We start from the raw sequence: 71,657 nt of genomic DNA, 5'->3' as shown, positions 1-71,657 counted from the left end.
CAGCACAGGACCTCTGCCCAGGACTGAATTTCATCCTGCTAGGAATTGTCCATGCAGCTTGAGCCGGGCATGTAGAGCTCATAAACAAGGTGGCTGGGTCAGAGCAGGGATGAGGCTACTCAGCTGCTCAAGAGTGCTGCCAACACACAATTTTATTACAGATCTCATGATCCCTGGAGCATTTTAAAGCCTGTTTATGGACACATGGGACTGAAAATCAGCTCTTGGGTTAGTGATGACTAACAAAGGGCAGACAATTCAAGCATTAGACAAGAGACAGACGGATTGGAGAGTACAAGGAAACAATATTAGACAGCACAATAGGAGGGAGTTAACAGACCAGATCCTGTGGGAAGAATCCATAAAAAGCCCAGTATAAACAGAGCCACACTGTGCTAAGATGGGTAACACCCATGGCTGGGCAGAGCCGCCAAAATTCACAGTTGTACAAGGCACTCTGTTCCTCTGAAGAGCTCCTGCTGGGATCAGGGCACCACGGCTTAGAACGTCAGGGTGATTTTCTGTTGCATGTGACATGTCAATGGCTTTCTGGAAAATAACCTGTAAGCGCCTACACCGAAAATCGAGCCCTCAGCAGATAGGGCAGAAGGACTCGGGCTTGCAGAAGAGGCTGTGTGAAATTCTGGAAGTAATTCATGTTTCTCTGTCTGCAGAGGAAGACATCATAAGAAAAATAGTTGCCCTGCTCAAGAGCACTGGGGATCACTTGGATGAGAAGGTAAGAGGAGGACTTTGGTGGACTAGGGATGTTTTGGGTCAAATTCTCAGCTGGTATAAACTGGTGCAGCATCAGTGGAGCTTCATGTAAAGTTAGCCATTAAGGATTCTGCTCTGACCCCTCTCCTAAGCTACCTCTGAACCTGGGTTCCATCCCCAGTCCCTCTGCAATATCTGAGTGAGTGGCTGTATGTGTCCCTGAAAGCCTTGCTCACCTACAGAGGGTTTGCCAAACGCCCTCTGTGCTTCTCACTGCCTTAGCATCACAGCAGCTCCAAAGACCACTGAAGCCAGTGGGAAGACTCCCATTGACTTCACCAAGCTTTGAATCAGACACTAGATGTAGATGAAGTGGTGGGTAAGTCCTCAGGCAGTGGTGGGCGATCTGCAGTCCACGGGCAGCACACGGCCCACTGGCGATCGACGCAAGTAATTTCATTTACCGTTGCCCATGCACAGGGTTGTCAGATTCTGCTGGTTTCCATCCACATAATTCTTTTTCTAACCCTATCATTAAAGTGACACATAGGTAAAGCCAGGGCAGGTGAAGTGAAGTGCATGCTGATTGCACACAACATTGACTGTGAGAGCCGTGTGCTCCCTCTGCAGCCAATCATAGTGCTGCTACAGTTCAACCAGCACAGCCCGCAAATTCTAGGTGCACAAGTGCAGTTAGCAAAACTACCCTACCCCAGGAGACCGTCATGGTTACAACAAACTTGCGGCCCACTGAGATGAAGAAGGGCCGCTCGTGCAGCCCATTCATTAGCCTGGGTTGCCCACTGCTGTCCTAAGGGAATCTGACAGACAGCAGAAGTGAGTGCAAAGGCTATGCACTGACTTTGCAGTGGGATGGTTTCAGGAGAGGAAGGAGATTTTAGTCTGGGAACTGATAGCAATGGATCACAGAATCATAGAACAGGAAGGGACCACGAGAGGTCATCAAGTCCAGTCACCTGCCCTCATGGCAGGACCAGGCACCATCTAGATCACCCTGACAGATGTTTACCTAACCTGCTCTTAAAGATTTCCAATGATGGAGATTCCACAAGCTCCCTAGGCCGTTTATTCCAGGGCTTAACCACCCAGACAGTTAGGAAGTTTTTCCTAATGTCCAATGGTCTGATTTCAGCAGAGGGCCAGTGCGTCAGGGTGGTGGTGACACACAGGTGAAGGGAGATGTGTTTAGATTAATGAATGCGCCTGCTACCTGTTTCCCTCTTAAACAGATAAAAGACGACACAAATCTCGTCACTTTCTTCAAAGATATCTCCTACAGCTCCTTCAAGCAGTTGGCCGATGTCTATGTCAATAAAGAAGTGACAGCCCAGGCGCCGGATATGTCTCCGGAAGAGATAAAATTTGCATTTGCTGTACACTTAACTGCCAAGGTGGCTGGCATCTGTAACCATGCGGTGAACAGGATCATGGGCTTGGGAAACCGGTATCTCCAGGATTCTTTTGTGCAGTTTTCCTACAGCAAGAACGCAGGGGTAAGATGAAGAAATGAGCATGGGCTATAATCCATTCTGGGCATATCCTCAGGGGTATAAAGTAGCAAAACTCCATATACATGAATGGAGTTACACCAGATTACACCAGCTGAAGATGTAGCCCCACCACTGTTATTCCTATTATTGCCATTCTTAGCGACCCCAGTTCAGCTGAGGGCCCCATGCTGTACAAGTCACTTACTGAGAGACAATCTTTGCCCTAAAGAGCTCACAATGGGAATAGATAAGACAGACAAAGGAATGAATTTTAAGGTCCATTTTACATAGGGGAAGTTGAGGCACTGAGCTGACAAGACTTGCCTAAGGTCACAAAAGGCATTGCTAGCAGACAGCAGCCTTGAACCGAGATCACCAGAGCTGCCATCCAGTGCCTTACCCATAAGGCCGGTCTCTCTCTCATTCACCTGGCCCCTGCGGTCCTAATTCATATCCTAATGGATCTAAAACCCTCTGGTATCACCAACCCAGCCTCCAGGCCCGGACTCTGGAGCTGGCAAGGGAACTATTTTGGTCCCACATAAAACACTTTGACAAACCAAAACAAAATATTTCTTTTTCTTCAAGGACTTTTGAATTTGGGGATTTTGTCAAGAAAAACAAAAGTTTCCGTTTTCAGCAACACCAAACTTTTCCTTTGGGAGGGATGGAGTGGAGGGGGTCTGGGTTTTTCCCTGCTATTGTCTTCTGAAATTATTTTTTAAATAATTTTCAACAGAACCCCACTTTTGAGAGAAAAAAAGATGTAAAACACAATTTGATCACCTCTCCCCACATCAGAGTGGATAAGTAGAATACGAGGCCTAGAAAACATATCATTGCCAAGCAGATCAACTAAGTCTGTCTCTGGCAGTACCCAGGGCAGAGTCCCTGCAGGAGGCAGAAATGGGCTAATTTTGCTCATGGAGAAGTTTTCCTCCTAACTCCCTGCAGTTAGATGCTGGCTGATGGGACTGCTATCAGTTCCCACACACTCTTCATAACTCACCCGCCTCACACCCCATCATGTCTTGCAGAGCGGCTCCTCACCTGGGGTTCATTCTGTCTCCATAGGGCGGTAAGTCCAGCGACAGCAGCTGCCAAAGCCCAGACTGAAGATAGCTCCCCAGAGTCTGCTTTCTGAACTGTTGCCAGTACCGACGGCACCTTCAACTTCAGCTCCCACCTCTGCGAAGTAGTTGCTCAGAGCTGGGACTCCTGCCTTGGGTAGCATTTCATGGTGCTTGGAGTAAAGACCACAGAAGAAAATGTGTAATGTGGATGTCAACATGGAAAACCGAAAAGACAGCGAGCTAGGGAGAAAGATGCAGTATTGAAAGCTAATACCACCGACATCTGACTACAGTCCTCTACTGACTAAATCTTCGCTCAGTCCTATGAACTATTTTAACACCTGTGTATAAAAATATATGCACTCCTCCTATTATTCAAAACCCTGTTAAGAAAATCATCGAAGCATGTGCTCTCTGTGTATATGTCTTTTATTTATGATCATTAATTATATTAAAATTCTGCAAGGGCTATTAAAGCTCACGTTTCAGGGATCGGCCAGTCTGCAATATTAGCGATCAGGAGGAAACCAACAAGCAGGTCAGATTATCCTCCATCAGATACTGCTGGAGTTCTTACATCTTCCTCTGAGCATCGGGTGCTGGCCACTGTCAGCGATGGGAACTGAGCCAGAGGGGCCACAGCTCTGAGCTTTCAGGGCAATTCCTGTATTCCTGTGTGATCAGTTTGTAATACAGATGCTGTTACAGTGCAATGCCTGGGAAGATGCAGGAGATGATGATGTGAAACTGCTGCATCTAATAGCTTGTGCTTCTTTCAAACAGCAATGAGGGGCATGGAATTTCTGTGGACTGAAGGGATCTTGTGGGACACAAATGGGTGATGTTCCTCAGGATTGTTCTCTCTAACTTTTTCCATCCATATGCGGAATAAATTGTGTTATGTCAACACTCCCCACCCAACCATTCTTAATGCTGGTCGAGAGTCCACAGAGGACCTGTCTTCAACCATGAACCGTTTTCCTCCTGCAGACAGCAGGGCCTAAACACTGCTAAGCAACAGCATCTCATCAAAATTTGGAGGAGCACTTGAACGGACAGACGGAATACCACCAGCCTCACAACATTATGTACCGAAGAACCAGGTGTTCTGTCAAGTGACTTGAGGATCTACAGCTTCTCCTAGGACATTAATCAACACGGAGAGGAACAAACATTCCCAAGTGCTGTCATGACTGTCTGGGAGGGAGCATGCACTTCCGTGGACCCTCTCACTGATGCTGAGTGAAATGTAGGCAGAAAGCAAGTGAATATTATGTTACAGGTAGAGTAAAGTGCATCTTAATACACCTACTGTGGGTCCTGTGCCATTTCTTTTATACAAAATAAAAAGCAGGGTAAAAGACATAATATGGTAGCAGGTGAGCATCGCTCTCTGGGGTTTTATCCCATGATCACAGCTGTCTCTGCTTGCAGCAGAAGGAAGGGACACCAATTCCAGCACAGCGATCTTTGTGACTTATTGGTAAGCAGAAGATGGTTGACCTGACACCAAAGAACAGAGGGAGATGGTTCACTCATGGGCTATAGCCAGTATTCCCTCTAATAAGTTTTTTCTATTCATGGGCAGAATAAATTTTGTTATGTGCACCACCAGTAGAAACACAGGCTGCCGGATGTGAGTACTCTGCTAGTTAGCTGGGCAGCACCTGAATCTCTTCTGTGTGGCTGCCCAAGCACTCAGCGTCCAGGGAAAACTAGCTAGACAAGCATGTCAAACTGCAGCCCCATCACATTTTGTTTGAAGCCCTGGGCTGGGAGCTTGTGGGGGCATCGAGCCCCACCCAGTAGTTCCAGCCGTAGGGACCTGGCCAGGGCTGGTAGCTGGCAGATGGGCAGAATCCCGCCTGCAGCTCCAGCCCTGGAGACCCAGCTGGGATGGTGAACCCTGGAAGCCCTGGGGGTGGGAGCTGTCGGGGGCACATGTACCTTAAATTTATATTTAGATTAAAAATTCTTATATATAAGCAAATAACAGCAGTTTTACCCATAAAATTTTATGAACTATTAATAAACATATAAAACAATACAATTCATATTAAGTATTAAATTCTCAACTAAAATGATTATATTATATTCAAACAAGGCCTGAAAAATATTATAAAATATGCCTATTAACATAATGGATAATAGATAATTCCGACTTTCCGATAGAAGCACATTTTCTTTGGAGGCCCTGAAAGCCAGCAGTGTTCATTTGTGCGGTTGTGTGTTTGACACGCCTGTTAGAGCCAGTGCTGTGGTGCAAGGGCGTCACTCCCTAGAGCAGCCAATTGCCATCCACTGACGCTGTGGCCCAGCATGTCTAAGCAAATGCACAAGGTGAAAGAGATTAAACAACAAGGAGTGGGAACCAGTCTGAAATCTTCACCCACTGCACAGACCCCGAAGCAGGAGAACAGGTCTCAGCATGAAGGTTGCAGAGCCTGGCTCAGTGCCAGTGGAGATCAGAGAATTCCGGACGGGTTGCTGACAGCCATAGTTTTGGAAAGTCCTTGCTGCCGGGGCATGCCTCAGTCAAACACAGCTGACTGGCTCCATGCAGAGGTAACTGGGTGACATTCTCTGGCCTGTGCTAAACAGGTCAGCTAGGATGATCTAATGGTCCTTATTGGCCTTTGATAAAATCAATGACAGGGAGGTGGTGGAATCTCCATCCCTAGAGGTTTAAGCTCTGGCTTGACAAAGTCCTGGCTGGGATGATTCAGTTGGGGTTGGTTCTGTTTTGGGCAGGGGGCTGGACTCAATGACCTCCTGAGATCCCTTCCAGCCCTAGGACTCTATGATTCTTGTGGGTATGAAGGACACATGCTCGTGCCTAAGAGGGTGCAGCTATACTGCAAGTAAAAGTCCCGCACCACCTCATCTCCAGCTTGGGTTCATTGGCCAGGCCTCAAGGCTACAGGCCTACAAATAGCTGTCTTGATGTCTGGGCTTAGGCTCGAGCGTGGCTGTGAACCCCACCCCACTCGCAGTTTCGGAACCTGGTCTACACTACTACTTTTGGCCTCAGCCCAAGCTCCCCTATGTCAGCTGATCTGAGCCAGCCACAGTCGTGCCAAGGATCTTTTGTTGCAATGCAGCCATATGCAGAAAGCCCTGATAAGACTGGCCTGGAACATTGGCATCAGAGCCCCTAATAACATCAAACTTTCATTCTAACAAGCCAACAATTCATCCCCGGTGTAACTTCCACCAGGACCAGCAGGCTGCTAAAGAGGTAGCTAGAGACGGGAATTTTTCAAGGGCATTATCAGCCAGTAGACTAAAGCCCACACATGTGCCCCTTCAAATCTCCTGTGTGCACTGCCTTTAGGTGGCATGCTAGGAAATCCATCTTCCAGGACTGATGTGATTCTAGCCCAGGCCTTCCAAAGCTAACGCACCCCAATACTTAAAGGCTCTTGTTCCTACTATCACAATGGGGCTTTTCAGGACAGCCAGGGCAAAGCAGGTTTTGGTCTGGGAAAAAGCAAAGGCGACAAGACAGCAGTCTGGAGAATTCCCCCATTGTGTGTTGACAGACTCTTCTGCTTTCCCTCTGGCTAATGTGCCAAGGCAAAGCAATGTGTTCAGTCAGTAGGAAACGCCGAGGGTGTAAACAGATGTCAACACAAGGGACAAAGCCGTGATTCATTCATATGCCCTTCCGTTCCTTCTCCATTCAGGTCACACACTTCATGCTGGTGATGGTTAGTGGTCTCAGGTCCTCACATAGGGTATGAGCCAGTGCCCATGGAAGTTAGTGGTTACCCCTTGGTGCCCTGTGCCAGCTACCCATGTCTGGGTTATTTGAGGAATGGGGAAGGGAGGGAGTAGGCCAGGAGCTGACACAGGTGGGTGATGCAGTAGGGTACTGGGGGATGTGTGCTGGACCAGGTGGGCACAGGATATGCCCGCCATGGAACAGGGGACAGACTGGGATGTTGTAGACTTCATGTTACCCCATGAGGAAGATTTTGGCAGAGCCACCACTGAGCTCTGGGGGCCTCCCTCAGGCAAAACTTGGATGGGTGCTGCAGTGAATAGAGACCACCGAGACGTGTCCTGACACTGCTGTTCACCTGCTGTGGTATTTAAATCTACAAGTAGTCATGGTAGCCTTTTCCCTAAGAGCAGGCTGAGTGGAGATCGCAGGATGTAACTGCAAACAAACACCCTTTTTTCACAAATAGCTTCCATAGGACTCCTGCGATCTGTGATTATTTCTGGCTTCCCTAATTTGTTCCTGACTCATAAAACACTGGCCTGGGACTCAGGAGAACTGGATTCTGTTCTTGGGTCTGCCACTGGCCTGCTGGGTGACCACAGGCACTGCTCTGTGCCTCAGTTTCCCACTCTGAGAAATGGGGTTAATGATGCTGCCCTCCCTGCTTAGAGCTCCACTGCTGAGAAGCACCTTATCAGAGCTATGTGCTATTCTAGTCTGGTAACTGATCAGGACTGATGACAGTGAAACCAAGACCTGTTCCGATTGCCTCATTTTATTTGCGTGACACCAGATGACCTGTGGCATCTGACCGAGCTGACGGACGAGGTGGCACAGGAACGGGAAGGCATATCGCACGCGCCAAGGGGCTGCCTGCTTGGCTTTGCATGGCACACTGTGGGCTCTTTGTTTTCTCTGTGTTCGGGACCTTCCCGCCCAGGCAAATTAACATTTGCATAACAAAGTGCCCCCCCACAACCCAATTCCCATCTGACGTGGTCTCTCCAAGGCCATGGTTAGCTCAGATCGCTCTCAGCCCCATTTTCCCCATCTAAAGCAATCTTGCATCACTAAGCAAAGAAGGAAGGAAGCGGGGACAGAAATGTGGCACTGGAAGGCAAATCTTCATTATAGCAGACAAAACTCTAGCAAGATCCAATGGCGGGAAATGGTTGCGATTTTACACCAGAAATAAGGAGGACGCTTTTAACTGTGAGACGAGTGAAGCAGCTGAGATACTTACCAAGGATTGTGGAGGATACTCCATCGCTGGAAATGTTTAAATCAAGGTGGGTGGTTTTTCTGAAAGTTCTGCTTCAGTTCAGCTGGGAATTAAGTCAGGGACATTCTGCAGCCTGAGTTAGACCAGAGGTCAGACTGAAGGATCACAGCGGTCCCTTCTAGCTTTCGGATCACTGAAATACAGACAGGTGTCAGCAGCAGGAGGGACGAGGGACATTTAGGCAGCTGACAGACTGGGGAGAGAGGAAGGGTGTCGACTTTAAAAAAGGGGCTGGGGGCCCAGTTGAACTGAGCGCTGCCCCACAGCCTGGAACTAGCCGGCACCAAGCCACACCAAATGCAAAGTGATTGACTATCGTGCCCTAATTTCTTGGATATAAAATTGAGGCCCTGGTCACTTGTGATCATTAAAGATCCCATCCCCTGGTATTATGGAAGGACAGATTACAAGCTCTGATGTCCTGGTTAGTTTCCAAATCTGCGTATTATATTTATCCTACCTAAATTCCCCACCACGGTTTCAACCAGATCAGAGATTCTCTTCTCACTAAACCCTCTGCTGTATGGAGCTACTGGGGCAGAACCTCTGTGATGTTACCACCCCAGGAGCCCATACGAAATGGCCCCCACCTGCAAAGGACTTTGGCTTCTCATGGTGCTTTAAAAGAGTAAATGGTTTATTATTCATCAAGTGTTCCAGGAGGCTTGAGGATCCTTTTATTTCAATGAGTGTTTGCCCTCACTAATCCTGCTTTTCAAGGTGCTGGGGGCGGATTATCAGGACCACCTGGCATTTAATGAATCAATTAGTTCTAAATTCCATGCTGGTAAGAGGATGATGACAAGATTGGGTCTTATGTATCTTATGGCACTGAACCAAGCACGGATCTATGACAGTGCTGCCCTGGCCTGTTATTATTGTATCTTTCTCAAGCACAGCAGAGACACCACTGAGTGAGTTGGCCGGTTTTGCTCCAGCATGGTATGGAAAATAACAAAGGTGCTGTCTCAACAACTCTGTAGGCAGGGAGGGGAATGAGACAGAGATGTGGAAGTTTAATTAATTCGTTACTGGATTAACATACTGCAGGTAGTGCTCAGTGTCTCAGGGAGGTGGGCAAGATGCTCGGCCAACGGGGTGGGAGAAATGGAAAGAGGAAGGAATAGGGATGCAGAAAGTATGAATGAAGGGGAGGATAACAGCGAAGAGAGACGAGAAGGCAGATTATGTCTCATCCTCAGACACAAGGCCATCTACCCACCTATCATCCTGGGCACATGGCCCATACACAGCTCCATCTGCACCAACCTACACAGCTTCCTGCCCATCAACGTCCTCCACTGCAGCTATCCCGTCAGCTGCTTGTTGCAATGCCCAGTGAGAATCTCAGGGCTGACAAAGAGGATGGGGAGCTCAGAGGAGGGGAGAGAAGGAGACAGGAATGGGGAGAGTGTGGGGCAAGGGTTGGGGGTGGAAAGTCCATCCTTGGAGATATTTAAGTGCTGGCGGCAGTGAGTGCAGGATAGGAGGAAGCAGGCATGGGATGAACCCGGGGTCCCTCTAATTATTGTGGAATAAATTTTATTATGTGCACCAAGGCACATGCGGATGTACACCACCACTAGGAACCCAGGCTGCTGGCTGTGGGCGCTCTGATAATCAGCTGGGCCACACACCTGAATCTCTCCTGGGTGGTTGCCCAAGTGCTCAGCTTACAGGAAACACGGGGTGGAATCAAAACTCCACAGCAGACTGGTCCTGTTACCTCAGTCCCCAGCTCGAAACCAGCACTTCTTGCGGAGGACTGGAAGCTGCTCCTGTTACATGGTTGCTTGGTGGCTCAAGGAGATGACTGGGTAGCTTTCAGTCTGTTTCCCAGTGAACAAATCTCCATGCACAAAAACACCTTCTCACCGGCAACCTCATTACAAACACCATGGGGTGAACTGGTAGAAACACCAATTTGTCCATTCGCCATCCTTATGTGTATCACACTCATGCCCTGAGAGCCCAGCTAAGATCAGAGCCTCATTGCGCCAGGTGCCGTACAGGCAGTAGAGAACTCAGTGTGAAGAGAGAAGTCAAGGGATGCAGCATTGCCCTTGTTTTGCAGATGAGGAACAGAAAACTTCAAGTCGCATGGAACCAGGAGCAGAGCTGGGAAATAAACGAAGCTTGCATGTCTCGGTCATAATCAAAGGAGCCCCTGACAATCCGGAGTGCAATGCAGTGGCAAGGTGCAGGGCAGGGCAGTTTGCAGGGCTACTGCCTGCGACACTCCGTTCTGTGCTTGGAAGGCTTCATCCAGCCATCAAACCCAGCCCCCTTCGTTGGCATGGAACCTAGACAGTCACACAGACACATGCCTCCTCTGCTATCCCTGCACCTTGAATCAGAACAGCATTGTGTTTCCCTTACCCAGGGTATCAACAAGTCCAGACAGACTGTTAGGGGCTACAGTATCTCTGGAGGAGGCTCACTTAGCAGTGGAAAAGCCAGCACAGATTATAAACAAACTTTCACCACAAGCGTGTAACCAGTTTGTTCTTAATTCATCTGTTCCCCCCTTGAGGCCAATATTCACCCCCATCCTTTTCCCCGGTGTTAAACCTCTTGTCTCTACTGGAGTCATAGAACCACACAACTGGAAGAGGTCACCAAGTCCAGTCCCCTGCCCTCACAGCAGGACCAGGCACCATAGATCATCTCTGACAGATGCCGATCCAACCTGCTCTTAAACATCTCCAGTGATGGAGATTCCACAACCTCTCTAGACAATTTATTCCAGTGTTTAACCACCCTGACAGTTAGGAAGCTTTCCCTCATGTCCAACCTATTCCTCCTTGCTGCTATTTAAGCCCATTGCTCCTTGTCCTGTCCTCAGAGGCCAAAGAGAACAATTTTTCTCCCACCTCCTTGTAACATCCTTTTAGGTAGTTGAAAGCTGCTATCATATCCCCTCTCAGTCTTCTCTTTACCAAACTAAACAAACCCAGTTCTTTCAGTCCTCCCTCATAGCTCGTGTTCCCTAGACTTTTAATCATTTTTCTTGCTCTACTCTGGACCCTCTCCAACGTCTCTACATCTTTCTTGAAATGCGGTGCCCAGAAATGGACACAATACTCCAGCTGAGGCTTAATCAGCGCAGAAGAGCAAGACCCTTCTTCAGAGTCTAGGGAGTTTCAGCCACTGTGACCCTTGCAAAGGGACGGCAGTTGGCCCTTGCCAGGCTGAGCCCAGGCTCTCTGGGATGCTTGCTGACAGCAGTCCTAAATCTAGGAGTCTCTCATCTATGAGCTTTTTGTACCACACCTCATTCTGCTGGATTCCCCAACAAGTTCACCCTGTAGGCTCCTCAGGAGTGCCTCTCTCCAGCACCTTCTCTTGGGAGCTTCTTTCTCATGGAGTTTGAGTATTCTTTATTAGGTCCAGGTACTCACAAAACAGGCCCCTGGGGGTCTTCCTGAAGAAGTCACGAGCCTGCAGAGCCCTGTGTCCCCGGAAAGGGCAGTAGGCCTTAGAACAGTTGACAAAAATAAGATGCTGATGTGGAATTTTATACTGACGACCAATAGGATTTCTGCAGATCCTAGACGCAACAAGGACTGCATGTTCCTGGCTCAGAATTCTGATAATTTTTCCCAATATTCAGTTGCTAACATAGCATGTCAAATGTGCATCTCCTTAGCAATTTACTTGCTAATGTAGTGCAGAAAACATCTTTTTTCATTGATATCACAAGGTCTGCCATTCTCTGGATCACTGAATGGAGCATATAGAAGTCCCACTGCACATTTTTCATCATGGCAATTGTAAGGGAGAGGCACACAACATGCAAATACTTTTTTTTCATGCTTTTTGCTATCAGGGAATCTGTTCAGCACCACGTCCTTGGATCTGAAACAACACAAAGCAATATAGAATCACAGAAATGTAGGGACGCAAGGCTCTGTAACAGATCAAAGCACAGGGGCAGATGTGGTATGAATTCAATTCAGCTGGGAAGATAGATTCCCTGAAAATCTGGCAAAACTCAGACCTGATTTAACACACACTGGGATAGCAGAAAGTTTCATTCAGTGAAGCAAACAAAAAAAGTAGCCCTCCCCGTCGTTTTCAAAAGTGGCTAGAGCAGGGGTTGGCAACCAAAATAGCAAGAGCAGCCATTTTTAAAAAACTTGGTAAAAACTCAGTAATTCATGAGGAACGATACACGTGAACATGAGATGGTTCTTAATAACTAACATCAAACCGTACTTTTTGTAATTCCTATTTTAAGAACAGCGCAATACACAATGATTTGTGATGCGATGCATGTTTACTGCAGGACGTTCACAAACTTTTTTCATATTCTATTTCCTCACACTTTACGTGTGTGCTTGTACCACTGTCTTCCTGACTTTCACTCCTGGACCCACTTTTATTATGCCAATTTTATGTCATGTTGAATATCATTTTTTTTCTTAAAATGCGTGTTGCCCTTCACAGGAGGTACGCTGCAAGCTTCCTTTTCCTTTTCAAAAATTTCCTTTTCGGCCAGCGAACTAAAATCATGCTGGATTACAGAGGTTGCCAGACGGAGAGTTCCAGATTAGAGAGGTTCAACCTGCATAACTCTTGAGAACAACAAGAAGTCCTGTGGCACCTTATAGACTAACAGATATTATCTGTTACAATATCTGTTAGTCTATAAAGTGCCACAGGACTTCTTGTTGTTCTCAAAGCTACAAACTAACTGGGTACCTCTCTGATAATGTGTAACTCTTGTTTACTTTGGTTCAGGACTCAGGTCTTCTACCAAGCCGATGCTTCAGTCTCTTTCTCTTTCTCCTGCACCTTGGAGCTTCTCTAAGGTTGCACTTGGGGAAGTAGCCCATTACCTGGCAGTGCCAGAAGTGTCCTGACTTGTTTTGGCTACAGAAGGGCTGATTTCCAAGATCTGGGCCATTAAATTCAGGAGCAGTTGGACTTGGGTTTGGCAATAGACTTTCAAACTGACAAAACTATTTTTATTTTTCATGGTGCAATCACTGATCTTAAAAAGGACCAACAAAACCTGGGATAAAGCCATAAGATTTTAATATTCTTTCACCTTTAATAAATGATAGTTCTGACAGCAACCCAGGGAAAAGGAGTTACATGGTAGTTAAGTTGAAAGAATCCTGTTGAAATCATATGTAAAGCACACAGCAGGGTGGTGACTACACAGGAAATGGACATCTTTGGATGTTGTACCTTTATAAGAATTAAGGAACAGGCTCCAGGCCTGTTCTCTCAGAGGGTGGATCCAAGTCTTGCAATGTGGGGTTAATTGACCAAGTATTTAAATATAACATAGCTCAGCCTTCTGCGTAATCCCTTGTGCAACACCTATCGACTGTGAGCTCCTTGAGCAAATCTCTGCTCATTTGGCTCTGAGCTGTTCCTAAGATGGGACTGAGGAAGAATCCAATTTAGAAAAACACCCTCAAGGAAGACGGAAAAAAAGTAAACAAAAAGGAGGAAAATTTGCAAGGAATGCTTGAAAAAAGCCAAGCCAGCGTCATGAGACACAGAAGAATTCACACGCTCTAAAAGCACAGGGGTTTGGGAAGACTTAAGTGTTATTGTCTCAAAAAGGAGCTCCTTACTTAATAGAGGAGCAACAGAGCTCGTTAGGGTCTAATCTAGCTAGAGCTGCTTTGACAAGGGTGGGGAGAGTTTTATTTTTAGCCAGAGAGGTAATTAAAACAGCCATCGACTCTGCCAGCCATCTCAGGAATCTGTCATAAAAGGGCAAAAAGTGCATCTTACTGCTTTGCATGACCTGCAAAAGAAGTTGTGAATGTGTCGGAGAAGGGCAGAAAGAGAGCGGGATCAGCATTTAGGAACAGCGAAACTGAACACGTTCCTCCCAGAGATCCACTAAGAAACCTGCGACTGCACAAACCAAGCAGCTGGGATGGCTGAAGGAGATATAAGCAGTGCCGGGGGCCCCTTCTCTTTTTCTTTTTCAGGCAGCGGTTTTCTTGCTCTTTACCAGATAGGGGTGGTCCAGTCGTTCCTGGAATTGGCGCCGGACATCCTAAAATCAGCATCCAAAGTTTATGGAGCATCAGCTGGATCTCTCATAGCTGCAGCAGTGGTGTGTGAATCTAGCCTAGGTAAGGAACACTTTGTTTGGATTTATTCAGCATATACAGCTGTTTATAGGTGGTGATGATGACGATGATGATGATGATGATGATGATGAAAATGTGGATATTAACGCCATGAAAGTATCAGAAAGGAATAATTTATATACTACTATACTAACTGATAATCATACAGCATCGGGGCCTCAAAGGGCCAGATCGCCATCTGGTGTAACTCAGACTAGCTGTGTTTAAGTCATGCTTCCTGAGCAGAAGCAGAGCTCTCCTCGCCTCCTGCCAGGTGCCTAGCCTATGCTTTCCCTGGCCTCGGGGGTGGGGGTAAAGTACCCCCCAAAAGAACAGAGGTCAGACTGTGGGGCCTATGCCTGATGGGAGGTTGGGCAGATGGTGGGCTGGAGGCAGAACTGATTGAGACTGGGGAACTGAACTGGTGGGGAGGGGGCAGATGTAGTTCAGATTATTTTACCATCGTACCACACACTTATTTTAACACCTTTACAGTTATACACCTTAGTGCAAGACTGTGTTGACATATTTGGACTTACAGAAGTCAATCAGACAGGAAGCCATCAGCAACCTAATGAGCTTCCACCCATTAGCTTGACAGTTTTCCACATAGTCCTTTTCCAGGAACAAAGACAGTGTGAGCTGTCAGAATTCCAGGCAATCAGGGAAATTAGACATCCTTTCATTTCTTTGCCTTTAAAACTTTTATTTTAATTTCATAATCTTAAGACCAGAGTTAATATCAACAGCATGATATCTGAATAGCAGGATAGTCTATTTGTATTGCTCTTTATTTGTCAGGTTTCTTTGGACTAGTGCCAATGGCTGCCCAACTTTCTATTGCGAGATTACTCAAAGCAGTCAGCACATCGCTTTTGCAAGGTTGGTGGCAGACTCCCTTCGGCCTGACCAGATCTAGTCATTGCCTTATTGGCCTGCAACGAAATGCAATTCAATGACCGTCCAACATATTGTTGCACCTGCTCAGCCAGTGCCCCTGACCTTCCACTGGTGTGAACCAGTGACGTCGGTAAAGTGACACTGATTTACACTAGTTATGGATCTCAACTGGTGTAGCCATTTCAATCATTGCACATGCTCAGTGGGTCCAGTCTTCAGCAGACATAAATGTCCTTCCACTGAATGCAGCTGTGCTGATACCAGGGGCTGCTGGCCAGGCACCATCATATTCTGTGGTCAGGTTCCAATGTACTCAGAGCAGACGCAGTACTCCAAAGGAGTCATGTGCCTCAGGTCCTGTTTCAGCTGCTTAAGTGCCAATGTTGAGAGCACTGAGATGTACAAAACTCCTTAAGCTTTTGCAGTAAAGGCTCCCTCGGCACCTAAGTTTCTGCCTATGGACACACACCTCGCTGCCTCTCTCTGCCGCCTCAATGCCCATCTTCTGCCTAAACTCTGGAGCGATTCATCTGCTGGGGCAGACAGGCTGCCTAAGTCACCAGAGAAGCCCAATCCAGTAGGTATGCTCAAGGATCAGCTGGTTTGTACCAGGTCTGACTGTACCATGAGTCTTTTACTGCTGCCTAGATGTGCCCCATATCCCTGTGAGCTTATAATGCTAGAGCTTGAACGTATCCCTGTGTATGTCAAGCACCAACCCCTCTTTGATACCATTGGGACCAGAAGGAGCAGCCATGAGTGATTTCTCTCTCTCTACCTGCTGGTTTTAGTGCAGAAACTATATTTAAGTGCACATGGGAATTTTTAATTTTAATTCACACCAGCAATATCTACATGGACGAGTTAACATGCAACACATTAGTGTGCTTTAGAAATCACACCCATGCAGTGCGCAGTCCTGCTCCACAGAAATGTAACCGCCCACAGGCAGACTCGAACCTGGGATCTCTGGAGCTCAGTGCAGCAGCCTCCCCAGTTTGAGCTGAAAGCTAACAGGCTCTCAATACTGTAGAGGACACTCGCTCTCTCTTAGTGTAAGTGTTCTAGGTGTCACTACATGGGACAGTGAACTACATGCCTAGGTGTGTAGGTTTAATAGACACACCCCAAGTCTCATTGTTTTTTAAAAAAAATTCTTAAGGCTAAAAATAAATCATACCCATCTATGCATGAGTATCTAAGCTGCTGCTTATAGGACAATGGTTCCTGACTGGTATAGTCTGATGCTTTCAAGCAGAAAGGTACCTCTAGAAAATCTACTCCAAATGGTACGATCCAATGGCATCATTTAGTTTTCAAGTAACTGTGAGCTCAAATTCAACTTTGGTGCCACCTCACTTGACCCTGGATTAGTTATGTTACATGCCCAAAATATCTGCTCCAACCTTTATAGCTGCTCTTAATTCCTGGGTTTGCTCCAGTGCCTTCAGGACATGAAGAGATTTTTGCCCTGTCTAATCTGTCTGTCCATCTGTCCCAGTTTTGAGAGCAATCTCATGGATTGCTGCACTGGGACACCTGGAACATGGGCTCAGGTGAGCTTTGCTTTTGACAGGTTAGGTCCCTACCCTGCAAAATCTTGCACACCTGGCTCATGAGAGGAGCTGCTTTGATGGTGGTGGCATTGCTGAACCTGCAAACCTCAGCACCCAGGACGGGGAACCTAGAACTCCTAAGCTTTGATATTGACTCTTGTGAGAAAATCATGGCCCTGCTTCATACCTCAGTTTCCCCAGTTGCCAAATAAGGATGATCCAATTGGGATTGGCCTTGCAGGGCAGATGTAATTATTAATGGCGCCTCGATTCCCCGCAGGAGAGGTGTGGGGTGATAATACTGATTTACCATCACTGGGATGCTGTAATGAATAGTGCAGTTCCCAGCTCTCCCTGTGACAGGCAGACAGGAAGGAATCACCTGTGGATTCTCTCCTGGAGATTTCTACTCCCTGGACCACCCACGCCAGGATTTTACCATCAAGCAGGATGGTCTGAAGGAATCAATTTCCCACATACACTCAGCTGCTCTGGTAACCCAGCTAGAGGCCAGGCCAGCTGAGCTGAAACAACAGGGGCAGATTTTCCTGAACTGTTCCAGCCCCAGCACTTACCTTGCTTTCAGTAGAGGTGCTGACAAGGGCTGTGTGCTGTACATGGAAGGCAGCTGAAGGTGAAACTGAACACACTGCATCTCTGGGGGCAAAGGATCTGGGATTCCTGTAAGGCACAGGGGAATAAGTTAAAGTCTCTCATGGATGGGGGACGGGTGTGGGGTGTGTGTGCGGGGGCTACTGCAAACCTGCAAGGTAAAGTTGGGTCTGGCATACCCTGGAGGAGGAGGAGCGCTCCAGGGCTGCAAGGCTGGTGGTGTCCACGAGATGACACCCAAGTAAGCTCAGACATGACTCTCTGTCAGAGGAGAGAGGGGAAAACACAGCAACTTTCAGTCCCAGGTGCCCTGAGATCATCACAGATTTCCATGTGGAGAAGACACAGTCACATGAGACAAGTATGGGAGAGGGAGCCGAGTTAGTCTGTATCTTCAAAAACAACAAGACAACCTGTGGCACCTTGTAGACTGACCGATATTTGGAGCATGAGCTTTTGTGGGCAAAGACCCGCTTTGTCAGATGAAGCGGGTCTTTGCCCACGAAAGCTTGTGCTCCAAAACATCTTAGTCTATAAGGTGCCACAGGACTTCTTGTTGTTTTAGTCACACAAGAGACCACGGAGCTCAGTGAGAGCTACTGCGGCTACATCTCCTCAGGCTGGGATTCCTCTGAACCCCCCAGCTCCATGTGGAGACATACCCTAAGAGGCGACCGAGGCTCAAAACGAAACTACCGCAGAATTGACGTGGACCAGACGGCCTGTTTTCCCCACTAACTTCCTTCTCAAAAACAGACGCTCTGTTGTTGATCAAATTTTCTGAACGTATTCCACCAAGGGCAGAAAGTGCTTGTGGGGAACTTCCCTCCAAGAGGCTACAGCTCACCAAAATGTAGAGTGACTGAAAACACTGTAGTCTGAGCAACCTGAGGAATATTAGGTCTGTAAGGAAAGCTGGTGAAAAATGACCTTTGTCCTCCTCTCTCTACCAGACGACCTGAAAGAATCTTTCCAGGAAGCCGTGAGAGATGCCAGGAAAACGATACTTGGCCCACTGTCTCCTGGGTGCAACATGTTCCGCACAGTACAGAAGAGATTGTACAAGATGTTGCCAGAGAACTCACACCAGGTGGCTTCGGGGCGGCTGCACATTTCCCTCACGCGGGTGCCAGATGGACAGAATGTCATGGTTTCTGAGTTCAGTTCGAAGGAGGACCTGATCCAGGTAACGGGGCTCCCTCTCCGCTGTGCCTGCAGGGAAGGTCAATGAGAAAAACACAATGTGAGTTCACAAGGGAGAGGTGAATCCCATGGAGCTTAGCTCAGAGCACACAGACAGGCAGCAAGAAGGGAGAACTTCTGTCCTGCTCCAGGGATTCCCCTGTTCATCATAGAACTGGAAAGGACCTCAAGAGGTCACTGAGCCCAGTCCCATACACTCACCGCAGGACTGGGCATCATCCCTGCCAGTTTTTTTTTATTTTAAATCTAACCTGCCTTACGCAGTCGCCTCCAGGGCTGGGTTTACAAGGCCAATGCTCTAACCGCTGAGCTAGTCTGGGCTCTCTTCTAGTAGGGGTGGGAGATGCTTGTCTCCTTTGTCTGGGGCAGTGTGTGTTGTACATTGTCAACAAGGAGTCCTGTGGCACCGTAAAGACTAACACATTTCTCAGGCTTTCATGGGCTGTGCGTGTGCCATGGAAGCGTCAGTTTGGCAGGGATTCAAATCCAGACCAGAGTGTGTCAGATCCAACTGCCTCTCAACTTGGGGATGTTTGGGGGAGGGGTACGATGGTCTGTAACCCTCCCGTGCTTCCCTTCTCCTCACAGGCACTGATCTGCAGCTGCTTTGTTCCTATCTATTGCGGTTTCATCCCTCCTACATTCCGAGGCGTGGTGAGTGCTTGTTAGCAAGTAGTCCAGGGGACACCGGTTCTGTCCGAACTGAGCTATTGTAAGAACTTTGCTTTCATAAGGCCAAACCCTCAGCTGGTGTAAATACTCGCTAAGGGTTGGTCCATTCCATACATCTAAAGATTGCAACAGGCCATCAGGTCAGGCCCCCAGCATAACCAAGCCATTCAATTTCATTCATGAGTTCCCGGCAGTGGGTGTGGCCTGTTGCCCAGAGTTCCCTTGGTTTATTATTGTACTGTTTCAACATCTTTCAGTCTGCTTGGCTTCAGTCCCTCTGGCTTTGCACCCTGTCAATTGTGCCTGTGAGTTTCCAAGTCCCTTGAACTGTGCATGGAGAGGATAAAAGCCTAAATGTAACCTGCGAGTTGAACTGAGCTCGGCGCAATCCCTACCGAGTTCCCTCAGGGGTTGGAAGTGATTGCTCCAGACAGAGATGATCAGAGACAGGATGAGTTCTGCTTCAGAAATGCACAAGGTGCAGGATGTTGCCTTTAAGTGGCACCTTAAATTCAGAGCTCTCTGCCCTGGGTATAACATTTACAAGTGTGACAAACAGGGTAATGAGCAGCTGGATATTCCTGTCGAGTAGCTGGGAAATTCCCTCCCACGTAGGCTAATGCCTTCACAGACCACTCTGCTGCCTTTATATAATCTTGATAACAAGCCTTGAACAATCCCCACCGATGGCGTCATCATGTTCATTGCAATAAGCCACTCCCACAACAGATGTTCTCAACAATAACCTCTGCATGTTAACTAGGGAGGGCTTTAACCTTCCCATCCATTCTCATGCCCCACTGGCTATACTCCAGCCAATACATCTCTCTCCCAGGCTGCTCCTCTTGGCCATACCTAGGTAGGGAGAATCTGGCAGATGGATGAGGGCTGCAACAGCAAGACACGGTGCAGGGATAGGAAAGGTTCCAAGTAGGAGCAGAAGGAATATTTGGACTAGCTCCTGCAAGGAATTGAGACCCCATTACAGAGCGTTTCTCCCTCATTGGCACCATGTTCCCTCTGATCTTCCACATAAGACAGCAATGGCCAGCCCTGAAGGCATATAAGTGCCCTAAGGATTCACAAGACACTCAGATAATAGGCGTATGTTGCACTTTGCTAGGATTACAAAGTTCTTTTAAAAGCAAATAATGCTTTCAGCCTCACAACAACCCATAAGTGTTAGGCAGACCTCATTAACCCCTGAAACACCAATGGGGTAAGGGACTTGTCCAAGATGACACAGGGAATCAGTAGCAGAGTCAAAACTAGCTCCTACTTTTCCTGACTCCCATTCTGGTGCTCTAACCACAAGCTGACCTTTTGCTCCCATTGCCCTTTGGGACAAGAGAGCAGTGGTCTCGGATTCAGGAGACTGGCTTCGATTCAGTTCCTGGTACTGACCTGCTGGGTGACCATGAGCAAATAACTGCACCACTTCCTGCCTCAGTTTCCCCAGCTACAGAATGAGGGTAAAGATGCTGATCTGCTTTGTAAAGCACTTTGAGATCTACTGAGGAAAATCAGGGATTATCATATATGCTACTAGTTTGCACATCCTAAGAGAGTCTGTAAATACCCTATTCCAGCACCCACTTGTAAAGGACCAGGCCCGCATTGTTCACGTGATCACCTGTCCTGTCTGCCATGATGCGCCTGCCTATTTTTAACTATGAGCTCCTCCAAATAACTCCTTGTTGTGTCCCGCCCTCTCCCCCCAGCGCTATGTTGATGGAGGTTTCACTAACCTGCAGCCGTGTTCTGACCTGGAGGCCGTAATCACGGTGTCCCCCTTCACAGGCGAGCTGGACATCTGTCCCCGAGACTGCCCGGCTATCTTCTACTCTTTCCAGATCTTTAACAGCAGCATTCAGATCTCAGTGGAAAACCTCTGCAGGATTAGCTACGCTCTCTTTCCACCTAGCTACCTGGTAAGTGGGGCCTACCAACTTACCCCGCTGTTCTCAATCATCCAACCAGCTGATCGGTTTCCCACTCAGCTAGGTTTTCCCAGGATCGTCCCTTGTTTGAAGTACCTGACTCAGATGAAATAACCTTTGAGCTGAACCCCCTACGCACATATGCCAGTGAGGCTCCAAACAGGGTTTACATCCAGCTCTAGTAGAGATGAGGCTGAAACCTTCAAGCAGGGAGGTGCATACTATCCTACCTCTGCTGTTTTGAGGTTCTGTCACCTTCCTCTGAAGCCTCTGGGACAAGCCACTGCCAGAAAGGGGCACTGGATGGGAAAGATCTTGCTCCAGCCCAGTGACTCCTATGTCCGGTCGATGGGCTGGAGAACCCTGGGGGCAGGAGGGGAACGTGGAGGAGCAGAAGAACTGCCCTGGTTGCTCACTACAAGAGAAGCAGGGATTGTAGCTGCCGTGACCTAGTTGGTTTTTTTTTCCCTGCTCTGACTGAAAAGGGCCTTGGGACACTGGACACGTGGGAGTGGTGCAGTCTGTTTCATGCAGCATGATAAGAACCAGCAATTGCAATCTGATTGGCTGATCTGCCCCAGGGGGCGGGGAAGTGGGGAGGGCAAGCAATCAGAGAGGTTTTTCCTCCAGACCACCTGCCCCTCAGTGACCAGCTTGAGCTGTACAGATTTTCTTTGCTGGGGCTATGACCTCAGTAGACCCCTTTAAACACTGAGGCTAGCTGAAGGTCTGGCCCCAGATATAAATTCCCCACAGGGCGTATCAGACAGCGTTAGAGAAGACAAGGCTTCTGCCCCTAGAATAACACTTGCTGCTGCTGGAATTCTTTTTGATGCCAGGCGCTTTCCTCCACAGGTCCTGCATGAGTTTTTTTCCCGAGGGTATCAGGATGCTGTCCTTTTCTTACGCAGGAATAGTAAGTGTTACCCTGAGCTGTAACTAGACAGCTGGCATTCTCTGTGTGGCATTGACAAGCAGAAGGAATGATGAAACACCCTGTTCAAACACCCTGCTCATCCTCCTCCTATGTAATAAAAGAAATTATGTTTCTAAATTACTGGAAAAGTAGCAGTTCTGCAGCAAAGGACCTGGGGATTGCAGGAGAAGAGAAGATGGATATGAGTCAACAGCGTGCCCTTGTTGCCAAGAGGACTAATGCCATATTGGGCTGTATTATTAGCATTATTGCCAGCAGATCCAGGGAAGTGATTAGTCCCCTCTATTTGGCACTAGTGAGGCAACATCTGCAAAACTGAGTCCAATTCTGGGTCCCCCATTACAGACATGTGGACACGCTGGACAGAGTCCAGCTAAGGGCAACAAAAATGATTAGACATCTGGAGCACATGACTTATGAGGAGAGGCTGAGGGATTTAGACAATTTAGTCTGCAGAAGAGAAGAGTGAGGAGGGATTTGATAGCAGCCTACTTGAAAGGGGATTACAAAGAGCATGGAGAGAGGCTGTTGTCAGTGGTGACAGATGACAGAAGAAGGGAAAATGATCTCAAGTTGCCATGGGGTAGGTCTAGGTTGGATATTAGGAAAAAACTATTTCACCAGGAGGGTGGTGAAGCACTGGAATGGTTACCTAGAGAGGTGGTGGAATCTCCATCCCTTGAGGTTTTTAAATCCTGGTTTGACAAATCCCTGACTGGGATGATTTAGTTGGGGTTAGTCCTGCGTTGAGCAGGGGGTTGGACTAGATAACCTTCTGAGGTCTCTTCCAACCCTGATATTCTGTGGTTCTATGACTTCTTGCTCACTAGGCTATTGGAAATGTCCCTCTATGTTCACGTTTATTAACGGAAAGCTTCAAACCGAGAACCAGAAATTGCAGTTGCCTTAGGGACCGTGCCCAGATAGAAAAAGAGACCATAAAACTGTCTGTACCCCAAATACCTTGTCTTATAAAATGTGCAAGGTCAGTTTGATACTCTTGGAGACATCTTATTCTCATTCTCTCTGTAACAATGGCTTTTCCATGATACCTGAACTCCTCTGAAGCAGTGGAACTGTCCAGCGACAAAGAGAGGGGTATAGTCACGGGAGCCAGACCCAGCCTGCCCCACAAAATAACAATGAGTTCAAACCTTGGTTTTGCTAAAGCCCCAGGAGACCTGGGTCAGAAGATGAGACAGACCTGCTGGCCAGGTGCATTTAGACTAGGAGTAGGAAGTTAACAAAGGCACACCAGTACTCTATTGGAAGTCATCAAGCCATGGGCAGTATGTGTCCTTATGTTTCCAGTGTCATGACAGGTCACCAAGACCTGCCCCATAATCACCTGAAATCAAACATCACTTAGTTTTTACCTGACTATTTATGAACAGTTCTACCCTTTGTCGTCATGTCTCGCAGATGCCTTTGGTATAAATTATCCAGCCAACACAGTGACCTTTCGGTTTGCCAGTTTGCTCAGTAAAAATGACTTGTCTCGACGCAACAAAGAGTGCTCATGCCAGAAACCAGACACAAAGGGGTTGGAATCCAACGGGCCAGCTCCCAGGGACCTGCTCTTCCCACAAACTCCTGCTGTGAGCAAGACACTCAATGGAACAGACCAGACAATGCTGCAGCAGCTGCCTCCATGCCTTCCCAAAGGTAGAGGTGCCCCCCGTTCTTTCCTTCATGCTTTTTTGCTAGCCCGATAACAGCTCCCCTGGGATCTGTTGGGCGGGGGCTGCAGGAAGGGGTGGGATAAGGCATGCCTCATGACTGACATTTATTTGGGCATACGCTTTTGGCGTGGCAGTCAGAGAGGCAGGAAGGATCTCTCTCTCTCTCTCTCACACGCACACAGAGTTTCTGATCCAGTGTGGGACCAGGAGAGATTCCAGGCCTTGTTCAGAGAGCTGAAGGCCTTTGAGCCCAACTCTTGTGTAGGCATTTCTGTGTCTTTTATATCTATTTTGTTGTATTCAGCCTAAGGCAGCTAAGCACATCTTTTGATGGACAGAGCTGAGTCAAATCCTGAAGTTTCTCCTTACTGGGACAGCTCTTGGGGCACCTCCAACTGATAATCCCCTTTTTACCCCTTACCTCCTGGGGAAGGGGTTTTTCTTGTTGTTGACTGGGTGGAATATTCCTGCCATCAGCCTTTCAGCCCCTTGGATGCTCTGCTCCACTCTATGCCACCCCTACCTTTGCCTTGTAGGTTAACAATAGGTGCACCTCAGTCCCTGAAAGCCTTTGACTTGTTCTCCTGTGATACCCAGCCCCACACTAGCTGCTCACAGAAATTCCAGGGGCAACGTGTCCCATTTTACATTAAACCACCATTCCTGCACAACAAACAGCACTCGTGAGCACATGTAACAAAATAAAAGTAGGTGTGGTTAAAAAAAGGGCACAAGACATGAGTGGCAGTGCTGGAAACAAATGGTGAATACAAAGCCTTTTAAGCAATATCACCAAACACAAACCTGGGTCTATGCTTATCCCCTCTCCTATCTCATAAAGTAACATCTCCCCTCCACGCTTAGTCGTTTAGTCCAGTGGTATCCAATAGGAATTCAAAGGTCACCACGCTTCTAGTTGTCGTCTTTCCATATTCGTCCCATTCTATTATACAAAACTTTGTAGAGCCAGGCACTCCCAGCTCCACCTTTTAAACGAATGCCTTCTCCCCGCCAGCTGGAACTGAACGCCCTCCCCAAGAACCAGGCATCCCCAGCCCCCCCCTCATTCTAATTCAATGCCGGCAACTCACCAGAGCCACCGCCACCACACGGTTCTCCCAGTCTGGTGCCCCCCGTTAACCCCACTCAACCTACCTACGGCAGTTATCCAGTAGAGGATCTCAGTAGTGTCAGGAGCTGGCAGGGGGAGGGTTGATGCTGCAGTAATGGAGTAACTGCCAACAGGTGGACTTGAACCTGGGACCTATGGAGATTAGTACATAACTCTCTGCAAGAGGGGTCAGCAACCTTTGTGAGTCAGTGCCATAATTTGACCTTTTGACCTCTATGTACAGTCCCAGGGCCTTTTTAACGTCACTAAGAGTCCTGCTTACAACAGCTTCATTAATAAATAAATGAAGACACAGAGCTTTACCGTTTAGGTGGTGGTTGGCAGCATTACCTGGTCTTTTGTTAATCCACAGGCTCTGAGCAAGCTCCCGGCTGCATGGGGCCAGAGGGGTGGGGCTGAGCTCCTGCCTCATGTGCTGATGAAAATTGACTCACGTGCCACTCTTGGCACCTGTGCCGGGATTGCTGACTCCTGCTCTACAGCTTGAGCTAAAAGCCAGCTGGCTGTCAGCTGAGGCTGTAGAGAAGAGTCATTCTTTGTCTCCGTAAGTGGTATAAGCGTCACTACATGGGCCAGTGAACCCCACCCAGTAGGTGCGTGGGTTACAATGGTACTCATGCTCCCCATTCTAGATGTGCAGCAGGTCTAGCCCAGTGTGCTGTAGTTGGGGTTCGGGACTGGCCGTACAGTAAATCTTAGGGATACTTCATTGATGGTGAACTGTAGCAAATTTGTGTGTGTACACGCATGTTTTATATAGATCTATAAATAAAAAAACGGGAAGTGTGTCTCAGGCAGCAGCCAAAGAGTTACCATTCCTGACGCAATTTTGGTGCATTCCAACCTGGTTTGCACTTCTTGGAAGTTCCAAGCAAACTAAAGATCTACTCAATGCCTGCAGGCAAGCAACAAATATAACACTAATATCTACTGCTACGAGCAACAGAGGGGTAAGAGACCGTGACTGGACTAGAGCTACAACCAAAAGTGTAGCAATGTTGGGATTTGCACAGGGATACATGGTTTGATTCTAATGGGATTCAGGTGGGTAATGTCCTTACTTCCCTTTCATGACTCAGCCTTTAAAGGAAATTCTGTCGGGAAGGGTAGGCCAGGAAGTTTAGACAGCAGTTTTCAGGAAGCCATTCATTTTGGAGTTTTCTTTTGCTGAATTTGCTCCATAAATCACAAGTTGTTTTTAAAGCCTTATGTTGTTTATCTGTTACTGGCTTTCGGCTATCGCTCCAGCTGCCTGGGAGAGGCAGAAGAAACCTGGTTTGCTGGCCTTGGTGAGCGAGATGATATCGCAGTGTCTCAGGTCTTATAAGCTTCCTACAAAGATGCTGTTTTCTCTTAGTAAGAGGTAAGTTGGGACTGGATGACAGTTGCTGGTGGCCCTTCTGCCTTGCAGATTCAGCTGTAATTTTGGCTGAGAGTGTGTGGTCTACTGCAAAGGAATGGGACTGAGTGGACTAATGTGTTCTAAGAGTTGATCAAAATTTTTCGGTTGAACCTGTTTATTTCGTGGAAGATTGGGTTTTCCATTCGATGAAAAGTGACTGCTTTCCAAGGAAAAAACTGATTTTTTCACCCAAGAGCCAAACACCCGGAAACTAAATATACCTTGGCCACAACCTGACCTATTTCAATTTGGACAGACTGCTGGAATAGCTCCTGGGAAACTCAGTTGATTTTCCTTATGTCCCCAGTCTTCTATAGAGGCCTGGCTAGGCACTCACTGAACAGTAAGCACTGTCCATGTCTTTGCTTTGAAAGGATAGAGCAGCTCTGGGTCTTGTTGGAGGAGATCTATTGGATGGCACAACAATTCAAAAGGACGGGGAGACTGATCAGAGATGCTGCCGCTGGTTTGTTAAATGGAGCCATGTCGGAGAAGTAAGAGCTTCTGTTGCTTTGCAACCTTGATGGGGAACGGGGTTTATTGAGGAGGGAGGGACATGAGGAGAAGGCAAACAAAGGCACAGCACCTAGGCCCCCCAGATCCTCAAAGGTATCTAACTGCCCAACTCCCATTTAGTTCACTAGGAGCTAACCACCTGAATACCTTAACTCTGCCATGAAGCCACTGAGAGCTCCATGCGAGTCCTAAACCTGGATGAATCATAGAATCACAGAACACTAGCAAACTATAGATGTTTGAAGGAAATAGCGACTAGAATAGCGAAAGCAAGAGCGTGTTTGAAGGCGAGGGATAAGATCTGGAAAAGCAAAGCAATTAGCTTAAGAACAAAGCTGGGCGTCTTGAAAACGTGTGTTCAACAGCATGTTGTACGGATGTGAGACATGGATGATAATGAAAGATTCGAAAAGAAGAATATTGGCTTTCGAAAGGAGTTGTTATAGAAAGTTTTTGAGAATAGGATAGATGCAGAAGGTCACCAATGAGGAATTATATAGGAAGATACAGCCGAAAGAGAACCTGCTGCAGAAGGTTATAAAACGGAAGCTACAACTATTTGGACATATTTGCAGAATGAACGACAAACGAAAAATCAAGACTCTAGTATTCAGCATAATGGATGGTTCGGACAGGAGAAGCAGACCCCACAGAGAATGGATAGATGATATAGTAGATTGGTGCATAGCTAGTCTACAGAAACGAATCCACTCTTGCACTGGATAGGGAACGACGGAAGGAAATAGTCTGAGAGGCATCACACACCAACGGGTGCTCAGCCCACGGTTATTGATGATGATGATGATGACCTGAATACCTTGGAGGATCTGGATCCTAGCTTTCATGGGCAGCCAAGGAGAGTTAGGTGCCTTACAACCATTGCTGTCAGTGACAATATCCCCCATGGAGCCTGTGGAATTCCATGGGGAGACAAGTGAGCCCTGTTGGAGAGCTGTAGACCATGAACCCCCTCCAAGAACTTTAGCTACAATGGACAAGCCAATGTTCCTGAAAGGAGGTTCAAAAGTAAAAGTGGTCCCATTTTCCAGGCTCTTGAGTGCCTGCAGCTCTCACTGACTTCTGTGAGTGCTCTGACCCTGAGAAAAATCAGGAAGCTAATATTAAGGTAAGAACATTGTGAGGCTCTGCAACTCTGCAGAGGCACACTAAGCAGGAAGAAGGCAGACTTTAGCTTCCTTCAGAGAGATTCTCCAATGTCATTTCATGAAACTCAGAACAATTGGACAACCAGCCCATCTTCACTCTTGCTTCTTCATTCCGCCCATGCCTAAGTGGTCAGAGTTTTGCCCAGTCTGGTTCCTGGCTTCATAAAAGACTCCTTTTTCAGTCACAAAATTTGCTTTGGGCACTTAGAACCTGATCCAAACTCCACAGACATCAATGCAGGTCTTTTCACTGCTTTCATAGGCCCATAATGATGTTGAAGGACCTCTACTGAGTCGTGATGCTTGTTCTCAGTCCTCAGGGAACACACACGATTTTAAGCAGAATAGCAGAAAGATTCATCCCATTACTCTTATAGCAATATATTAGGTAGAGTTTGTTGGGAATTTTTCACTGAAACTTTTTTTCATAAAAATGTTGATTGCTCAACACAAACTTCCTGCTGGAATGCATCAATTCTGACGAATTGTTCATGTATATAAAAAAAAAAGCATTGAGGGGAAATTGTCCCATTTCAACATTTTTACACTAAATTGCTTTGATTTTTGGTTAAAAAAAAACGTTTATTTGAAATATTAGCTGCATTTAATTTTTTTTTTTTAAAAAGGGCATTATCAAAATAAACGGTTTTGATTAACCCAAACTGAACTCCTGGGGTTTTTGCTGTTCGTGAAGCTTGACTTACCAGCCCTAGTGGGGATGGGAGACTTTTCAACTCTCAAAAATTCTCACGGGATGTGAGAACCACTTCCTGCCTAGCTCTAGTTTAGGTGGCACATGAGGATATGTGTAGCATGTCTTTGACAGTGGCTCACAGTTGATCAAATGTCCATTTGTTTTCTTTAGGAGACTGTCATGACTGAGCATGCTGAAGTATTAAAGTCAGTGTGATTCTGCAGTTGTGCTGCTGCTTGAACGACTTAAGCCGTGACAGATGAAACAGGGACTCAAGTCGCACCTTGTCACAACTGCCTATCTGAGAACACATTCTTTCTGGCAGAGGCCAGGGGGTTCCTGATGCTGCCACGAGCCTACCCCGTCTCTGAGACTTGTTCAAGAAGACGTTGTCACACACGGCTCACCTCAGCACATTGTACTCTAAGGAGCGCTATCTTCTGGTGAGATGGAAATCAATGCAGCTGTACAGTGATTAAATGGCAAAAAATGCTTTGACGCAGAGTTAAGGTTGCCCTCTGGTCTCCGGAGCCTTTTCACAACACCAACTTCAAAAAACTCAAACAGCTGAAAGCCCAGGAAATGGAGAGTTAAGGCGAATGCCCGCACAGCCTTAGCTCTGCCCCTAGAGTTGGCAGTAGGCACTGGGGATACCTGAGGTCACTCCTGCAGCATGCGCTATGCTAGACATTGCTGTACTGAACAATGGGGAAAGTGACTGGAGTAGCTATGGCTGTGATATGAGGAGCTCCGGGTTTGAGTCCCCCACAACATGGAGACAAGAGGTGTGTGTGTGTGTGTGTGTGTGTGTGTACTGCGAGGGTGCAGTCTGCGTCATTCCCCCCTACAGAATTGCGTAGATTGTGTCAGGGCACTGGAGTTGATGACTTTTTAAGTGTTGTGAACATCTACCATAACTCTGTATTTTTTGGCGGTCAGAAGTTTGACTTTTGTTGACTTCAATGTTCTGGAAGGACATGAGCTTTCACTGGGCATCCTTACCTTAATACTTTTGCCATTTAATTTCCAGGCTTTCTAAACCAAGAGACAAACATTCATTGGGAGGAGTTACCGGTTCTTTAGGCAGTTGATATGCAACTGTGGCTAAGTAAGAACTAAAAAGCCTAGCTTTTTTTATAGTGCTTTCCACCCATACAGCTCAAAAAACTTTACATCATTAGCTTCATTTTACAGATGGGAAACTGAGGCAAATCAGTGGTCAAGTGACTCACCCAAGGTCATGCAGTAAGCCAGCAGCAGAACTAGCAATAGTCTCAGTCTAGTGATTGTTCCAATTGGCCACATGGTTACTATGCGATTTGAAATGTTGGCAATGTGCAGTTGCTAGCAGGGCTGGTGAGAGAAATTTTCTCCCTGGTCTATGTCCTTGAACATGGCAGTTTTAATACATGGTGGTTACAGTCACTTTTACCTTTCCTACACTCACCCCCTCTATTCCCTGCAACATTCAGCCTCTTCCTGCCACATTTCCCATTCCTTCTCTACTCTCCATCCCATTAAGCCATTAGCTGGTGCTATTGCCTCCCCTGTGCTATTGTGAATGCATAACACAGACAGAAGTTTACCCAAGAGCGACATGCAACTTTGATTCTGTAGCCTGAGCTGTAAGCCTCCCCTCCTACTGCCTACCACCAGCTGGGACTCTGCTCCCTGCTTCAGCCAGGCTTCCCCCGCCACGTCTGAGCTCCACCCAGCCCAGCCCACCTCCGAAATGGGCCCTTCCCTGCGACGCGCCCTCCACCACTAGTGGTGAAACATCCTCAGACTATCAGGCATGCCAGTACTTTTGGGAACAGCTGGCAAACTCCTATTGCCCTCACATATACAATGCTGTCAAGGTGTGAGGCTCAGACACTACCAGTGGGGACATGCACTGCTCAGATGCCACAGGAGGTAGGGGTGGGATCAGCCTCCTCCCCATCCTAGAAAAACTCCTCCCCCCGGACTTTGAACCTCACTTACATGAGGAGAGACAGTGAAAGGGGTCAGCTCACCTTTGATGGTCAGGGCCCCCAGATGGTGGCACACCCATGGGAGAGCAGTGTGGGGCTTACAAGATGTCCTTGCCTCAGCCTCTACTGTTTCCCAGTCCACCCGTCACTCCCGATCTCAGGAAAAGCTTCCTAACTGTAAGACCAGTAGGGCAACAGGACAATCTGCCTCAGGAGGTCAGGGAAGCTCCTGAACGGGTGGTTTTCAATGGAAGGCTGAGTAGCCATCTGTTCTGGAGGGTTTAGACTCAACAAATCCTGCATCTTAGGAGGGAGTTACACTAGATGACCGTGGTGGCCCTTTCTAATAGTCTAATAATTATCCTCCCCTCCAGGGAGCCTTTCCTCGTGTAGCGGGTTTTCTATACAACACCTTTAAACTCTTCTGCTGAATTCAGATTGCATTTTCCCTGCTGACAGAGGCTGAAATGACGACACAACCCCTAAGTCTGGGATTCTCAATGTAGGGAGTAAGGCATTCAAATCTCATTGACCTTCAATGGGACGGGTGGCTTTGATGATCCCGTACTAATTAAACAGCCATTTTTCTTTAACAACTTCAGCAGCCTAAGCTTCACAGAAGACATCACCACAAAGACATTGAGCAGAGAACGTTTCCCTATTCATCAATCCTGGAACAGACCTAGACCTCGAATGTGTTTAAGCTATTATGAGTTCACTGCTGCGACGTCTCTGAAGTTATTGATTTAAAACTTTCCCATGTGTAAGTTTCCCTTTGCGTAACCTGTTATCCGATTATCGCACTAAGGGATGTGTTAAAATGGCTGTCAGGAGGCTTATGATCTGTCAGTAGGAAGGTGACTATCTGTCCCATTTTCCCTGGGACAGTCCCTTATTTAAGCTGTCCAATGAGCGTCCAGACTTTTTTAAGCAAATAGGCAAATTGTCCTGTATTTTGTGGGGCTCTGTTCCCCAGCATGCAGTCTCTCAGGGCGGCACCTTCTGCTGCCAAGGAGACCCACTGCAGGGCAGCTGCCCATTTCCCTGTGCTTTGGAGCAGCACCCCCACAGCCAGGGAGCTCTTCCACGGGGAAGCTGCCCCATTCCCTGGCACCCCATGGTGCCAGCCCCCCCTGCCAGCAAGCTCTGCCATGGGGCAGCTACCTCATTCCCTGGCACCCCATGCCTCGGGAAGGCAGCTCCTGGTGCCAGGGAGCCTCTCCATTGGATGGCCGCCTTGTTCCCTGGCCCCCCCACCATGCTTCAGTGAGGCAGCTGCTGCTGCAGGAAAGCTCCTCCATGGGGTGGCTGCCCTCTTCCCTAGCCGCCTCCTGCTCGGAGGCTGTGAAGCCCCTATTCTCAGCACTGCTCTCCCCTGCCCCCTGCCAAGAGGTTGCTGAGCCCCCATCCTTTGCTCCCCCTAATTGGGAGGCTGTGGCGCCCCATCCCCAGTGCCTCACCGTGGAGCAGCAGCCTCCATCACCAAGGACCCCTGACATGGGAGAGCATCTCCGGAGGCGAGTGGCCCATATTTGCCATAGGGCAAGGTGGTCACCCTTCTGGGAAGAGACACCTGGGATATTTAACGGTAGTTGCAAGTGCAGCACACCACAGAGAATAGCCCCCTTGCACCTTGGAATTTCCCTGGATGCACTTACAATGATCAGTCGTAGGGTAAGACCTGCTGTCCAGGAAGGAGGAACCAAGTGTTTGGTGAAGAGAAGCTGTACTGACACACTGAGAAATTGCATGTGTTTTACAAAGACCTACGAGATGTTGGAATGTCACTGTTGGGCATGTGAGTTTAAACTGCATTAGCTGAACCACATTAAATCCCTGTGTGGATGCTGCTGTGCAGAATTCAAGTGATCTCAATTCAGTCAGGGCTGGTCTACGCTTAAAATGCACCAGTTGTGCAGCTGTCTACCACCTGCCATCTACACTGAGGATTCAGTCAAGTTAACTGCACTGCTCATGATTTTTCACACCCGCGAGCAATGTAGCAGTGGCAGCCTAATGTAGAAGAGGCCTTAGATAATTTGCTTGAGAAATGCATGAAGGTAAACAGAATTAAGGCCATGTTAATGCTGAATGAAGGTGTTCATACAGCTTTAATACGGTTTACCTAATCCACTTCTAAGTCATATTTTTGGTTAATTTGGATTAGTTTTCCTGGCTGTCCCCGTGTAAAGGAAGGCACCGGCAGCTGCTCAGAGCAAACGTCAGGAAGCTGCTCTAGTCCTGCTGTGTTGCTGGTGGTGGCAATGGGGGCCCCTGGGCTGTATTAAATCATCTGGTGATGGCAGGTGGGGTAGGGGATTCACCACTGGTGGGGTATGTGTGGGAGGTGGCATGTCGTGGGGGTGGGGGGAAGAGACCCAGCCCTGAACTTATCCCACAGGACTACAGAACATGCTGCCCATGCTCCCATCTGCCCTCACCTCACATGTGCACCTTCTCCAGGGTCAATTGGGTAGTGGCCCCCCCCTTCCTGCTGCACCACTCCCACCCATAGGTGTGGGAAATAGGAGCTGTGTGGGGAGCTGCAGCACTCCCAGGTTCCCAGCCTAGTGCCCAAGCTGCCTCCCCGGCCTTGCCTCACCCTGACCTGCCTCTTCCTGCCTCTACCCCATCCCTTTTCCGCTCCTGTCCCACCTCTTCCCCCAGCCGAGGTGGCCCGGGGAACTAGCAGGGCCAGCGGCAGCAGCAGGTGTCTGCAGCTCCCCAGACTCATTGGTGGAAGTGTGCTGGGAGAAGTGGAGCAAGACGGTCCCTCTGCTTTGCTCCCCCAGTTGACATGTGGCGCCCTTGCCCCCTTCCCCAGAGCTGGCTGGCTGGGAGAGCAAAGCCCCGGGGCCATCGTGCTCTGCTTCTTCCTCCAGCTGCCATTGGAGAGTGCAGGGGAGGATGAGGACAGACCCCTACTGCTGGTTCTGCATCTGGAGTCCCGGCTGTTGCTGGCTCAGGCTCTGGGGTCCCAACTGCTGGCCCTGAATGCCAGGTGGCTCTGCTGCTTGCCCCAGAGCCTAACTGCTAGTCCCACATGCCAGGGCTTTGCTCTGGCTTCCACTGGGTAAGGAATGGTGTCAACACCCCCACTCTTAAAAATGTTCCCACGAAACTGCTTGCACCCTGGGGGACTGGGGGAGCAGTGCCTGACTTGGCCTACATCTGCCTTCCCCAGCAGGGTTTGGCACATACCCAAGGTCAGAGCTGTCCTGACCCATAGGCAGAATACAGACTAGCACAGGGTACCTGAAAATGTGGGGCACCACTGGGTTTTAATGTCCACCTGCCCTGTCCCTGCTATGTGACTTTGCTCCCGCTGGAGACGATCTAGTTCACCTTGATGAAAAAGCCCAGCCAGAACTATTAGCAGACACTGAATCGGTGAAAGAGCCATTCCAGTGGTAATTAAGCCATTTGCCAACCCATGGTATAATGTCAGTTTTGGCACTGATTGCGTTTGTTGACTGGAGCTTAGTTTAAAAATTGTTTTTAAACTATTTCATTAGTGTGCTGCTGAAAATTATAAACTTACATCTCTTAAAAATCATCATCCCTCTCCCCCTCGCTGCTGTCGGGTACAGGGGCACCAGAACTCCTAAGGATGGCCCTGCCTGAACTGCCCTGGCCCTGGCTTTGCCATATGGCAGCAGAGGGAAGCATGCAGGACAGTCCTTGACCTGCTTTACAGAGGGACTATGCTCTGGCCTGCTTAGGAGCATGATGAGCTCAGTGTGGTATTGACCTGCCCTTTGTGGGGCACAGGATTGGGGTAGTGACCTGACAGGTCTCTCCGACCTTCTACCTGTCTCTGCAACCATCAGCTAACCATCACGGGAGTCTAGCTTTGGGAAGTACTTACATAAATAGTGCAATCACACCGGAGGGGAAGATTCCACCTGTGGTTATGGTGCCCTCTGCTGGTGATTTCAGAAGCAGGAAATCATACCAGGTATGGGGTCACCTCTCACAACTAGGTTTTCTATGGTTATGGGCTGCCTCACTTCATTATCTCAAAGAACAGGGCTTGCATTCAAATTAATAAGCCAGCTAATGCCTACCTCTTTTCAGCCATAGATTGCAAACCCCTTTACAAAAGTGTTCCTTGTCTTTATCCCCATTTCACACACATGGGGAAACTGAGGCCCAGAGGCAGACATGACTAGCCAAAGGTCACCCAGCAGGTCAAACAGCAGAACTGGAAAATTTAATCCAGGTTTTATGAGTCCTAGCCCAATGCTCTGTCCACTAGATACCACTACCTTCCTAATAAATAAAGGACCCATTTGCATGGTGCAACTTACATGGGCAGGACGACATGACAACTATGCAGATATCCCTTATCAGTGCTGAAACAAAATTTGACTTTGCAGTGCACACAGAACTTATTAGGTTTTAGCTAATAACAAGCAGTTCTGTGGCATCTTAGAGACAAATGTACTAGATCATGAGCTTTTGTGGATAAAACCGACTTCCTCAGATGAATGGAGACGAAAAAAAGAATCCAGGGTTTATATAGCAGGGGTGAGCAGGGTCCCTGCAGCTTTCATCAGAGTGGAGAACAGGGGGAGCAATCCCAGCTGCCATCCTGGTCCAGGCCCCCCAGTAATCCCCGAGGCTGCATCCCTTGGGGAAGGGGGCTTGTGTTGCAATGAGTGGGGAAGAGGTACAGACACCCACAACCAGGCTGTAGGGACTCATGTGTCAGTAGCTGAGCATGAGCCAGATCGTGAAACTGCTTGGATCACAGCAGGCCCATGGGCCACGAGTTTGAAACCCGTTTTGAGCCTCTTGCTTCAGATGTGTTTTCTAATCATCATGGATCGCACAACTAGACAGCCAGTTCCAAACACAGAGGCAAAATAATTTCTCTACTCCTACTCACAACTGTTTATACATCCCAAGGGGGCACTGGCCCTTTGGGACACAATCACACGGGGAGATCGTGGCCAGCTGGTTACCCAGCACAACTTCTAAACCTCTTACAGAGCTTCTGTTTTCCAGAATAGACCTCCCCATCCCATCAGTATGGCTTGCGTTTTCTGTAGATATGACACAACAGGGCTGAAGAGGGGAGATATATTAACCCTAGACTAACTAAGGTGAGATTCCCTGTAGATTAGGAAAGGTTACTACAAGCTTAATTGAAGTACCTGTAGCCAATCAAAACCTTGCCAGGAACCTAACACTCCCCCACCCTGCTTTCAGGCAAACAGGATGCAGTGAGGCATGGGCAGTGGGTGAGGCTGAGGCTGCTGCTTGGGGAGGCACCCTCCTCATCCTGTGGCCCCACCCATATTCCATACTCCATGGCAGGGGTCTGCAACCAAAATAGCGAGAAGAGCTTTTTTTTTTTTTTTTCAAATTCAGTTACAAAATCAATACCCTGCGAGAGCCACAATGCACGTGAACACGAGCCAGTCCTTAAATAAATAACAGCAAACCGTACCTTTTGTCACTCCTATTTTAAGAGCAGTGCACACGCAACGACTTCTGACAGAAAGTTGTTATCCCCATCTCCAGGCGTGACCCACCCCAACCCCCAACCCTGCCCCCCTATCACCAGGTTTAGCTCCTTCAGCCCCAAACCGCACCCCAATCCCCAGGATTTACCTGCCTCAGCTGACAAGTTCCACACACTGCCACTGCTCCCCGCTGCCTCCTTCTCAGCTTGGCTGCGCAGCTTCATCATCAGCAGGCTTGGCTACCACACCACCAGCTCTCCTGGGGGCTGACTTTTCCCATGTGCAACATCTGGGCGGCTCCCTGCCTTGCCAGCTTCCTCTTCTGGGGCTCCCCACCCCGCTGGCTTCCCTCCTGTCACAGCTAACTGCTCAACGGCTCCAGAGTCTGCCGCTGCTTAAACAAAAAAAATAAATTCCATTTTAACGGTGGGTATTGTTTAAGCAGCGGCAGCCTCCAGAGCTGCAAGTGGCTCCTGAAAGAGCCGCAGGTTGCTGACCCCTGGTCTATTGGAATCAATGGGAACTCTGTCATTTACTTCCAGAGGACCACGATTTCACTCTAAATATTGTTAATCCCATTCCACAGATAAGGAAATTAAGGCAGAGAAGTAGAGTCTTACTTTATGCCACTTGGCACATCTGAAAACTAGGTCATTTTGTTGGCAGTCAGGTTTGAAAACTCACTTCGGCAAGTGTGTGTTTACCGCCTCCGATGTCCAAAATGGGTCATCTGGTCTAGGGCAGGGTGTCATTGTACTAGGACCACGCTGCCGAGTTGCTCCAAAAAAAAGTGATGAATCAAACCTAAAGCCAACAGATTAAGTGTGAAATTTTTGGGAAGCGATTTAAGGCACAAATACTCCCGTTTCAGACCCGACCTGAACTGTCTTTACTACCTTTGAAAGAAATGGTTATTTTAAAGATTCCTTGGACGAGATCTGCCTTTGTTTAGGTAATTAACATGATACTTAAATAGGACTTTGTCCATTTTTTGCTATTATAATCCTCCAGGACCCCGTCTTCCTACCGAGCCAATGTGGAGAGATACCCCAAGCAGATGCCTCCTTTTAAACTGTAACATTTATGATGTAATTTCTATTACTGCGTCTGCACGATGATGAAAATCTGCCACTGAGGTGAATTTCCTCTCCCAGCCCTTTATAATCCATACAACATCCTGCAGACAGGAATTGCTATTCAAGAGGCCAAAGAAAAAGCAGAACGAAATGACACAAATTCAATCGTCTTTTTTTTCATAACCTTTCAATTCACAGACAGATCACTTTATAGTTTAGAGAGATTAAGTGCTGATTCTTACATTTAGTTATTTCATCCCCAACTGTAAAGATCTGGGAATAGGTCACTGTGCTAAAATTTACCAGGCAACTTGACTTACTAATGCCATTCTTTATTAGTGTAGTACCCATTATGTAAAAAATATTTCCCACAGCTCTGAAAAACACTAGGGCCCATGTTCTGCTCTGAGTTACACCACACTGCGTTGAATTCAAAAGGAGTTATTCCAACGTACGGCACAGCAAATGAAATCGGCGGTAAATAAGGCTCTGCCTAAAGATGTTACTAGTGTGACAAAAAGCATTAACAAAGAAAGGGATGTAACAGAAGTGATAGGAATGGGGTTATAAACGTGTTACTGCCAGATTCAATAGTTACTTGGATACTGGAATATTAAAATAACACAGCCACGGTACGGATTTGAGCGCAAGAATCAATGTTTGCTTGAAAAAGAAAGTTGTTGCCAATCCTCATGGTTGAGAATACCACCTTAAAACATTAACTGAATGCAAACCCAATATGAAAGGTCTTTCTGAGTCTGCAGACTGAAAGTATATATAACTGTTTCAAATTAACCTGTTCAGCTCACGACAATGCTAAAGTTCATGCCAATATTATTGGTGCTGGTTTTTAAAAAGCCTTCCACATAACGTGTTTATCTCACAATCCTGTGCATCCTCCAAGAGGCACTTGGAATTAACTGCACTTTCACTTTCAAACACCTCCATTTTAAATGTGAATGAAGAGCCCAAAGAATTACCAGTCACAGGATCACAGGCCTGGAAAGGACCTTAACAGGTCATCTAGTCCAGCGGTTCTCAAGCTTTTTTCATTTGCAGATCCCTAAAAAATTTCAAATGGAGGTATGAACGCCTTTGAAAATCTTAGGCATGGTCCACACATCAGCCTGTGGAGAGCCACTGATCAAGTGCAGGACTAAATAATGAGACCATTCATGACAAGTGTTTGTCTCTCCTCTATTCATAAAAACATCCACTGACAGAAATGCCACAACCACCCTAGGCAATTAGTTCCAGTGCTTAACTATCCTGACAGTTAGGAAGGTTTCCTTCCCTAATGTCCAATCTAATACTCCTTTACTACTATTGCTTTTTGTCAGTCTTTAGAGAGTAAGGATTGTGGAAGTTATATATACTAATGTCCCATCTGTTACTTGTCTGGTGAGGAGAGTTGGAGCTTGGTCAGCAAAAGTTTGCATTTCTATAGTGCCTTTCATCCAAAGGATATTAATGTGCTCTATAAACATTAACCCTACTGCACCTGTGAAGTACTACTCCCATTTAACAGATGGGAAAAGAGAGGGTAGTTATGTTTCACAGCAAAGGTCCCACAGCAGTGAAAGAAACAAGGACATTTTCTTTTTTTGGTTTTTAGGTGTCTGGTAGGCCTACAGAGCCTACTTAATGCAAGAAAGTATGCACATGTGAGGACATGAAAACCTTTCTGTCTCATATCACTTTATGCTCTTGGTAGCTGAACACTGCAATGCAGTCAACATATTTCTGAAAAACTCTTTAGTAGTTTTCACTGAAGTTAGTAAATCAGCATGAAAGTTTCGATTAGACCCTAAGGGCCTTTCCCTCACTAACCGGTAGTCCCCAGAAGAGATGCTGGAATTTTCTGAGGAGCCACAGGGAATTAGACATCCACTTGAATTTTTGGAGGGAGCACCTGCTGAGATGTCTATCTTCAGAACGTAAATCAAGTCTGCATCAAATAGGGTTGGGTTTTGCTATTTTTATTATTTTTTCCAGAACACACTGAGTGATTAATCAAAGAGTCCAAATCCCATGTCCTCATCAGACTCCTCAGATTCTTCCTTTTTCTCTTCCTCTTTCTTCTCTTCTGCAAGTCAAAGAAAGTGTAAATTAATATTTGCAAGCCCAGCAGCTCCTGCTAAGAGATGGAAGTCTGGCCCCTTCTTCTGCATGTTAAATTAGTGTTTGACTAATCAGTATTATATGCATACCAAGACCAGATCTACATTAGGCATTAAAGCCAACTGCAGATATGCAATTCTAGCTATGGCAACTGAGTCACTACTTATAGACTTATCTACAGCCAACTTATCTGGCCGTCCTCACAGAGGGAGGTTGACAGGAGAAACTCTCAAGTTGACCTCTCATACTCCTCAAGATATTGAGGGGGTTGACTATCAACCCTAGATAGTTTGATTTCACACAAGGAGAATGAAATTGAACTCTGGAAGATATACCCAGAGACAAACCTAGTATATACCAATTTAAACAATCCTTTCCCTCCTGCCACTTGGGGGTGATAACTGTAACACAATAGGAAGAGAAATGTTGGGTGGTAAGCTTTGGTCTTTAAGGTTTCTTTTGTACTAACTGGGGGAGACTTCCTTAATGACAAATGACACAGGTGCCCAAATCCCTTTGACATTTCATGGGATAGCGGAGCCTTGACCCAGTGTAGATTATACACACTCCTCAGTTACCAGTGCTATGCTAAAGCAAAGTCAAGCCTGTTAAATATTCCCAATGCAATCCCAGTTTACAACTTTGCATTGTGTACATTTAAATAAAAAGCCGTTCTACATTTAAACCAACAATGGCATATCCTACAGTTAGGACTGCAACAAAGGCTCATGCTTTCAGTCAGATTCTAAAGGGATTTTCTCTTGATGGATAACAAGAGAGTCATTTTTCAGAGAGAAGCATTCTCAAATTCATACAGAACCTAGGAATTCCCCTCCCTCAAGAACAAAACCTACCTGTAGGTGCACCTCCACCAGCAGTGGCAGGAGCAGCAGGGGCTGCAGCAAGAGCACCCCCAGCTGGAACACAGGCTAACTTGGAGAGGCCTATGAAATGAGAAACTTGTAAATAAAATACACACACTCACACACAGCCTCATGCTAAGAGCCCTGAGAGTTAAGCAGAACGTATTGTACCGAGGTAACTTCTGGTAAGAGGATTAAGTTTCCTCTTATGTCGTCCCATACATGGGCAACATTTTACTTGCAGGGCATAAATGTACATCTGGAGCAAGACAGCACCACGTTAGAGCACTTGAAATGAATGAAATAATCTTTAACCTTTGTTTCAAGTGTTTAGCAGACGTGTGAAAACAATCACTTCAAAATATACACACAGATAAATGCTGCCCAGTAGAAAAAGCAGCTGCACTATACGTGTAATGCCATAAGAGAATCAGCATATTATAAAATTAAGAGAACTTGGCCAATCTGAAATGCACTTACTTCAAATCACTACTTTGCTCGCATTAGATGGAAGTAACTTAAAAGTGAACATTCATCTTGACGTGTTTGATTTGTGCTGGGAAATTATTTGGTGTGCAGAAGGAGAATAGGGCTGAAAACTTATATACCAAAATGAAACTGTGACTTCAGATTTGCAGTTAATTCATTCCAGTGCAGTGAGCGAAGACCTGAATTTTAATCTTTGTGAAAGTCATCACACAAGACTAAAAATCAGTGGTCTTTACAAAGTACCACAGAACCAAATCTGAAAGGAATGTAATATTCTTAATACTCAGCACTTAAAACTTCTCTTCAAACTTTACAAATATTGATTAATTAAGCCACCAGACAGTTCCCCATTCTCCAAGGTCTTATCCATATCTCAGATGAGGAACACACATTCAGAAATATTAAGTGACTTGCCACAGTAGCAGTGTCACAGGCTATACAGGGGCTCAGGAATTCCTGAATCTCACCGCTTGCTAAATCTAGAAAAGAATCTTAGTGGCAGCTTTGTGTTAATTTTAACGCTTGCAAGTGTTTTCATTAAAAAAAATGTAACTGAAAAATTGGTACTGTAATCTGTTGTAATCATTTAAATTTAATACCCCATTACAGACCTGTAATTTAACAGAAGTGAACAGTGATTCAAAATTAGGGTGACTATATTACTTCGTAGTATTAATCAAACATATTCTAGCCTCATTCCTATGGTTTCCCATAGCCAAAAGGGAGCATTTTTCCATTTAAAAGAATAAAACAGAGAAATATCCAATTTCCAGTTCAAATAAATTGAAGGCAGAGTTGACTTTAAGCCTCTGCACACAATGCTCACTGGCTTGTTTAATGCAAGACTATGTATCCTTAGTCAAATCCACTTTAAGAGCAACTGAACTGCTGGGTCAAATACCTATTGTATCTTAACAAGCTTTTAACATACAACTTGCCTGGACACACTTCTCTGAAAAAAATCATATTTTTGTCAGCATTTGCTTTAGTTAAGCAAATATGAATCTCAATATTTCCTTTTTAGGCCAATCCACAGAAATGCAAATGGTCTGACCAGTCCACCTCAGACCAACAACAACTGAGGCTGTGTCTATACTATACACAGAAGTAGACTGCCAATATGGAATTTTAGTTATGCCACTTGCATAGCTAAAATAGACTTATCAGTGGTCTACTTCAATGTCTGTCCACACAGAGTAAAGTCGAACGGAGCATTTTTCCTGTCGACCCTCCTTAATCTTTGCCGCTCACAAGGCATTATGGGATTGACTTTGATTTGAGAAAGTATAGTTTTCCGCATGTGTGAAATGAAACCCCAGAAAACCGACCCTGAGCAGGTCGATTGTCCACAGTAGTGTAGCTCTATCCTGAGTTCTTAAAATCTGGTAAGTTTTTACCTGAATTAACAACATCATCAACATCTTTGCCACTCAGTTCACTGATGACCTTTATTATGAGAGAGAAAAGTAGGTTAAAGATCAATCCTGGAATTTTGGGTGTTCAATATGTTTAGTCTCTTGACACTGGCAATTCTCCAACATAGGCATTAGCCACAATGGGATGCATAACAGAAAAATTAAACAAGGCTGCAAGGAGTTACAGGGATAAAGAGTAGCTTAGAAGCAAAAGGTCAAGAAAGTTTATAAGGCAAGCTACTAAAAGCAATATTTGCATAAAATTTAAATAAGAGCTGACAGAATCGTTGTCAGGATAAATACCTTTGAGTTGCAGATGAGTACACACTGCGGTAGTGAATTACTTTAGTGTATTAGAAAGGGAAGGAGGTAAGTGAAATGAATATTGAGCAGTGCTAAAAGTAACTACATAACATAAACAGCAAAGAATAAACCAGATCTGAAATTTTAAATACATGCAGGTAAGGAAGTGGTTTTACAAAGAAAAAATACAAACTTCTAGTAGGACACTTTCTTTTAATAGGAAATATAATTACATATACAAAAACTTAGGTGCAATTAAGTTTAGTAGTGAGTCACTGCATATTTGTTTGCTTAATGTGCTTTTACCCTATATGTTGCAATATCAGGCATCACTGCATTCCCCAAGGTTTTTAACATTGTAACATTAAAAATGTTGATCCAAAGTCTTAGAGCTGAATTTTTCTTTTATTTTAAAATTCTTGCAACATGTAATTGCTTAAAGCTAGTTGGGAACACAACAGTTTGGGAGGATAGGAAACTTCCTGCTAGTGAACTATACTCTAACCTTGAATAAGTTGTTCCTTCCTTCGGTTTCCCTCCTATTTTTGTCCAACTACTCCAAGGTTCTCAGAATAACACCTACATAGTATTGCACCTATTACAATGGGGACTCAATTTCAGCTGGAGCCTATAGGCACTACAAATAAATGAACGGATAGTATCACCCACATACATGGAGTTTGTCGCTGATGTTGACCTACAAGGACTCGGCAAATACTAGTGGGGGAAAAAGATAAGTGAGCTCAGATCAACTTGAAAATTGCAAACACAGTTACACATGGGACTGACAAGACTGTCCAATGTGAATGCAGACTGCTATAACTTGCTTCGAGCCATTCATGCAGTACAAGTAGGCTGGGTCTACATGGTGCTCTGCCCAGCGCCACTGCTGGCGGAGCTGTGCAAAGTGAGCTTCTTGAGATTGTAAATGGCTTCTCATTTGCTTACTCCCCAGGCTCTTTACCGTAGCCACGTTCGGTGCAGGCAGAAGGGGGGTGCCGGCACTGCAGAGGCCGTGTGGACATGCCTCTGCCAACTAAACTGCATGCTATCACCAGTCCCTTAAAGGACTGGTGACAGAGCGAGGTTTAGTCGGCAGTGGCACGTCCACACAGCCTCTGCAATGCCAGCACCCCCTTCTGCTGGCACTGAACTCTTGTGGCTGTGGGAATGAGCTTTAGGAGTATGCAAATGAGAAGCCATTTACAATCTCAAGAAGCTCACTTTGCACAGCTCTGCCAGCAGCGGCGCTGGGCAGAGCGCCACGTAGACATAGTCATAAGGTGTTAATGTGCCTCTCTGCAAAGTAGTAAAGGGGTACATGACGAATCTGCTGCCAACGTGCTCTGATGTGGGTGACTGTTTTCCATTTGCCATAGTGCAGCTAAGAAAGGTTACATCACATACTGATTTTCGTCAATAAGCATATATAAATGCATCTCTCTCTACTCACATCCATTCCTCAACGTCTCTTCCCATTCAGGGCTAGGCATCAATAGGACAGTCAATTACCGAAGAAAATCTGGTACAATGTTTCAGTACAATGTTTTCTCAGCAGCAATTAATACTGCAGTTCATACTAGGAATCAGTAGCTGACAATCAATATTAAAGCTTTCAGAGCAGGCAAAAGGTGAAATTCACAGAAGGGAACATTTGCAGACAGATTTATGTATTCTGTTACAGAGATTGTATAGAAAGACAAAAGTATATTGGACAGAAAGAAAAAAAAAAGTTGTTAGAGTCTTCTGAATTTCCTCCCAGTCCCCAAGTCTCAAAAATGGCACACTGCAGTGTGCTTTTCTCTTTCTTGATGATATCTAGATACAAGTGATCTCTTCTGTGCCCAGTCCAAAATGCCTATGATCATTCAAAAGTCACAAACTGTCTGCACAGGACCCTCCATGTCTAGTCGTCTGAGGAAGTCAGGGCCTGAACTCTGCTCCCCTCCACAGCGGCACTTTGCACTCAAGTGCCATAATTTTTACGCCCCTAGCCAAAATGCCTATGAGATTTGACCCACCAATTTCAACAGTGAAAACAGGAGCTTTGGGAATCTGGACTCAGTGATTCAGGAGGTCCCTTCCAGTTCTTTGTTTGCACTAAACACCCGTGAACTTTCAGCTGGCAAGTTGTAAGAAATGCTAAGCTTTCTCAGAGCCATACAGACTAAAAAAAAGTTTAACAAGCCCTTTTACACTATTCAACCACAAGGCCGTTATATCTGTCTGGCACTGGAGTGTAAGATACCTGCTTCATATATTCTCTCACAAGAGTGCTCCTGTAACTACTTCAAAAGGCAAGAGACAGCTTAATGCAAAACCCAACCTTGTTGACATGTTCATCATCTGCATCAATACCAACGCTGCCGAGGATCTTCTTGATGTTCTTGGCTGTAGGGTTGTTGTTGCCACCCAGGACAGCAAGCAGGTAAGCGGCCACGTAACGCATTCTGAAACAGGTGCCCACAGAAAAATATCCAAGTTATGTCTTGGATATAAGAATCAATGGTACATAGAATTTAATGACTATTACTGAATTACAAATCCAGAGGAATTCATCTTGGTGGGTTTTGCCCACAAAAGATCATAACCTAATAAATTTGTTTGTATCTAAAGAACCACAGGAGTGCTTGTTATTTGTGAGGCTACAGAGGAACACAGCTACCCCTCTGACACTAAATTCAGAGGGAAGAAGCTGCTGGTGGAAATGGCATCAGCTATGGACACCTCCTTGGGGCTTACAAGCTTTAGCAGGCATGCTTTTACACTGTCTTTATCCTAGGAAGGGTTCCCCAGCATAGTTATAACAGCAAGACCTTCTAATGTGGATGCTGTTGTGTAAGCAGTTTTATACTAATCCAAAGCATAGCCCAGGGCTCCTCTAACTTAACATGTTACAGGCGCACATCTGAGCTTCCCTGAGAAATGGTAAGCAGGTTGACACTTTAAGTACACAAGGACTTGGAGGCGGGGGAGGGTTTACCTATGCTGCTCAAAGGGTATGGATTTTTCAGATCTCAAACATAATTAATTTGACTAATTAACACACACCAATCCACATGCTGGTTTAGGAAGCCACATATGCTGTATCTGTATAAGCAGAGTTAGGCTACATCTACACGAGAAAGGGTTTACTGGCCAACTGCTCCTAGGGTGGGCATAGCCATCATGACAAAGCTGCACTTTGAACTGGTATGATAAATCAAGCTATGCTGGTAAAAATTAGTTACACCTATGTTACACATCACATCCCTGACCAACGTGTCCGTACCAACATCAGTTTGTACTGCAGAAATTGCTGTATTGATAAAACTGCATCTACACTAGAGGCCCTTGTTGACATAACTGTGTTGGTTAAACTAAAATATTCCTGACTGACCCAGCTCTGCTGGGTTAAGTGAAGACAAGGTCTTAGTGTTGAAGTAATTACTTTCTCAGCTCCAAAACAAAACAGCTTGAAGTACATCACCAGTCCATACTATGGGGATAGTGACAGCTAAACTGACGAAAGGAAGCAAACCCCCTTTTAGAAAACGGACAAAAGTCACAACAATGATAGGGTTTAATCTTCTCATGATCAAAATAAGGCCTGGGATCTACAGAATTCAAAAAAATATGGGACTTCTACACCCCATCAAAAGGTTAATGTCAACTTTTCAGTAAATATTACTTTGGGAGGGACAGCGGTGTCTGTGTGTGAGAGAGAGGGGCGCCAAGGAGGATTTTGGTGTCACTATGGGCAAACCTGCCCACAGTGGATGGTAAGCAAGACTCTAGTTCTGCAAAACAGAAGCTCACAGACACCTCATATATAAGAGGATTAAACCATTACCTGGCATCTAATTGGTATTTCTAGAAATTAGTCCTTTCCAGTTCTTCCAGGAGTAAGCCAACGTATTTAGTTCTCTGCACCAGTTTTTCTCAACCTTTCTGATACCAGCAAGTGACTGAGACATGCTAAACTGTGTCGGGTAGATCTAAGGGACTGGTCGAGAAAGTCAATTGTGTCTTGTACAGCACCAAACACAACTGTTGGTGCTTAACCATTTTCTCTCAGTAGACAAACATCAACCACATTTTGTTTTCATTTCTGTCTCCCGCTGCAGTTTTGACTAGAAGCCATAATTCTAAAACAGCAACGAAGGGTCCTGTGGCACCTTATAGACTAACAGAAAAGTTTAGAGCATGAGCTTTCGTGAGTTAACTCACTTCTTCAGATGCTCAATTAACTCAGATGCTCGTTAACTCACGAAAGCTCATGCTCTAAACTTTTCTGTTAGTCTATAAGGTGCCACAGGACCCTTCGTTGCTGCTACAGATCCAGATTAACACGGCTACTCCTCTGATACTTGACAATTCTAAAACAGACATTTTGAAGCTGCTCTCTTAAGAGCCCAGAATATTACGTGTCTATTGTCTGGAGCTGCATTTAAAGCACTGATGCAGTTTGGAAATCAGCAAGTTTTCTCACGGAGCCTTCACATTCTTCTGCATGCATTGCTGCAGAGGTTGCACTAGTTCAACACACCTGCCTGAACTAACTGCAAAAGCCTTAACCTTACAAGAAACCATACAAAAATATGACAGAAAAGGGTATTTTTCAAGTAAGCTGAGTATCTAGCTGCTCACTCAATCCTACACCAAGCTAACTCTCAGGACAAATACTGAGCACTCCTCTGGCACCTTACAGACTAACAGATGTTTCCGAGCACATGCATTGGTGGGCAAAGACCCGCTTCATCAGATGCTCACACCGCAGGACTTTTTGTTGTTTTTGGAGATATTGACTAACTTGGCTACCCCCTGATACAAATATTGAGTCATGTCACCTTCACTACAAAACATGTCCATTTCCAAAAGGGGCCCGGAGCACCCAAGCAGTCAAGTCCCACTCCGCGCCTGGCCAGAGAAAGCGGTAAACTCGCAACCGGGAACATAAACCTTAACAGCGGCCCCCTCTCCCTCCAGACTCACCGTATAGCAGAGCCACGTGTGCTGCAAACTGAGGTCAGCAACACAACTTATAAAACCACCAGTTCTGCGCTGGAAACGTGACATCTCCAGGCTGGCTCTGCCCCACGAGACCTCATCGCCCAACACCTTATTTTGTTAGTCCGGAAAGCGCTACGGCACGGCTGGTTTGTCTTAAACGTAGGTCAGGGACAGAGCCCTGGCGGGGGGCTGGGCCCTAGTCACGGCAGAGCAGCAGCAAGTCCCAGCGCTCTCAGTGGAGGGAGGAGGGGACTAGGCCTCTCAATGGGGAGGGGGGGTGGGGATTCCCGGGGCTCTCAATAGGGGGGCAGGCCCCAATTAGCAGGGGCCTCCCCGGGACGGCGGTGAGTAAGGGCAGGTCCCAGGAGCTCTGTGGGGGGAGGGGCCCGTCCCTAGGTGGCCCCCGGGGCTGTCGGGGGGGAGGGGTCCGGGCCCGCGTCACGAAGGGGTCCGGGCACTCACTTTAAGTCCGGAACAGACCCGAAACGATGTGCACGCTCTGCCCCGCGCGCCCAGAAGGATGACGTTCAGCCGACTGGGCCTCGCGCCCTCTCCGCACGGGCGGGGCGGGGCGGGGCAAAGAGCGCGGGGTCAAAGGTCAGACTTTCGCAGGCCGTCCTGTCGTCCTCCGGGGGCTTCGCCTGCGCGTGCCGCGCCGCTGCCCCACCACCCAGCGCGCGACCGAGTAACGAAACGCGGAAACACGAGATGTAATTAGAAGTTCGTTATTGCGCCCGCCCGACGCCCCTGCGCTAGGTGTGCGCATGCGTACAGAGCTCCTGGCAAAGGGCGCTGAGCCCGCCATGTTGGAAAAGGGGCAATTGAGGCGGAGTCCCGCCCCTTCCGGTTCCAGAGACGGGTAGTGGAGCCAGCTAGGCAATGACCCTACCCAGGGCTGGGGGCAGGTGCTTCCAGGGTAGGGGCTGTGCACAGAGCTCCAGGGTTCTGCACATCTGGAGGTGGATCAGTAGCAGCCCCTGCCTGGGAGGGCTCAGTCTAAGGCCCAGCATTTCTGCTCCTAGGCTCTGATACCAAGATAAGGCCCATATAACAGTCCAGCTCCAACACAACTGCTTTCTGCCTATAGATATAGACATGGAGCACCATAGGCCAGTCCCACCCGTGGCCTTATCATTTAATATCCATCATAGTATGCCTACAGGGCAATATCCTCCTCTATACAGACTCCAGGGCAGCCTTTGCACAAGTGTCACAGACACACAACCTTTGACCTGTCTCCCCCACCACACCTTTGGTCTGAGCTCCCTCAGCCCCCAACCTCCAGCATCTGCCCTACTCTGCACCCGCACCCCAGCTAGTGTTTCCTGTAAGACGAGTACCTTCATAGGTACCCAGGACAGATTCAGTTGTCGCCCAGGTGATTAGCAGAGCACCCACAGCGGGCAGCATGTGTTTCTATTGGCGTACACAGCCACAGATGCCTTGGTGCACATAACAAATTTTATTCTGCGAATAGACTGAAAAATTAGAACAGTGCTCCCAGCCCTGACTCGTGCAACCTCCACATCCCACTGCTCTAAACCCCTCATTCTCCAAGTTCCCTGTCCTGACTCCTGCATCTCACATGCCCCAACCCTGACTCTTGCACCCTTACCACACCCCTGCTCTGAACCCATACACCTCCAGTCCTCTGCCCTCATTCCTGTGTCCTGCACATCCCCCCATTCTGAGCCCCCCACACTTCTAGCCCCCTGCAGACTCCCGCACCCTTCACATCCCCAAGCTCCTGTTCTGATCCCTGCATCCCCCACACATCCCAACCATGTCTCCTGCATCCCCACACACGCCCACCCACCGCAGCTGTACACACCACCAAGCTCCTACCTTGAGTCCTTCACTCCCCCAACCCCACACCCTGCTCTGAGCTCCTCCACTCTACCACACTCTGAAATTTCTCACAGGTACCCTCCCCATTCCCCTGCCCTGAACTATCCTGCCTCTCTGCGGGGTGGGGTGCAATACGACAGTTCCTGTAGGAAACTTAAGTTACTTTCACCCCTGCTTCCAGAACTAATGGCGCCTGATGCATGTGAGAGGGGAGTATGATCATATCCTCAGACAATATAGCCTCTGGAAGACTGTGCATCTACCTTCTGTCTCATTCTATTGTAATCAGGGAATGCATGATCTGCCACTCAATCTTTAAATGCTACACCTATCATTAGAGATAGCAATTACCTTACACATTACAAGGAGAGTTTTCCCATCTTTGATATTCGTAGTGATCTGAGGCAAGTCACTTAGCTTAATAACACTTGCAGTAAGTAATTTTCTTCCCCTTCTTCCCCCCACTTTGCTACCCTTCTGTCCTATGTAGCTGATTTGTAAGTTTTCATTTAATTTTTTTCAATCTTTCTGTTAAATTCTTGTTGTGCCAATTTACTTTCATCAGAGTTTCCAGATCTGAAGAAGTGGGTCTGTCCCACAAAAGCTCATCACCTAATAAATTATTTTGTTAGTCTTTAAAGTGCTACAGGACTGCTTTTTTGTTTTGTGAAAATACAGACTAACACAGCTACCTCTCTGACTATATACCTTCAAATGTAAGGGTTAATTAAGATTTTCCCTTGGACATCTCCCCTGTACATTTGCTGTATAAACACAGATTCCATCAGGGAACAAATAGCAGAGCTGGTTGTCTGATAACTGAGCAGCATTGGTGGCTAGCTGAATGGTGCCATCTGGCGGGTAGCTTTGGTTCTGAAGAGTGGAAGTACAGTCATTGCGATCTGTTTGAAAGAGGCTCCTTTTAGGTATCAGTATAGGAGCAGTTAAGGAGAAGGAGTGGAAACCTATACGAAGAAGCAAAGAGAGACTCCTGTGAAAATACTCTGGGTGCTGCCATATCTTTGCCCTTAATTTGCATAAGGTGAAGAAGGATAGATAACACCGAATTATGTACAACATAAACAGTGCAGAGTCTCTTTGTGAGGAACTTAGAGAGGAGAACACACTATGTACCTTTTAAAGAAGGTCAGAAGGGACCACTGTGGTCATCGTCCGACCACCTGCACATCACAGGCGTCGGAACCTCACCCACCCACTCCTGTAGTAGACCCTTAACCTCTGGCAGAGTTATTGAAGCCTGCAAATTCATAGACTCCTTGGGATGGAAGGGACTTTAGGAGATCATCTAATCCAGCCCCCTGCCTAAAGCAGGATCCAGCCTAACTAAATCATCGCAGCCAGGACTTTTTGTAGTCAGGACTTATAAACCACAAGGGATGGAGATTCCACAACCTCTCTAGGTAACGCATTCCAGTGGTTCACCACCTTCCTGCGGAAGTAATTTTTCCTAATATCCAACCTACATCTCTCCCTGTGTAACTTCAGACTATTGCTTCTTGCTCTGCCATCTGTCACTACTGAAACAGCCTCTCTCCATCCTCTTTAGAGCCCCCCTTCAGGAAGTTGAAGGCAGCTATCAAATTGCCCCTCACTCTTCTCATCTGCAAGCTAATTAACCCCAAATCCCTCAGCCTCTCCTTGTAGGTCATGTGCTCCAGCCCCTAATAATTTTTGTTGCCCTCCACTGAACCCAGTTCAGTGCAGCCACATCCTTTCTATGCTGCGGGGGCCTAGAACTGGATGCAATACTCCAGATGTGGACAGACCAGTGCCGAATAGAGGGGAATAACAAATTCTCTAGATCTGCCGGAAATACTTCTCCTAATGCACCCCAATATGCCAAATTATGGTTTAAAGACTTCAGGTTACAGCAAATGCACGGTTTACACTAGTTCAAACCTGCAAATGAGTCGTGGCCCATGCTGCAGAGGCTGGTGAACCTGGGGAATATTCCTTCCCAACCTCAGTTATGTCCTGAGTGTGTGGGCGGCCCTCTCATACCATCCCACCCACAAACGTATCAAACTATGGTGCCCGCACCATACAGCTCACTCTCGAAGGCTTGTTACCTACCACTGCTCTCCTTAGAAGGCTGTTCCAGAAGTTCACTTCTCAGGCTGTAAGGGGTGGACCAGATGGGACCATATAGGCCTTTTGCATCCCTAATGTCATGGGTGAAGGGTGTGAGAGGCAGGGGAAGACAATGACTTCCCAAACTGCCTGGCTGGCCCCGCCCATACTCTGCCCCCAGACTGTCCCCCTCCCATCAGTGCAGCTCCCCCAGTCTCCTGGTACTGCATGGGCTTCAGCCCCCACCAAGGCTGGGGCCATGTTAGCAGCCCTCCTGGGGCCGGAACTGGATGCTGCTTGTGCTCCAGAGTCAGGAGGCCACAAGCCCTCTAGGGTTGAGAGGCTGCCTGGCCTCCCTGCATTCCGGGGGGGTGGGAAAGGCTGCACTCATGTGCCTCCCACTAGTGGGGTGTGTGGCCTGCCCCAACAGTGTGGGAGGTTGGCTCCCATCGGGACCCTGAGCAATAGGGGCAGGTCTTCAGGCGACAGGTGGGGCTGGGGGCTTGCCCAAGCCTATTGTCTGCAATCTGTGTGAGTGAAAAGGCACGTCACCCAGTGTGCTTCCAAGCATGCCCTAGATGAGGCTGACTTACCAAACACACTTAATATTGCATCAACATTGCAACGCAAAACTCGCCTTAATGTAGCACCCTGGGGATTTGCTTAATAATTGATGTGGCCAGTAACTGTCTATAAAAACATTAAATGTGCCCCAGGCAGATTAGATGCCATAGGAGAGGCTTCAAGACTCATCAGAAATTGAATATGAAGCAGGAAGATAATATGATTGCTGTGCAGTGTGTGACTGTGATATATTTTTGCCACAGAAGCGTTATTCTTAAGAGGCAACCAGGACTGGGCTTGGCCTTGGAAGGGCTCATCTGAGATTCTGACAGTGTTTCCCTGGATGACCTTCGCCATGTCACAGGCTTGCTCTCTGCCTCAGTTTCCCCAGAGGTAAAATCGAGATAGGTAACGCAACAGACTGGTGTGGATGACTGGGTTAACATATGCACAAGGCTTTGCAACATGCCATCCTGGTGTGCCTCTTTTCCCCCTTATAGAAAATGGGGAAAATATGGAGCTATACCTATCTCATAGAGCTGGAAGGGACCTTGACAGGTCATCAAGTCCAGCCCCCTGCACTCACAGCTTGACCAAGCATCATCCCTGATAGATTTAAAGCTATTTGCTCTAAATTGAGCTCACAATCCTGGGTTCAGCAGGTCATTGTTTAAAACCACTGATCTATCCCTTCCCCGCCAAAAAACATATTGCCCCAGATCCCTAAATGACCCTCTGAAGGGCTGACGTCACAACCCTGGGTTTAGCAGGCTAATGAGCAAACCCTTACGTCATAGGTGCCTTGTGAGGGTAACTATGATGATGGGGGCCAGATAACTGCCTAGATGGATGGCTATTAATTCCCAAACAGTGTCAAGAACCAATGAGATGCAGGGGACACATAACAGCTTTCAAGTACCCAAAAGGTTGTTACAAGGAGGAGGGAGAAAAATTATTCTCCTGAATGTCTGATGATAGGACAAGAAGCAACAGGCTTAACCTGCAGCAAGGGAGGTTTAGGTTGGACATACGGTAATACTTCCTATGTATCAGGGTGGTTGAGCACTGGAATAAATTGCCGAGGGAAGTTGTGGAGTCTCCATCTCTGGAGATACTCAAGAGCAGGTTAGATAAACATCTGTCAGGGATTATCTAGATGTTGCCTGGTCCTGCTGTGAAGGCAGGGATTGGACTTGTTGACCTCTCAAGGTCCCTTCCAGTTCTAGCATTCTTTGGTTCTGTTTCTTTCCTCAAAGACACTCAAACAATAATTGAAATCATTGATACACCTTAGCACTGTAACTGTGCAAGACAGGTTCCCCTGCGTGACATTTTCTCTGCCATGAAGAGCTAGCAGCCCAAGGCCTTGTCTGCACTCAGGAACAGCCCCAATTCAGCAGTTGGCAGAGCTGCTCCAATACTGACAGGTTAGTGTAGTCAAGAGCATGTTTGAGAGACAGTGCTGCCTAGTGGGTAGCACCATGGACTGGGAATCAGGACACCTGATTCGACATTGGTAGTCTGCCGGCCTGGATCTGTCACACGTGACATGATAATTAAGATAAATGACACATGACCTTTTCAGGCTAGGTTGCCTGGAGCTGATGAGAACTTCAGGTGCCCAGCATCTGAAAAAGTAAGCCATTTATTTCATAAGAACTACCACACTGGATCAGACAATGGTACAGGTAGTCGAGCCTCCTGTCTCTGATGGCAGTCAATGCCAAAATATCAGGGGAGTGTACAGAACAAGGCAGCTGGAGTGATTCACCTGTCTTTAGGTGACTGACTGTAGACACCCTGGTGTTGACCCAGCCAATCCGTTAGCATAGATTCTTGCCTGCACTCCACTTGTTTCATTAGAAACCCACAGGAGCCTGTGCTAGTGGTTCTGATTGATGGGTCAAGGTTCAAGTTTGAAAATGTTGGCCTGTAGAAACACATTGGGATGTTTCAGTCGAGATTTTTCATCCAACTCCTTCTGAACTGACTGAGTCTGTGAAAGATTCAGCTACAGAAGAGCTGCTAGCTTAACACAAAAAGAGCACAGTGGGTAGGGTTTTCTTTGCTGGCATGAATGCGGATGTGCCCAGGGATGTGGATTGCTGTAGATTTTCACAAGAGGGCAGAAAACAACTGTGGAAGCAATGTGCCGCTTTCTGACCCTGACAGACTTTCAGATGGAAAATTCTCAAGGATGTTTTGGTTCTCTATTGCACAGAAATGTCTTTCAGACAACTGGCACCCATGCACTCTATAGAATACCATCAAGGACAAAAATATTCCGTTGATTTACCTTGCTCATATGGGTTAAATCAGAAGTTCAAAATCTACCATTCACTAACGCTTTATCTGCTTTTGGGAAGCCTCCTCTGGGAAAGGAATCTGGGAATTTCCTATTGGGGATATTATAAGTGCATTTTTACAGAACTCAGCTGGAAACTGAATGCACGTTTCCCTTAACTTGTGCTATAATGAAATGCCATTACATCACGCACCCTTTGCATTTATGCAGCTCTTGTCTTATGGGGCTCTCAAGACACTTCAGAAACATTCATTAAACCTCGCAGCTAATGTGCTCTCTAATCTTTTCCATCCATGGGCGGATCTTTCCATCCATGTGTGCAATATGAGTTTTATGTGCAATTGTGCACCACCAGCAGAAACAATACTTCAGCTGTGGGCTCTGCTGATCAGCTGGGCAGTGTTTGAATCTCTATCGAAGAGCTTCACAAGTGCACAGCTTGCAGGGAACACTGCTCCAAGCCCCTCAGGAAGGAGGCTTTCTCTTCATTTTACACATAGGGAAACTGAGGCACTGGGCAATGAGGCGACTTGCCCAAGGTCATGGAAGGAATTCAGCAGTAGAGCTGCATGTAGAACCCAGGAGTCGGGATTCTCAGTCAGCCTACCTCCATTCCTCATCTGCTACTCTAACCACTAGACAACACTTTCCCCCCAAACTAGGAACAGAATGCAGGGATCCTACCTCTCCTGCCCACCAACTCCATTCTTAGAGCTAAGAGTGGGACCAAGGAGAGGGATGAGAGTCAGGACTCCACCAACCGCTGGACAATATTTTTTCCCAGTGGCAGAAATAGCACCCAGGAGTCCTAGAGCTCAGGGTGCCACCCCGAACACTCCACACCACACTGTCCTATGTTGTGCAGGAGCAGATGGCTGACTACACAGAGCGGATCACTGGCTGGAACAAGCTTAAATCTTAACCCTGTATGGCAGCCAATGCTCGACCATGCGCTCAAGAGTTCTTGCAAGCTGGCGTGATGGGAAGCGAGGCAAAGAGGCCTCCCGATGCTCTGTGCATTCATCTTAACCTTCTGAAACCAACTAAGGGAATAAGCCCTGCTCAGGGAGTGTCAGTCGGAAACACAGACAACAGCGCAGAGCAAACAGCTGCACTAGAGCAGATGAGAGATTGCGCCAGTCTTCTCTGGATCATTGCAGATGGTCAAGCTGAAAGAGCAGGGATCCACAGTAATCTGTCTCTTTAAAACAAGTCAAGCTCCTGTGATTTGTTTTGGAAAGAATAAATTGGGCTTACAAGCAGGGTTCCCTCTAATTTTTCCCATCCATGGGCAGAATAAATTTTGTTTTGCGCAGCAAGGTATGTGGGGATATGCACCACCAGTAGAAATACACGCTGCCAGCTTTGGGTGCTCTGCTAATCAGCTGGGGCTGGGGGGGAACCTGATTCTCTTCTGGACAGCTGTCCAAGCACTGAGCTTACAGGGAACACTGGTTAGATCCATGGCTCATGTAATCCACACCAGACGTAGCTCTGAGGCAGGGGTTTGCCCAAGTGGATCAGTTTATATGAGTGGGGCCAGAATGCTTAATGTAATTTACAGTGGCTTTTTTTGTTGTTGTTGTTAGAGAGGGTGAGGGAGGCCGGGAGCGTTGGTAGGTTTTTAAAGGAATTAAAACAAATCTTTTAACTTATAGGTAAAGCAAAATAAAAATGCAGGCATCTGTCATTCCAATTATTATGTAGTTGCTGGAATTCTTTAGACACTACTTAAAATAGTCACAAACTTACCAGGGAGAATAAATGCGTGAGCCATATGTTAATGCAGGACTAGAAATCTCAACATTGTGCAACACATCTCTTAATAAAGCAGCTACAGAGGTGCTGGTCGTTTTCTTGGGGCAGGCCCCTGACCGGGGCCTTCAGTAAGTTCTTCAGAGAAGGAGCCACCTTTTCATTGTGTTTGTACAGCTCCTAGCACAATGGCATCCTGGTCCATAGGCTGCCTCAGCATCTGTGCAATCTGCTGCAACCTACAAGCTGCTTTAGCCCCATGTAAATTTTCCTGTGAGAGATCCAGTGGGATTAACAGTTGAGTCTCCGCACAGGGGTGAGTTTCATTGGGATCAAAAGATGCACGCAGTAAGGGCAGACTAAACTGGATAATCATCATCCAAGATTGGCTTTTTCCCCTTCTAGTAAAGTCTCTCTTCTTGCCTCCCCACTCCTCTGATCTTGATGTACATGTTTTTCTCAGTACAGCATGTGTGTGTTAAACCATCTGCACCGAACACCATGTAGCTGCCAGTCTCATCTGCTGCTGATTCCTTTTAGAGATTTAAAGGGACGGCACCAAGCACTTGGCAGCTAAATGCACCAGCGTGGTAGAGGTTTTAGGGATGGGGAAAGGGACCAAATGGCTACGTTCACACTAGCATTCCTCTTTTGAAAGAGGCATGCAAATGGAGGGAATAAAAACACAAATGAGACACAGATTTACATATCTGGCACCTCATTTGCATATTCTTTCAAAAAATAATCCCCATCTTCGAAAGAACCCTTCTTTCTATATTTTTTTTCTTTTGTTTTTAGGAAGAAGGGTTCTTTCAAAGATGGGGTTTACTTTCAAAAGAGCCATGTCTACACTGCTTTTCTTCGTTCGAAAGAAGCTCTTTTGAAAGAAGAATATGCAAATGAGGTGCCAGATATGTAAAGTTGTGCTTCATTTGCATTTTTGAGTTCCCTTATTTGCATGCCTCTTTCAAAAGGGGAATGCTAGTGTAGACATAGCCAATTTGAAAAACAGGGAGTGAAGTCCTCTCTGCAGTACAAGCCCCATTCAGCTCCCATTTAAGTCAACGGGAACCCTTGCATTGACTTTAGTGGGATTTGGATCAGGCTCTATTGTCCATAAACACATGACTGCTTCTCTGAACTATCCAGCGCCCAAAGTGCCATCCCAACCTGTCTCAGCCTTAGCTACATCTGAGACGATAGCTCATTACTCAGGCATCCAGCAAGCCAGAACCCTCCTGTTTGTGTGACAGATACATGCAGGCTGCAACCCTGGTTGGCGCCTTCACCCAACCACTGACCCAGTCTAGTTCCCAGCTGTGACCGACCTGGATGTCTTGCTAAAGGACGTGCTCTTGTTCAGCTACAAGGTACTGGGCTCCATGCAGGAGCCAATGGGTGAAGGGCTGTATCTAGTGCTTTACTTTGGACCAGTCAGTTTGATCACAGCGGGTATCTTCTGGTCTTAAAATCTGGTATTGGGAGGTATATTCAAGTAGCACCTGAAGGCTGCAGCTGAGATCAGGTCTATATTGTTCTAGGTGCTGTGTATGTGTGTGAGGGAGTGAAGGAAGGAAGGCCTGGCAACCCAGGTCTTAAAGCCTCTGGGCCCAGCCAGCCCTGCCAGGCATTACTTGTAATCAATGGCAGCCCTGGATGGAGGCAAAAAGCAAGGAGCCTGGCTCAGTTTGGGGCTGACTAGCAGGGAGGCAGGAGGAGGTTCAGCGGTCTCAGGACAGGGACCACAGCCTGTCTGCTCAGCAGCCATGGGAGCAAGTAAGTCCCCACCATACCCCTCTGGGAAAAGTGGGGGACCCAGACAGAGCCCAACTAAGGGGAATCTGGACTACTGGGGCCACATCCCAAACTTAAGGACTAACTAAGGAGTTCATCAGGGATCCTGGGCCAGAGCACCAGGGGCAGGTAGTCAGCCGCCTCTGTTTCTGCCCACCTGCCTGTGATCTAGCCACTAGGTTACCCAGATCCCAGGGTCCCAGCCTCAATGTGCCCAGTGAGAAACAGCTCCTGCATCAGAGTGTGGGGTGGGGATACTGAGTCAGGGAGCAGCAACTCAACTAGCCCAAAATTACAAGCCTTTCAGGGTCAAAGTAGGATGAGAGTGCTTGTCAGATAAAATTCCTGAGGCAGGCAATGTTTTTTTTCAGATACTGTGTCCAGACTTTGTTTCCAACAGTGCTGATTCCCTGACTCCCAGGCCAAATGCTTTACCCATTCTGCCACGCTGCCTCTCACAGACCTCCTCAAGAATGGGTCTGGTTTCACTTTTGTGGCCCTATTTGCAAAGAATAAGTCTGCTCCCACCTGTTTGTTTTTGCTTTTGTGACTTGTTCAGGGAGACACCCCAGCAGGGGTGGCCTGAAGGAGTTTTCACAGCCTCTTTATTCAAACAAAGATTCTAAGCAGGTGCTGCTTGTGCTGGGTTTCCCTTCAGAACTGTATGACTATGAAAAAAATAAGAGACATGGAGTAAAACAATAGTCTGACTCTGAAACTAGGTGACGGCCCTTTGGCCGTGCTGCCATCCTACATTACAATCAGGACTGATTAATTCAATAGGAGTCATGTTCTTTGGTTAGAAAGACCCAAAGTTAATCTCAGGAATGCCCATCATTGGCTGGCATTTGTTTTTTTTTATGCCTGATGGCTATAGTCATGCACATGTGTGTCAGCTAGGAAGACGCTGAAAACCACAACCTCAGAGTTCTTCTTGGGGGCTGAGTGAGCGGCTCCATAAGCTGACGGACACCCCCTCGAACTGGCTGTGACAATGAAGAAAAAGGGACTAGAGAGTTGCTGGCGACATTTTGGAGGCCCTCTGCTTTTTGTGCCAAAGGGGTTTATTTTGTCATTGACAAATGATGAGAACTTCCAATGCAGGAGAAAAGGGAACTGAACGTTTGAGGAAAAGGGTAATGACTCAGGAGCCTTTCTTCCTTGTCAGACAATCCAGATCGTGCTCGATCAAGAGGCAGAAGCTCAGCTGGTGCATCACTCCAGTGACCTCAGTGTACCTAGGCTGGTTTACATCAGCTGAGGATCTGGCCCCCAAAGTCATTATTAGCTGGAGACTGCTTGGTGGCCTGTGAAAATTAAATACAAGGTCTTTGTCTACTCTAGTTCCTAGTGATGGGTGCCCCTACCTCACACAAAACCCCAGCCAGAGACCTGTATGGATGTTCTCATCCACTGAAGAGTCCAAATATATTTAAAATTTACATTTCCAGCCATTGGCCTTCCCCAGCTGCATCACTGAGAGCTCCCTTAAGAGATATGACCATTTAGGCCAATGTTCCCTTTAAATTTTTCTATCCATGCACAGAATAAATTTTGTTATGTGCATTGAGGGTGATGTGCACCCCCATAGAAACAGATGCTGCTGGCTGCTGACATTGTGGGCACTCTGCTAGTCAGCCGGGCACCTAAATCTTTCCAGGGTGGCTGCCCAAGTGCTCAGATGATAGGGAACAATGGTTCCTGCTCTCACAGCCAGGTCATGCCAAGGCATTGCAGCTCCTACAGGCATATAAGGGAAAAATTCCAAGCTACTGCAGGGGATGTGTGCCTCTGGCAGCTTGTTTGGTTCTCTGGGTATAACAGTAGCAAATACATGGGATGTAGAGAAGAGTTTTCCTGGAGCAATTTCCATCCCAAATTTAATTTTGTACATGGTCTCTGGAGAGTACTATGGCAGATACATGAGCGATGCTGTAAATAGACAAGATTAGGGCTGGAATTTTCAAAGCAGACTAAAGGAGGAGGTACACAACTCCAACTGGAACTAAGATCCGGGCCTCTAACAGTCCTAGACTCCTTTAAAATCCCCAGGGAATCTAGGAAGAGGGATTATTAGTGTTTGTCTGCAAAACAAACAACCACAACAACAACAAAAAACACACACACAGCAGGCATGTCACGTGCAGCCCATAGTGCTGCAGCTTTAGCATGAACCTGTGCAGCCATGTGTGTTTCCCCCTGTATTTGCTCCATGTTCTCTCTCCTGTATACTCTGCCTCTGACCTTTATTCTAATTCATGCAGACTATGCCCTGCTGAAAGGGCACCCCAGCTAACGGTGCAACATCCTCCGGAAGAGAAGCAGGTTTACCAGTGAAAGGACTAGGCTAGCGCAGAGTGCTGCCTCACTCATTTCCTTGCAGGACGCCGACGATATTAAGTTTAGCTCCTGGGATACAGCTAGTTCACCAGAAGGGCTCTAGGGATAAATATTAATCTACAAGGAAGTAGGGCTCCAGGAATGATGAGGGATATGAAAACGTAATCAAATATTTTTTTCCAATTTCATTTTTAATCTTCCCCATTCAGTCCATTCCAGCTTGTTTCCGTGTATAGACCCCACTCGATGAGACAGAGATGCTGACATGATTCTGTTCTATCATAGTACCTGGATCAAACCCTGACCTCATTTAGCCCTATGTAAAACCAGAGAAATTCTAATGAATGTAAGGGAGATATTTCAAATGCACACTGGGGTAAGGGGGAGCAGGATCCTTCCCTCTGACTTGAAAGCACTGACTTCTGATTTATATCAGACCTGTTGTCTTCCACAGTGCTCAGTAGGAACCAAGATGCCTATCAGTGGATGGACATTAGATGGGAGGGGGTCTGCAGGAGCAGAATCACACATGGTTCAGTGGGTTTCCAAAGTTACAGATTCTTGCAATTATACAGGGACTCAGAGCATTGGGTCTGGTGCAGGGCAGGATTTTCAAAGCTGCTCAGGACTGGAATTAGTTAAGAGTTTTCCATCCTGAGTTTGTTTAGATGGAAAACTGAGTACATGACGCAACAAAAATGGTCATGGGAAGGGGTGAGCCTGCCTTGAAAATTTTTAGTCCTTCTTCCCCCCGCAAGAAAACAGAAGGTTTTTGGAAGTTTTTGGTCAAAGATTTTCTATTTTTGAAAACAGATGTTTCCAACTGGAATTTGACATTTTGGGCAAGGGAAAAGGGTGTGGGGTGCAGAGCCAACCGGCTCTGATCAGCAAGTTGAATGCATGGTGGGCATTGGCTGCTCTGAAACTGGGCTGTGCAGTTCTTCAAGTTCAGTCCAGAGCTGGACTGGAAGGTGTTTTTTATGATTAAACTTTCACTTTATTAGGGATTCAGGCATGTGAGTAAAGGAATCATCTCAAACCCATCTCTGCTAACTTGGAAGGTGGGGAAAAGACAGACACATCCTAGCCCTTATCGCGCTGTCTCACAGCCTTTGTCCTTCACAAGTCAAAACACATCTCCCCCCATATGGAGGTGCCTGACCCTGAAGGGTTCAAGACCTAGATCCAAATGTTTCAGCTGGAGCCCCCTCTGCCTCGAAAGTGATTATTTTGTATGATTACAATGCTGCAAAACTCTGAGTGAACACAGTGGGGATCAGGGCTCTTGTTAATTTTTTTCCATCCATGGGTGGAATAAATTTTATGTGCACCACAGCATGTGCAGATGGGCACCACCAACACAAACACATGCTGCTGGCCATGAGCACTCTGCTAATTAGCTAGGTGGCAATGAACTTATGCTGGGAACACTGATGGGGACCTGAGGTAGATCTTGCATGTGCACAGAGAGAGGGACACAGTCTCTGACCCGATGAGCTTATCTTAGTTGTAAGACGGGGAGGAAAACGAACAGGTAAAATGACTCGCCTGACATCACTCAGTAGAACTAGGAACAAAAGCCTGGTCTTCTGCCTCCTCGCTCATTGCTCAGTCCCTTAGATCACATGGCCTCAGTTTGCGCTTGACAATAATGTTCTCTCAGCCTATGAGAGACAGGCTAACAGGACTGGGCTTCAACTTCCTGTTTTGCTACAGACTTCCTGGGTGATGCTCGGCAAGTCTGTTAGTTGACCCCGTGCATGAAATCCTTTGATGTCTGGGAGGTGCTCGGATGAGGGGTAGAGAAGAGAGGCAACAAACTCAGAGGAGTGCACACAGACCTTTTGCAGAAGCCACAATTTCCATCATGTGCCCATGGCTTAATTCCCTAGCTCTTAGCAGCGCTGATCTCAGTCAGGTCCAGCTGGCCTCTTGCCAAGTGGGTAACCTACTCCCGCCTCTGTTGGCTTTCATTTGAGTCAGACAAAGAAACCAAAGGCTGTTGTGCATAATGAGATCTAAAATAATTTACTGCCCTTCTTTAGTTTCCTGGAACTAGATTAATGGGCTTGTGTAGCTGGTTGTTTTATTGCATTGTTGCTAGGTAAGACTCCCAGCGCCTAGTTATCTCTGCTTTTTGAAATCTATGTCCACTCCCCACACCCACTTAAGTCACTGGGACATGCAGATGTGGAAGGAATGCAAGAGTCACTCAACTGGGGATTACAGGTGCTAGTGTCTGCACTGCTGTCATTTTTGTCCCCTCTTCCCCCCAAAAATGGGGAGGGAGGCTGCCCCCCATTCTTATGTGCTACTGCGATGGTGGCCGCATATATGGGGCATAAACAGCTCTTGAGGAGCTGAGGGGAGAATTTCTGGCTTTGCTGGCATTGTGTTGGCTCTGGCTTGGTCCCCTAGCAAGCAATACATGAGGGGAATATGTGTAGGGCCAGAGCATAAGACTAGCCCACAGGAACCTGCCATAAAATTAGAGCAGCCCCAGGACTGCTCTAATATATTCAATAGGCCACATCAACCCTAGGAGGAGCCCACAGTCCCAGAGGCAAAAAGATGGCTTACGAAACCACATGTAGTCCTCCCTCCCCTAAGATGAACACAAGTCTCCAGCTCTAGTTTAGTTTGCGTAATGTTTCCTAGTTGTCCACAGGAGAGGGACAGCAGCGGCTACCTTCCAACTGTGCCATTGTCATGGGCTCCACCCCTGATTTGGTGACATCACCTGTGGGGTCAAGATACCAGATTGTTCACCGCAGTGCCTTTTTATTAAAAAAAAAGCAGTGACAGTCCTCAGCTGGCTCTCCATCCCCCCACTCCCAGCCAGTTGCGTGGCTGGGGCTGTTGAGGTGCCGGTAGCCATTACCAGCACAGAAAAAACCCACACTGGTTCTCTGTGGCTTCTTTGCTCTGACCGTCAACATGAGTATGCAATAGCATCAGCATCGCCGATGGTTCTGGAGCATGGACAACATCTCTGCTGGCAGCTGGATTGAGACCCAGCTAGTTAATTCCAAAGAGGCCTCTGAGAAGCAGACAATGAGAACAATGCCAGGATCTCGACACTGGAAGGTGGTACCACTTATTTTGCTTGATTAGACTGGACTCTCAACTGCCTCTGTATCAGCTAGGGGCAGTCAGCTGTCCAGGACGCTCTGCTTGGTATCCCCTTCCGGCTCCCTCATTTGAGCTCTATGACCTCCTCACCAGTCCCTGTTTTTCTTTTTAGTTGTCTTCCGAATTTATCTGGGGACTGTTTTTAGTAGATCCCTTCTTGTAAAGGGGATCTTGTAGCTGTGGGTGGGCAGTCCTCAATAGGACCTAGGCGCGGTCAGGGTTGAGACATATTTGCGAGGTGAGTTCAGGCTTGTGGAAAGCAAAGCAAATTCTCCCAAGTAACCAACGATCAGGGACTGTTAGCTAACAGAATGTGAAAAAATTGCAAGTGAAAATTCGTCCCTTTGAATTTGCACTGTACTAATTTGGCCTGTTTCCAAACCCAACCGATCTCCTGGGTCTGACTGACATTCTCATGGAGGTGATTAGAGGCAGAATCAGAGGGGAGCAACACATTATGAGATGTCTCAGAGGTGCAGCCGTGTTAGTCTGTAAGTTTAAAAATGACAAGCAGTCCTTGTGGCCCCTTAGAGACTAATTACTGTATTAAATCATGAGCTTTTGTGAGTAAAGCACACTTCCTCGGATAAGCTGGAGCAGAAATTTCAGAATCCAGTTTAATGCCATTAATTTAGGCTTGAATAAAGTTCTTAACTGGTTAACACATTACAAGGGCAATTTCCCCGCCCTTCATAGTCACACTTCTACATTATGCGCTATGAATGAGACACATTCAGCATAATTTGCTTCATTAATTGGTTCTAATAACGACAGGTAATGTCTTTTGTTTTTTGGTGCTCTATATACCCTGGATTCTGTAATTTCCACTCAAACCCATCTGATGAAGTGGGTTTTACCCATGAAAGCTCATGACCTAATATATTTGTACATTATGAGAAGTAAGTCCTGGTCACTATGCCCAAATTGCACAAAATTAAATCTGTTTCTAAAATCTGTGTAGTTAAACCAGGTCAATCCCATTGTGTGACCACTCCAATCAACTGAAAAAGTACCTGATGCGGATTTAGCTGGATTCAGTGCCCACACAGTAGAATTACTGTAGTTTAATGAAATTGGTTTCTCAATCAATTTAGTAATTGGTGTTACTTGTGGAGCTAGTGTGTGTACACTCCCCCTTCTATCTACTGTACCACTTCCTCTTGCAAGCCACAAATTAGCAGGTGCTTTTTCAAGTAGCTTAGGCTTTTGGATGAATGCTGGTCTTACCCAGGCAAGCTTCAAAATACTTCTGCAAGTTCACACTGTAGTACTGTGTAAAGAGCATGTGTAAGTGTTTCACTGGGACAAGAAACTGCTTAGTTACACGTTTAGGCTACGTCTACACGTGCATGCTACATCGAAATAGCTTATTTCGATGTAGCAACATTGAAATACTCTATTTCGATGAATAACGTCTACACGTCCTCCAGGGCTGGCAACGTCGACGTTCAACTTCGACGTTGGGCAGCACCACATCGAAATAGGCGCTGCGAGGGAACGTCTACACGCCAAAGTAGCACACATCGAAATAAGGGTGCCAGGAACAGCTGCAGACAGGGTCACAGGGCAGACTCAACAGCCAGCCGCTCCCTTAAAGGGCCCCTCCCAGACACAGTTGCACTAAACAACACAAGATCCACAGAGCCGACAACGGGTTGCAGACCCTGTGCATGCAGCATGGATCCCCAGCTGCAGCAGCAGCAGCCAGAAGCCCTGGGCTAAGGGCTGCTGCACACGGTGACCATAGAGCCCCGCAGGGGCTGGAGAGAGAGCGTCTCTCAACCCCTCAGCTGATGGCCGCCATGGCAGACCCTGCTATTTCGATCTTGTGGGACGCGGATCGTCTACACGTGCCCTACTTCGACGTTCAACTTCGAAGTAGGGCACTATTCCCATCCCCTCATGGGGTTAGCGACTTGTACGTCTCACCGCCTAACGTCGATTTCAACTTTGAAATAGCGCCCAACACGTGTAGCCGTAACGGGCGCTATTTCGAAGTTGGCGCCGCTACTTCGAAGTAGCGCGCACGTGTAGACGCGGCTTTAGTTTTGCAGACCCTGATGCAACATTAGAGGTACCCTCTTCACCTGACCATTTCAAACATCTACTGCACACATCTGTTTACTCTGCAACATCATTCCCACAATTCAATTTGGTATTAACTCAATGGTGAAAGAACAGATCCCACAGGAAATGCTGAATCCACCAGCTATCCTAGGAAATCCAGGTCATCCAAACGTATTTGGTGCTGAGGTCTTTTGAGAACCTAGCCTCAGCAGTGGATGTCCAGCCCCATGCCCTATACCCAAGCTGCACCAGAGTCTGCGGTAGGGCGGAAAAATCGATGTCTCCTGGTGCTTTAACCACAAAACCAGCTTCTTCTGCCCTTTATGCACAGAAAGCAGTATGGAATTTCCCAAGAAGAAGGAAGACCATGACCTCATGTATCATCACCATGGCCTTTATGTAAAGCCCTGTACTAAAACAGACAGCCCCTCCCTTGAAGAGCTCACAGTCAGATGCATCAGGCAATTAAACAAGGGAGGCACAAAGAAACATACTGAGCAGCATGAACAGCAATCACGGTCTACTAAGATACATCATCCAGGCTCATTGACCTGTATCCCTTCAAATGCTTTTACTCCTGTTCTAGCTACGTCTTTGGTACATCAGCACTGCCAAGATGACAGGGGACCATGAGTCGTCCACACCCTAACCCCCACAAAAAGAGACTGAGGTTTTTATTGGCCAGACTTGTTTTCTGCAGAGTTGTTCTGCAGCTGTGCTGGTGCCAGGATATGAGAAAGACCCCAGATGTATAAGGCAGTATCTCCACCCAGCAGAAGCTGGTCCAATAAGAAAGATGCTCAAAAGTTTGTCTCTCCCCCCAGCAGAAGTTGGGTCAATAGAAGAGATTACCCCCCAACCTGGTCTCTAATCTTCCGTTTGTCAAAGCCTGACATTCTGGGGGCTTTCAATCAAAAACCTAGAATTGGAATATTGATGTTTTCTGAAAAAAATGACATTTTCTCTGGAAAATTTCTGTTTAAACAATCACCACAACAAATTTCCACGAGCTGTTGTCCAAACCTTCCTCAGGATAAACAGTCCATGGCGGAGATCCAAAGATTCATCTAGAGCTACTCTCAAGATCACCCCCTCCAGGTCTACACAGCAAAGTTATTTTGAAATAACTATCTTAGCATCTACACAATGCAACTGCTATTTTGAAATCAATTCAATTGATTTATTTCAAAATTTGTAAACCTCATGGCACGATGAATAGAGGGGAAGCTTGCTGGTCTCTCCTGGGGAGAACTCTCCTAGGAGAAAGGAGGTAACACAGAGGTACATGAAGTAAGTCAGAGGCAGGAGCAAAGGTTGCAGGAGGAAAAAGATTGGTGGTCACACCAGTAAGTCTGCACCTGGCTTGAATGCCATTACAGTCTCTGTGGAAATAGTTCTGTTAAAAAAAGACTTTAATTCCAGACTTAGCAATGCTGTAATCAAAACCACATAGGACTGATAGAATGGACACACCCTGCATTCATAACAGAGAAAAAGCCGTGCTAGTCTATATACTATCAAAACAAAAAAAGAGTCAAGTAGCACTTTAAAGACTAACAAAATAATTTATTAGGTGAGCTTTCATGGGAGAGACCCACTTCTTCAGACCTTAGCCATACCACAACAGACTCAATATTTAAGGCACAGAGAACCAAAAATAGTAATCAAGATTGACAAATCAGGAAAAAAATTATCAAGGTGAGCAAATCGGAGAGTAGAGGGGCGGGGGTAAGGGGAATCAAGAATTAGATTAAGCCAAGTATGCAAAAGAGCCCCTGTAATGTCCCAGAAAATTCGCATCCCGGTTCAAACCACTTGTTAATGTGTTGAAATCGTAGGGCTGGACGAGACATCAGGAGGTCATGGAGTCCACCCCGCTGCCAAAAGCAGGATCAACCCCAACTAAATCATCCCAGCCAGGACTTTGTCAAGTCAGGACAATGTTGTTCAAAAAAAGGATCGGCCTTCCTTAAAGCTTAAAATCACTTTTATGAAAAAGAAATGGAAAACAAATCAGGTATAGAGAAATGTTAAATTTTGCGGTTTTATAATTTTTTTGTTTTTTTTACAGAAAACTGCTGGAACATAAAAATAAGTAACATTTCACAGTTTTTTTTAATGGGAAGGCTGTTTTTGCATCTTTTGATCACAAATCCGGTTAATATTAGGAACGATGCTGGAGAGCTGGAGCCTCATGTCAGGTGCAGCATCACATGATTTCTCTGAACATGAATGTGCTGAAACAATCCAAATCCACCCTGGACTGTTTCATGTAACACCAACTATACTATTACAAAAGTATTATAAATACGAATATGCCTACAATCTAAATACTATGCAAATGCCTTAGTATTTGATACACTATATTTCATATTTAATATTTTAGAAGGAAAATATTGCTAGCATCAAACTGTCTTATGGAACACCTATTCACATCACCCAGAACACAGCAGGACAAGCGAGGCCTTGGCAATGGGAGCAGAACTCATTTTCCTGCAGGGAAATGCAGAACAGACAGACGCCCACCCCTGTGATCTGACAGAAGGTAATTGACAGCTTGCCAGAAAGCCCCGTGGTGCTGACTCAGATTGTCTCTGATGAACTCCACACACATCCTCCTCCTGTGTGGCAGGGTGGGGAAGGTTAAACCACCTCCTAGCATACAGCACAGCTGTGAAGGAAGTGGCTCCTTTTGATTCCTGTCTTTAGTTGATCTTTATCCCACTTAATATGGAGATACACTTCTCACAGAGCTGGAAGGGGCCTGAGGAAGTCATTGAGTCCAGTCTCCTGTCCTCTTGGCAGGACCAAGCACTATCCCCAACAGATTTTTTTTTCTAAATCTAGTTTGCCCAAGACCCCTAAAGGGCCTCCTCAAGAGCTGAGCTCACACCCCTTGGTTTAGCAGGCCAGTGCTCAAACCACTGAGTTATCTCCACTGTGTAGCCGCTCCTCCCCTCATAACCAGCCACAACCACAGCTTGTCAGTTAAAAGACTTTTTCACATACCTCTGCTTTTATATGCTGCAACAACATCTCAGTTCTTCTGTCGGTGGTGTGTTCCCACCTCCAGTTTGCTCTTTTCATATGCTGCTTGGCATTTTCCTCTTAAGGACCTCTGCAAATTTTGTAATAGGCATGTATTGAGGACCTGATGATTCAGAGGAATGGACCATGCTGTAGAAGAATGGCCTTGTGATGAAAGGCCATGCAGAGGACTCAGATGACCCAGATTTGATTCCAAGCTCTGCTACTGGTGTCTTGGGTGACCTCTGTCAAGTCATTTAGCTCAGTGTCTTATTCGTAAAATGGGGATAATAAGCTCTTTTGTCTAGCTGTTGGAAGACGCAACTGGTTCCTAATAGGTGGTGTATTGTTCTGCACAGGCGACAACCCTGGCACTTCCTGTAGCTGCAGGAGGTGGGTCTGATCTCCCTTGGAGAGTGGCTGTGCAGGAGAAGAGTAAATCTCATCCTTCCCCAGCCAGAGGCCAGCAGTAGTTCTCAGGCTATTGTGGGTTGCATCCAATACTACCTCTATGGCCCTGAGACCGTCACATGGGCTGCAGGTTGTGAACTACTGAACTAGAGCCTGCAACATGGTAGGGTCCCCCCAAGTAGGGGTTCTCCTTTCTCTTCCCTCCAATAGATTTTCCAGGGGAGGACTTATTTTTCCACAGTCGTGCATTTGGTAGGGCCTGCTCCATGACTAAAACAGAGGAATCTGGTTCCAGTTTGGCAACCCCCCCCGGGAAACTGTGCCCAGCATTACATTCACACTCTCTTTTTTAGTGTCCATCTCTAACAGATGCAAAACAGCAGCAGCTTAAAAATAGGTGCAATTCTCCATAGATCACACTTCTTCCTAGCACATTCTCACCTGCTGACGGAACACAGGCTTGACGCTTGTTGGGAACGCAGCTTGCTGCTGCGTGGGAGAACTGCCCCGCCAGCGTGTTTAAAGAATCCTTCCTGAGGCCTGGCTGTGCCTCTTGGCACAGGGCATGACTCTCAGCCACAGTGCTTCCTGCTGGTTACTCAGGGAAGGAGCTACACCTTGAACAGGACACCCTCCCCTGGCAGGTGTCATCTGTTGTCGCTCCCTGCTCTAGGCACACACTAGTCTCTGGACCCATGTCGCTCCCTGGATTGCAGCATCCACTACAAGTCTTTTGGTCCCTTCTGGGGGTAACACCAGTCCTGCCTCTGTATACCCACCACAGTGGCCCACTGCAACCTTGGTCTAACCCCTCTGCTCAGGGGCAAGCCACAGTCCATACAGGACACACCTCATTGTAGCTAGGTGGGAGGACAGAAAGGACCCAGGTCTTCCCACTACTCAGAGTCCCAGCCCAGGGACCCTCTGGCTGCAGTCCAGCCAGCATTGCTCCATCCAGGTGTATCCTCATCTGCTAGGCATTGATCCTACACTTTTCCTAGGCAGGCCACAACTGACTCAGCTTAGCTGACCAGCTCCTTATATACGAGGCTTCTCCAGCAAGCTGCCCTGTGACTGGATCCCCGTTGGCTGGGGTGGTGCGCAGGCTCTCACCAGTCTGCATTAACCCCTTTCCTGCTGGAGTGGGGCAGTGGCTCCACCACAGGTCTCCATGTTCTGTCACAGCAGTGTTCAAAACAAATGAAGGGCTTAGCCCCCAGAATTAGGGCCAGAGTTTTCCCAAGAGCTCAGTGCCCAGCTGGTAGGGCTATGCTACCTTTTCAAGCCTGCAGCAGCAAGTCTCACCACCTGGGGTTACACACTCAGGCTCCCAGCAGCGTTGACTCTGCAACTTTGGGTAGAGTGTGGGCTTTGGAAACTGACTCCTTGGATTTCAGAGCTCAAGCGTCTACATGGCTGCAGGTGGTTTGTCTACACTAGGGCTCCCAGCATTGCTAACACTGATGGGAAGTTTTCAGCGCCATTCCCCGCTATGGGCCAGACAGCACCTTGCCTTGTTTAACCAATGTCTCTCCCGACCTCTAGAAGCTAGACTGTGCCTAGAATTTGTGTCTGCTGCTCTCTGATTAACGGAGCTGATCCTTTCATACACGCTCAAAGCTGCTGTGTACAATCCATGCACGGAGTAGTGTTACAAATGTATCTTGTTTTATTTTACCTCTGTGTAAAACAGGTGCAAAATGTAGCCAGAAGTGTAAGCAAGTGGGAAATTGTGCCATGGCAGCATTTAGACCCATTTTTCCCCCCCCGGTGTAGTGACAACTCAGACTTCATGCACGGTGAAATTCTTTGTTTTGCATTATGCAGGAGATCCAAATAATGACCAAAAGGGCCACATCAGGCCTTAAAAATCTATAGGTGAAATTCCAGTTTCCCTCAAAGGCCAGGAATTTTCCCCTTGTCAATCCAAAACACATACTGCAAATCTGTACCCTCATGTTTAGGCCATACGTCTCTGTGAAATCCTCTTTCCTCTAACGAAAGCTTAAAAGCAAAGCTCAGGGGTCGGGGGGGCAGGAAGTAAATTATATTTGGCCACAGTGAATAATTCTGGCAATTACACAATCGTTTCTCTGCAGAGAGATATTTCGGTCAATTTCAATATTTGCATTTCTGTAATATCCTAGTGATTTTCCACTGTATCTGGCAAAACTTTTCCCTCCCCGCAATTACAGTGATATCTTGCATTTATGTAGCACCTTCAATCCAGAAGGAGCCAGGGCATTTACGGACCAATACAGAATGTACAGTAGTTCCTTGAAGTGGTATTTGGGAAGCAACAGGCTAGTAGTTACCACCATTATGCAATTTTTTTTTTTTTTTAGGATGGGACAGTGAAGAATAGGTTCTCCTTTTGAAATGGCAAAGGGAATTTTAGGTAAGGAAATTGGTAGGACCTGGTGCCAGATTCTCAGCTGACTTAGATAAGTGTTACTCCATTGAAGTCCTTGGAGTCCAGATGAACTCATGTTAAGAAGCCAGTCTGACACCCCAAGCCAAGGGTCTCTGCTGACAACCCCCATGCAAGCATGATTTCAATAGGGTCCTCAGAGGTTGTACAATGCAGCATTTCCAGTAACAACACCCCACCTCCCCAAGTTCTCCTGCAGAGCTGAAACCATCTCATAAAGGGAGGGGGAAGGCCATCTGTTTGCAAACAGTAGATTGCCTGAGCCACGTAGAGGGATGCCACTGCCCTTGGCAGGGCCAACCTGTCAGCACTCCATAAATAGGTTGCAAAATCTTTTGCTAATATGCAAGAGGGCAAAAGGGCTTG

General features: G+C 46.9%; 2 protein-coding genes across 2 annotated transcripts; one reads left to right on the top strand and one right to left on the bottom strand.

The window, feature by feature from the left end:
- The first annotated feature begins 13,339 nt into the window (after positions 1 to 13,339).
- PNPLA1 (patatin like domain 1, omega-hydroxyceramide transacylase) lies at positions 13,340 to 22,233 on the top strand. The gene is made up of 5 exons (XM_074977247.1): positions 13,340 to 14,414; positions 18,433 to 18,665; positions 19,271 to 19,336; positions 21,076 to 21,285; positions 22,150 to 22,233. The coding sequence occupies exons 1-5, from the start codon at positions 14,213 to 14,215 to the stop codon at positions 22,231 to 22,233; spliced, it is 795 nt and encodes a 264-aa protein (XP_074833348.1). The 5' UTR covers positions 13,340 to 14,212.
- A 17,073-nt stretch (positions 22,234 to 39,306) lies between these two features.
- LOC142002065 (uncharacterized) lies at positions 39,307 to 48,243 on the bottom strand. Its single transcript, XM_074977882.1, has 5 exons — positions 47,989 to 48,243; positions 44,861 to 44,984; positions 42,214 to 42,262; positions 40,319 to 40,408; positions 39,307 to 39,429 (listed from the first exon to the last, which is right to left on the bottom strand). Exons 2-5 carry the CDS (start codon positions 44,981 to 44,983, stop codon positions 39,353 to 39,355), a joined length of 339 nt encoding a protein of 112 aa, XP_074833983.1. The 5' UTR covers position 44,984; positions 47,989 to 48,243; the 3' UTR covers positions 39,307 to 39,352.
- Positions 48,244 to 71,657: the final 23,414 nt, after the last annotated feature.

The sequence above is a fragment of the Carettochelys insculpta genome, chromosome 26 (assembly GCF_033958435.1).
Source record: "Carettochelys insculpta isolate YL-2023 chromosome 26, ASM3395843v1, whole genome shotgun sequence".
Lineage (NCBI taxonomy): Eukaryota > Metazoa > Chordata > Testudines > Carettochelyidae > Carettochelys > Carettochelys insculpta.
The sequence above is the reverse complement of the archived record's forward strand: the minus strand, read 5'-3'. Positions and strand labels throughout refer to the sequence as shown.

Coding starts and splice junctions, on each gene's coding strand:
- PNPLA1 (XM_074977247.1), top strand. CDS start 14,213: ATGGCTGAAGGAGATATAAGCAGTGCCGGGGGCCCCTTCTCTTTTTCT. Junction 19,337..21,075: donor CTCCTACATTCCGAGGCGTG/GTGAGTGCTTGT, acceptor CTCTCCCCCCAG/CGCTATGTTGATGGAGGTTT. Junction 21,286..22,149: donor TCTTTCCACCTAGCTACCTG/GTAAGTGGGGCC, acceptor TTTCCTCCACAG/GTCCTGCATGAGTTTTTTTC.
- LOC142002065 (XM_074977882.1), bottom strand. CDS start 44,983: ATGCGTTACGTGGCCGCTTACCTGCTTGCTGTCCTGGGTGGCAACAAC. Junction 42,263..44,860: donor ATGATGAACATGTCAACAAG/GTTGGGTTTTGC, acceptor CTCATAATAAAG/GTCATCAGTGAACTGAGTGG. Junction 39,430..40,318: donor TGGTGGAGGTGCACCTACAG/GTAGGTTTTGTT, acceptor TTTGACTTGCAG/AAGAGAAGAAAGAGGAAGAG.